Below are 68,949 nucleotides of genomic sequence, written 5' to 3'. Positions count from 1 at the left end.
CATGCATACATTCATATGACCATCCATACATACACACATACATACATACATACATATGGTCATACATATGACCATGCATACATACATACATACATATGAGCATACATGCATACATACATACATACATACATACATACATATGACCATGCATACATAGATATATGTGAGCATACATACATACATACATACATATGACCATACATACATGTGAGCATACATACATAGATACGTACATACATATGAGCATACATACATATGAGCATACATTCATACATATGGCCAAACATATGACCATGCATACAAACATACATACATATGACCATACATACATACATACATATATATGACCATATATACATATGACCATGCATACATACATATATATGACCATACATACACACATACATACATACATACTTATGACCATACATGCATACATATGACCATACATACATACATACATACATACATTTGACCATACATGCATACATACATACATACATGTGACCATGCATACATACATACATACATACATACATACATACATACATATGACCATGCATACATACATACATATGACCATACATACATACATACATACATACATACTTATGACCATACATGTATACATATGACCATACATACATACATACATACATACATATGACCATACATACATATGACCATGCATACATTCATATGACCATACATACATACACACATACATACATACATATGACCATGCATACATACATACATACATACATATGAGCATGCATACATACATACACGTGACCATACATACATACATATGAGCATATATACATACATACATATGACCATACATACATACATAAATACACATGAGAATACATACATACATATGACCATACATACATACATACATACATACATACATATGACCATACATACATACATACATACATACATACATACATATATATGACCATACATACATACATACATACATATATATATAAATTATTTTTATAATTCTTTTTATTTTAAAATTTAAAATGAATTGTGACTTCTTGATGTTATTGAATATTTCTGCATATGTTTATGAAATAAACAATGTTCAAATTGGAAAAGGAACGTTCTTTTTCACTTATGCACCATTATGGTAACGAACCCCAAAAACTTCCAAAAATAAAAATAAAAATAAAATTTCTTCAGATTATGTTTATTTAGTCTATTTTGAGACATAAAAACACATTTCCCTCACTGGCATCATAATGTGTACCATAGAGGGATATGACCATACATACATACATACATACATACATACATACATACATACATATGACCGTACATACATACATACACATATATACATACATACATACATATGAGCATACATACATACATACATATGACCATACATGCATACATACATACATATGAGCATACATACATACATACATATGAGCATAAATACATACATACATATGAGCATACATACATGCATACATACATATGAGCATAAATACATACATACATACATGTGACCATACATGCATACATACATACATATGAGCATACATACATACATACATATGAGCATAAATACATACATACATACATATGAGCATACATACATACATACGTACATACATATGTAGCTCAGTGTAAGTTCAATCAGGAAGACTTTATGCTGCCTTCATTCACAACTTTCCTTTACTCCGCCTCTCTCCTCCTATTCCCTCTAATCAGCTGTTTGTGGGCGTTCACCTTCGTCTTTACCATCCATTTAGATTTTGCCACGGTCGCGATAGCCAGTCAATTTGCTGCTGCCAAATCTTTAAATCGCCTCTGTCTTTGCTCCATCAGTTGTCATTCAGTCAATCGCACGACCCTCCTCCACCCCTCTCTCCTCCAGTCACTGGACCCAGGTAGCAGAAGATGTTCACCTCGATCCTCCCTGACGCCCTCTCCTCCAGCCTTCAGGTCCAGGCAGCAGGAGTCCAGAGCCACTTCACCTCACCAGTCTCTGCTTTGCACCTCATCATCACCACCACCACCAGTGTCTAGACCCCGGGGGGGTTCTCTTCACTACAACTTCATCACCCCCATATATATATACATATTGTTTCACCTCATTGGGGTCTAACCGCCAAAGACTGTTCATGTTTCATATATCATGCATGTGCCAATAAACCATTTCTCTTTTACTCTTAGTCTCTCCTGATTGAAATGAGCATACATACATATGAGCATACATTCATACATAATGGCCAAACATATGACCATACATACATATGACCATACATACATACATGCATACATATGAGCATACATGCATACATACATACATACATATGACCATGCATACATACATACATGTGACCATACATACATACATACATACAGACATATGAGCATACATACATATGAGCATATATATATACATACATATGACCATACATACATACATACATACATACATACATACATACATATGAGAATACATACATATGACCATGCATACATACATATGAGCATACATACATACATATGACCATGCATACATACATATGAGCATACATACATACATACATACATACATACATACATACATACATACATATGAGCATACATACATACATACATACATACATATGACCATACATACATATGACCATGCATACATACATACATATTACCATACATACATACATACATACATATATACTTATGACCATACATGTATACATATGACCATACATACATACATACATACATATGACCATGCATACATACATACATGTGACCATACATACATACATACATACGTATGAGAATACATACATACATATGACCATGCATACATACATATGAGCATACATACATACATATGACCATGCATACATACATATGAGCATACATACATACATACATACATACATACATACATACATACATACATATGAGCATACATACATACATACATACATATGACCATACATACATATGACCATGCATACATACATACATATTACCATACATACATACATACATACATACATACATACTTATGACCATACATGTATACATACATACATATGACCATACATACATATGACCATGCATACATACATACATATTACCATACATACATACATACATACATACATACATACATACATACTTATGACCATACATGTATACATATGACCATACATACATACATACATACATATGACCATGCATACATACATACATGTGACCATACATACATACATACATACATATGAGCATACATACATATGAGCATATATACATACATACATATGACCATACATACATACATACATACATACATACATATGAGAATACATAGATACATATGACCATGTATACATACATATGAGCATGCATACATACATATGACCATGCATACATACATATGAGCATACATACATACATATGACCATACATACATACATACATACATACATACATACATATGAGCATACATACATACATACATACATACATACATACATATGACCATACATACATATGACCATGCATACATACATACATATTACCATACATACATACATACATATATACTTATGACCATACATGTATACATATGACCATACATACATACATACATACATATGACCATGCATACATACATACATGTGACCATACATACATACATACATACGTATGAGAATACATACATACATATGACCATGCATACATACATATGAGCATACATACATACATATGACCATGCATACATACATATGAGCATACATACATACATACATACATACATACATACATACATACATACATATGAGCATACATACATACATACATACATATGACCATACATACATATGACCATGCATACATACATACATATTACCATACATACATACATACATACATACATACATACATACATACTTATGACCATACATTTATACATATGACCATACATACATACATACATACATATGACCATGCATACATACATACATGTGACCATACATACATACATACATACATATGAGCATACATACATATGAGCATATATACATACATACATATGACCATACATACATACATACATACATACATATGAGAATACATAGATACATATGACCATGCATACATACATATGAGCATGCATACATACATATGACCATGCATACATACATATGAGCATACATACATACATATGACCATACATACATACATACATACATACATACAGTGTATATATAAAAATTCTTTTTATAAGTCTTTTTAATTTAAAATTTAAAATGAATTGTGACTTCTTGATGTTATTGAATATTTTTGCATATGTTCATGAAATAAACAATGTTCAAATTGGAAAAGGAACGTTCTTTTTCACTTATGCACCATTATGGTACAATGTTGCCTACAGGCAACGAACCCCAAAAACTTCGAAAAATAAAAGGAAAAATAAAATTTCTTCAGATTATGTTTATTTAGTCTATTTTGAATCATAAAAACACATTTCCCTCACTGGCATCATAATGTGTAAGATAGAGGGATATGACCATACATACATACATACATACATACATACATACATACATACATATGACCATACATGCATACATACATACATACATACATACATACATACTTATGACCATACATGCATACATATGACCATACATACATACATACATACATACATGCATACATACATACATATGACCATACATACATATGACCATGCATACATTCATATGACCATACATACATACACACATACATGCATACATATGGTCATACATATGACCATGCATACATACATGCATACATACATACATATGAGCATACATGCATACATACATACATACATATAACCATGCATACATACATGCATACATATATACATATGAGCATACATGCATACATACATACATACATATGACCATGCATACATAGATACATGTGACCATACATACATACATACATACATACATACATACATATGAGCATACATACATATGAGCATACATACATACATACGTACATACATATGAGCATACATTCATACATATGGCCAAACATATGACCATGCATACAAACATACATACATATGACCATACATACATACATACATACATACATACATACATATGACCATATATACATATGACCATGCATACATACATACATATAACCATACATATATACATACTTATGACCATACATGCATACATATGACCATACATACATACATACATACATACATACATACATACATACATACATATGACCATACATACATATGACCATGCATACATTCATATGACCATACATACATACACACATACATACATACATATGGTCATACATATGACCATGCATACATACATACATACATACATATGAGCATACATACATATGACCATACATGCATACATACATACATACATGTGACCATGCATACATACATACATACGAGCATACATACATACATACATACATACATATGAGCATACATACATACATACATACATATGAGCATACATACATAAATATATACATACATACATACATATGAGCATACATACATACATACATACATACATACATACATACATATGACCATGCATACATACATACATATGACCATACATACATACATACATACATACATACATACATATGACCATAGATACATATGACCATGCATACATTCATATGACCATACGTACATACACACATACATACATACATATGACCATGCATACATACATACATGTGACCATACATACATACATACATACATATGAGAATACATACATACATATGACCATGCATACATACATATGAGCATGCATACATACATATGAGCATACATAGATACATATGACCATACATACATACATACATACATACATATATATATAAATTATTTTTATAATTCTTTTTCATTTAAAATTTAAAATGAATTGTGACTTCTTGATGTTATTGAATATTTTTGCATATGAAATAAACAATGTTCAAATTGGAAAAGGAACGTTCTTTTTCACTTATGCACCGTTATGGTACAATGTTGCCTACAGGCAACGAACCACAAAAACTTCCAAAAATAAAAATAAAAATAAAATTTCTTCAGATTATGTTTATTTAGTCTATTTTGAGACATAAAAACACATTTCCCTCACTGGCATCATAATGTGTACCATAGAGGGATATGACCATACATACATACATACATACATACATACATACATACATATGACCGTACATACATACATACACATACATACATACATACATACATACATACATACATACATATGAGCATACATACATACATACATACATATGAGCATACATACATACATACATACATATGACCATACATACATACATACATATGACCATACATACATATCACCATACATACATATGACCATGCATACATTCATATGACCATACATACATACACACATACATACATACATATGGTCATACATATGACCATGCATACATACATGCATACATACATACATATGAGCATACATGCATACATACATACATACATACATACATATGACCATGCATACATAGATAAATGTGACCATACATACATACATACATACATATGAGCATACATACATGTGAGCATACATACATAGATACGTACATACATATGAGCATACATACATATGAGCATACATTCATACATATGGCCAAACATATGACCATGCATACAAACATACATACATATGACCATACATACATACATACATACATATGACCATATATACATATGACCATGCATACATACATACATATGACCATACATACACACATACATACATACATACTTATGACCATACATGCATACATATGACCATACATACATATGACCATACATACATACATACATACATATATATGACCATATATACATATGACCATGCATACATACATACATATGACCATACATACACACATACATACATACATACTTATGACCATACATGCATACATATGACCATACATACATACATACATACATATGACCATACATGCATACATACATACATACATGTGACCATGCATACATACATACATACATACATACATACATACATACATATGACCATGCATACATACATACATATGACCATACATACATACATACATACATACTTATGACCATACATGTATACATATGACCATACATACATACATACATACATACATATGACCATACATACATATGACCATGCATACATTCATATGACCATACGTACATACACACATACATACATACATATGACCATGCATACATACATACATGTGACCATACATACATACATACATACATACATATGAGAATACATACATACATATGACCATGCATACATACATATGAGCATGCATACATACATATGAGCATACATACATACATATGACCATACATACATGCATACATACATACATATATATATAAATTATTTTTATAATTCTTTTTCATTTAAAATTTAAAATGAATTGTGACTTCTTGATGTTATTGAATATTTTTGCATATGAAATAAACAATGTTCAAATTGGAAAAGGAACGTTCTTTTTCACTTATGCACCATTATGGTACAATGTTGCCTACAGGCAACGAACCACAAAAACTTCCAAAAATAAAAATAAAAATAAAATTTCTTCAGATTATGTTTATTTAGTCTATTTTGAGACATAAAAACACATTTCCCTCACTGGCATCATAATGTGTACCATAGAGGGATATGACCATACATACATACATACATACATACATATGACCGTACATACATACATACACATACATACATACATACATACATACATACATACATACATACATACATACATACATACATATGAGCATACATACATACATACATACATATGACCATACATACATACATCCATATGACCATACATACATATGACCATACATACATATGACCATGCATACATTCATATGACCATACATACATACACACATACATACATACATATGGTTATACATATGACCATGCATACATACATGCATACATACATGCATACATACATACATATGAGCATACATGCATACATACATACATACATACATACATACATATGACCATGCATACACAGATACATGACCATACATACATACATACATACATATGAGCATACATACATGTGAGCATACATACATAGATACGTACATACATATGAGCATACATACATATGAGCATACATTCATACATATGGCCAAACATATGACCATGCATACAAACATACATACATATGACCATACATACATACATACATATGACCATATATACATATGACCATGCATACATACATACATATGACCATACATACACACATACATACATACATACTTATGACCATACATGCATACATATGACCATACATACATACATACATACATACATATGACCATATATACATATGACCATGCATACATACATACATACATACATACATACATATGACCATAGATACATATGACCATGCATACATTCATATGACCATACGTACATACACACATACATACATACATATGACCATGCATACATACATACATGTGACCATACATACATACATACATACATATGAGAATACATACATACATATGACCATGCATACATACATATGAGCATGCATACATACATATGAGCATACATAGATACATATGACCATACATACATACATACATACATACATATATATATAAATTATTTTTATAATTCTTTTTCATTTAAAATTTAAAATGAATTGTGACTTCTTGATGTTATTGAATATTTTTGCATATGAAATAAACAATGTTCAAATTGGAAAAGGAACGTTCTTTTTCACTTATGCACCGTTATGGTACAATGTTGCCTACAGGCAACGAACCACAAAAACTTCCAAAAATAAAAATAAAAATAAAATTTCTTCAGATTATGTTTATTTAGTCTATTTTGAGACATAAAAACACATTTCCCTCACTGGCATCATAATGTGTACCATAGAGGGATATGACCATACATACATACATACATACATACATACATACATACATACATATGACCGTACATACATACATACACATACATACATACATACATACATACATACATACATACATACATACATACATACATATGAGCATACATACATACATACATACATATGACCATACATACATACATACATACATATGACCATACATACATACATACATATGACCATACATACATATGACCATACATACATATGACCATGCATACATTCATATGACCATACATACATACACACATACATACATACATATGGTCATACATATGACCATGCATACATACATGCATACATACATACATATGAGCATACATGCATACATACATACATACATACATACATACATATGACCATGCATACATAGATAAATGTGACCATACATACATACATACATACATATGAGCATACATACATGTGAGCATACATACATAGATACGTACATACATATGAGCATACATACATATGAGCATACATTCATACATATGGCCAAACATATGACCATGCATACAAACATACATACATATGACCATACATACATACATACATACATATGACCATACATACATACATACATATGACCATATATACATATGACCATGCATACATACATACATATGACCATACATACACACATACATACATACATACTTATGACCATACATGCATACATATGACCATACATACATACATACATACATACATATGACCATATATACATATGACCATGCATACATTCATATGACCATACATACATACACACATACATACATACATATGGTCATACATATGACCATGCATGCATACATACATACATACATACATACACATGAGCATACATGCATACATACGTATGACCATACATGCATACATACATACATACATGTGACCATGCATACATACATACATATGAGCATACATACATACATACATACATACATATGAGCATACATACATATATACATACATACATACATACATATGAGCATACATACATATGAGCATACATACATATGACCATGCATACATTCATATGACCATACATACACACATACATACATATATACATACATACATATGACCATGCATACATACATACATACATATGAGCATACATACATACATATGACCATGCATACATACATACATACATACATACATACATACATACATACATATGAGCATACATACATACATATGACCATGCATACATACATACATACATGTGACCATACATACATACATACATACATACAGACATACATATGACCATGCATACATACATACATATGAGCATACATACATACATATGAGAATACATACATACATACATACATACATATGAGAATACATACATACATACATAAATATGGCCATACATATGACCATGCATACATACATACATATGAGCATAAATACATACATACGACTATGTATACATACATATGACCATACATACATACATACATACATACATACACACATATGAGCATACATACATATGAGTATACATACATACATACTTATGACCATACATACATACATACATACATACATACATATATATGACCATACATACATACATACATACATACATACATACAGATATACTTAAATTCTTTTCATAATTCTTTTTAATTTAAAATTTTATGAATATTGAATATTTTTGCATATGTTTATGAAATAAACAATGTTCAAATTGGAAAAGGATCGTTCTTTTTCACTTATGCACCATTATGGTACAATGTTGCCTACAGGCAACAAACCCCAAAAGCTTCCAAAAATAAAAATAAAAATAAAATTTCTTCAGATTATGTTTATTTAGTCTATTTTGAGACATAAAAACACTCCAAACATTTTTTCTCTCACTGGCATCATAATGTGTACCATAGAGGGTTAATGCTGTTCCACTGATCAACACTCGGAGGCAGTAACACAACAAGAAATATAGCAATGCACTAGCAAAGACAGAGAGGACTGCAGGCCAGCAAAGCCTAACACTGTATTAATAATGTATATGTCTATGGGAAGTATCACTCATTGAAGCATAATTTAATGTGGAACTTGTTATTCAGAATTGGTTTAACACAGTTTAAACCCGTTTAAATTGGTTTCACACAGTAATGTACAGTATAACATGACTTGGTTTTGTCTGCCATATTCAAAACCTGACAAAATAGTTTGTGAATCCAGCCTCAACAATAAATGAGTCTGTCCCACTGAACCTGCAAATGAACATTTTTACATAAAAAATTAAAACAACCCCAGATGATTGTTCCTGAATTTTGTTCTTTCAGCCTGAAAACAATTTGTTTCTCTGCTTTCATTTGATTCCTGTCTGATCTGTAATATTTTAAATTCAAATGGGATTAGTAATGCAGCAGTGAATTATGGTTACTCACCAGTTTTTTTAAGCTTATTTAAAGATAGCATATGTAGTACCATAGAAAGAAACAAAGAAATGCCCAACAAAGGCAACAAAGTCGGCGAAGCAGGGACACAAAAGTGTCCTCAGCTGAGCAGGACACTGAAACCTTTGAGTTACTCCCTCTGGTGCTGAAGTAGAGGAGGATCATGTGGAAATCCAGGTGTGAGGCTGCCTCAGAACAAACAGGGTTAATGCAGTACAGCACAATAAAAAGTACAGTACAAACTTAATGTCCCCACTCTGGACAGCTGAAAGTGCACAATGCATTTAATGCTAAATAGCTAAAAGGTTTAAGAGGAAAAGATGAGAGAAATCATCTAAAAATGTTCAATAATATGTCACAAGATTATTTAAAGGTAGAATAAAAGTGAAACAGCACCAGAAAGATAGTTGAGCCTGATGACTCCAATTCTAATTAAAAGAAAAAAGAAAAAAAGACTGGTTTCCTGGTTTCAGGGTGTCTACAACCCTTGTAATGTCAAGTTAATGAACTAAAACTAAACTAATGTTGATGGTGAAGGAAAGATAAAACCTTTGGCCTACACCACAGGTCACATGATCTTTGATTTCAGACCAGACCTCTCAGCGATGAGAGCTGGAGAGGGACAGAGAGCAGATAAAAACAGATGTATCACTTCTGTTCTTCAGAGCACAAAGGAGGCCATGAAAGATGTTTCTGGATGTTTTCAGATGAGTTTTACAGTAAACCACAATCTCATGCGAACACAAGCAGTAAAACAGAACATAAAGAGAAACTTTAAATACAGAAGTTGGTTTATTCATATCATGAACATGAACATGGTAACATTGTGACGCTTTGTGTGGTTTTGACAGGAAAAACAACTGACTTTAGCTCTGTGGTCTGTCAGTGAGAACAAAACAGAGCACACACATTTTTCTACTGTAGTGAAGCAGAACAAGTGGACAGACACTCTGTAAGGTGTATCTTTGTGATGCAGTGATCAGCAGGCTTCTTTATTCAGATTCATGAACTGAGCACCACAAAGTCACTCCAGATTTTCCCTTTGGAAGAGGAGATTAATGAGCCTCCTTCTATATGTATAACAATGAAAATGTAACTTAGTACTGTAGGCCTACTTAATTAAGAAATTAAATTAAGAAGCTCATACTTCCTTGATTACATATTTTTTTATGCTTTCTACTTTGATTCCACAATATTTCAGGTGGAAATATAGTTTGTTTTTTAACTTCACTACAATTATCTGACACCATTACTTTACATTCATTCAATTCTGATTTTTGCACACAAAACACATGAAGAGTTCATAAATAATTATGTTTTGATATAAATTAAATGACCCAACAATACAAGTACAGCTGAAAGAATTTGTAAACTGATCAATTAGTTGACTGAGTTGCTGAAGCAACTATTTTGATAATCATTTTAATAATTATTTAGGTAAAAACATTTGGAGCCCATATGGACAGAAGTGGTAGTGTTTACGCCACCATAACCACAAAATATAATGTGAAAAATTCAAAGAAATATCTCTTCTTCTTCTTTTTGACTGACAAACATTCTACTCAGTGTAACTTTTCCTGTGAAAATGTAGACACAGGTTCATTTCATCTCATTTAAAGGAGATTCTGACCCAGTGGTGGACATTACAAACAACTGTACAGATCTAGCTGGTTTTCTCAAGGACATATGTTTATGTAGGTCATATAGAGGCAGTGGTAATAAACTGAGACTATTTCATAACAGTTAGAAACTCCTTCTAGTGGCTTTAATATAAATATAAGCATTGCATCTTAACAATGAAACTCCACAAAGCACTTTTAATACAAATGCTGATGATTTTTCTTGAGTAATCATTATTATAGCCAGAAATTGTGTTGTAAATAAATATGATTTTACAAAGATAACAGTGTTAAATAGTGCTTTTGGGGGATGCTTTATTGAAAAAAACAACAAAATTATGACATATTTGTATGGTCAAGAACAAAAACATGCAAAAAATAGTCTTGATCAGTACACTGTATCTAACACTGCATGTGATCGTATTTACAATATTCTCAAAAACATCTCATAATTAATAATTCTAATAATGATAATAATAAGAAGAAGAAGTTTCTGGTACATCTGGTACTCATCATATACTTTTTGTGACTATGTAAATTAACAGAAACTATCAGATCATCTCTGGTATACTGCATCTCTCTGTCTCAATACTTGTACTTTGTTCAATGACAATAAAATTGGATTTAATCTAAAAAGATATAATCTAATATTGAGAGTTTTTCAGCAAGAAATTAATCAGAGCTGCTGTTGGAAGAAACACACTTGATACTCTGAATGCACGACAGAAAGTTTATGGACATTTTGCTCAATGAATAACAGTCATGATTTGAACTAAGATTGATTGATTTGCTCCCTTGTAGTTGACAAAAGAGTTTCATTCTAAGAGTCTTAACTGACAATATTTTCATTTATTTTCAGTCACAGAAAAAAACAACAACTAAAATTCCAATTGGCAGCTTCACCTCACCATCAGGCCTCGGGGAACGTTGCAGCATGGAAATTTTTTCCGGCACACTGTTAGTAACTGTATTGTAGAACATAACAGTAGATGACAGTAATGCTCCGCCTGGTAGCAAGTTGCCATTAAAAAAGGAAGAATATGAGGTATTGTGTTGTAGCTGCCATTAGCAAGTTAGCTCAGTTAGTGGTCCTGTGCAATTCAGCCCCTGAGACCAATGGAGGTTTTAGAGATTTTACATTTCAGCTGCACTGACCGCACTCTGACTCCAGGGACAATAAAGACACACCGGATTCATGTAGGACAGGAGACGTGAAGTGGTTAAGGAGCAAGTTTGTAACTTAATTAATTGGCTGAAAACCTTTTTCAAGTCTACAAGAAGCAAGTATATGATTTTCAGTTGAATATTGTTAGTTCAAGTCAATAAGAACAATACTGCATATCATGTAACAGAAGATAATTTCAGTGTACTTCTGTTCAGACAGACCAGCCTTCTTTAGTAGCCACTATATTTGTTGCAAGCTAAGATACATAACACATGCTCATAAAGTGTCACATACAATAACATACAGATTACATAAAATATAGGGTATAATAACTGAACAATCCCACAGCACTGCTCCAAATCTCACCAGTCTTGAAAGTCACATTTTCATACCGTAAATCAGTGGTTCCTAACATTTTTTTCCTTAGAGCCTCCACTAAGAAAACCTTTAATTTCATTTTTTTTCCCTTTCAAGCAAGTTAGCACCAGAGCTGCTAACTCTGCAAGGACGACAAATAAGCAGCCAGTTTCCCTCCTCTCTGCACAATGGGATCAACACAGCAAAAACTCTCATTCACCACTAGAACACACCTAGCTGGGCTCATCAGCTAACAGCAACATGCAAAGCTTTGGCTTTTTTTCTTTAGTTAGATTAATTGTGTGTTTTATGTGATTATCATGAAAAAAAAATACTTTTGAATGTATCGGCTGGTATAATTGCTGTTGTACAGGCAGAGCTCCAAAGCCTTCAATCTTTACTTGCTATTGATAAGGTAATTCTGGTTATAGTTCTTAATTTAATTATTACAGTACCAAATTGATACTTTTGTACACTTTGAGACCGAGACTTTATTGGACTTGTTATCTTCTCTTTATCTCTTCTTTTGAATAGTGGTGTTCCTGAGGCAGTTAAAAGTTACATTCTTTTATTTAATATGAAGATAAGATCTGATTGATGATTGATTATTGTCCAATGGCTGCCTGCCTTGACTTGATTGGCTGGTCACAGCTTCTCAGACTCAGGTTTCCTAGAGCAATGTACTTTGATCTGATTGGCAGACGAGCGGCGGTGAAACAGCTTAACTCTGCATCAAGTAATGGGTCTCTCTCCACACTGTGTGCTGTTCAGCTCGCGCTGAGCCCCGCAGTTAGTGCAGCTCAAACTCCTGGGTTCATTTCAGGGCCTTAATGCATACTACCTTTGATGGTGTTGCAGTCATATTCATCCCAGTGGCTTTGCTGAACCACATAGTACAGAAATATGCTCAAAGAAGGTATTTCTGCACAGCAGAAGATCCTAAACTGAATGAATGTTATATTTGGATCCTGTGCTGTGTCAGCAGCTGGAGCAACACCAATCTGGTAAAGCGGTGCAGGATGTGGATCCTGATGAATGGTTTTAGGACCTGCCAGACCTCTCTACCTGAGCATACAGGCTGTCTGGCAGAGTTCTGCCTGTGGGCTCAGTGGATCCCATGGAGCCAGTGTGAGGTTTCACTGAGCTGTAGATAGTGGCTGGAGGAGCAGCATCATTCAGAGGTCGGTCTGTAGCTTCCACCTTAAAAATAAATCACATACATTTTTGGCAAAAGTTGTTGGCTGTTTTTACTTAAGTCCCTATTTCTAACATGTGAGGTAATCTAACTAAAATTAAAAGTAGATCTACACGTCCTTCACTAACTACAAACTTCTGTATCATTAAGCACAAAAGAGAGAACCCTGCTATTCATAACATGATAGCAAATTTGTTTGTTTTTTTTGAAGATGTGTCTAAAAATGTGAAAGCATAATATATTGCAACTTAAACATAAGCAAACAAAACATTTGCGCTGCTTTGATAACACAGAGTACAGTATGTTGCATTTAGCAAAAGACAAAGGCAAATTATCTTTTTTCTCTGTCTCTTGATTTGTTCTGCAACTGAAAATTTAAATTTCTGGTTCTTGTCAAATAGTTCTCTTTATTTTATCTTGATCTTAAGTTGTGCTTTGCAGACAACTATCACATTGAAAGCACAGCTGGCAAAAAGGGCAGACAAGTGTACGAGTCTAGACAAGAATACGCAGAAGAACAAAACTTTTGGCTCAGTATGAAGGCACATGAAGCTTAGGTCAGCTTAGGTTCTCCTTTTTTTCTTCTCAGCCAAGGACTCCAAACTCCAAACAACAAAAAATGACAATCGGGCTGGTAGTGCAGTAATGTCTCTTTGGACACCAGTATGTGGTTGATAATTGATGGAAATAAGAGTTTTGAGACCACAACACCTTTTGTGCGTTTTGCAAACTGGAACACAGTTTTGGTGTTTGTGCAGAGGCGGATTGAGGGGTTGGCTCAAATATATTTTTCTCAAAAGCCCTGAATCTTTTACGTTTTGTAAATTATATTGTACAAGTTATTTCTCTCAGTCTTGCTCTGACTGCATCAGCGTGTCGTCTCTCTGTGAGTGTGTCAATATGTAGTACTGGTGTATATCAGGGTGGCAGTAATATGCCACTAACAGGTATGTAACCTACGTAGTCTACCCAGAAGAGGGAAGTGTTTCACTCTCACTCACGCTTTTCCATGTACAGAGCTGGCCTGGCTTGATTCAGTTTGACTCCACTCCATCAACTCAATATGACAGTGTTTTGCATTTCCATTACACCAGGGCTCCCCGCTTGAGGGTGTAACTTATAACTTAAGATTAGCTTGAGGAGGCTCAAGGAGGTTTGAGTCAAGTGGCTGTAAAGCAGTAGATAAACAGTTTATATACTTATCTGAGATAAACACGCTGTGTCCTTAAATTCTTCATAATAAAAGATCTCTATTGTTTTGTTATTTAAACATTTGTATTATGAAGCAGCATGATCAGGAAATGTATTCATTCAGGGCCAGATGAAAGTGACTATGAAATGGTAAAATAAAGCAGATACCTGAAAGTGCAAACAGTGACAGAGGAGAGAAACTAAATTTCAAAACACAGAGATTCAGTTGGAAGCTACAAAAGTACTGAGAACTGATCATAAAGAGCCTTTTAAAAGTGTCTTAAGCTCTGCTCTCCTGCACACGCACAAACTGAATATCACAACACAAGGAGGCTTGTCATGGGTTGGCCGCGGTTGGCGAGACATCACTGCAGCCCCCTTAGAAGCAGGTCAGGCTCACTTTAGCCCCACTCTAGAGGGTCCCTCACAGGTGAAGCTCAGCGAATTAAAAGTGGTAATTGAAATGCAAATCAGTGCAGCGTGGTTTGACTCAGCATGGCCAAAAGGGCCATGCCAGCAATTTTTCAAAAAGCCACCAGCACTGCCATCCACAGAAAGTGGACACAAGTCTTTTGGACCATACAAGACAGATTCTGAACCATGACTTCAACCAGCTGCTGACTGAATCTTGAGTGAATTAAGACATTTGTTTGCATCATTAAAGGGTGTGAATTTATGTGTTAATATGTGTTCTCCAGTACCTTTTGTCCACTTTATGTGCTTAAGTCATTTCGGTATTTCAGGCGCAGAACATTTTGGCGTGTGCTGAAGCAAACAGTGTTTTTTCAGTGCATGTGGAAGAAACACTGGGCTTAGTCCTAGATCTCCTCAACTCCTAAATCCACCCCTGTGTTTGTGTATCACATTTTCTCAAAAACTGTTCCAAAATCCAAGTAAAACTATAAATGCAAACAAACAACACATAAGCAGCATACATTGCAAGACAAGACCTTAGTAGCAGGTTTGGATAGATGGATGCATCTGGAGATTTATCAGGTACATTTAGGCACAAACAAGCAGCATAACCAGCAATCCAGTGTGCAGGTGGCAGGTCAGAGAAAGCAGCAGGACCTTGAATAGCAGATTAATGCAAAAATTAGTAATACATCTTGTACAACAAATAGACCATCTTGTCAGGAAAATATGTAGTGATTGTTGTGCATAAGGAGTTTTCTTTATTTTCCCTGTTTATACAAATCCAGTCTCAGTTGTTAAATGGCTAAAAATCTGATATTCTGGAAAGTTTGGGAGTGTGATGTTAAAAAAAATGGATACTTGCCTGAGGACTGGCATATACTGTATTATCAATGGCCAGTCTTCCATCTGTGGATCATAAAAGTACATGTTGCATTAGTTTTCATTTCATTTTGAAAGCTTTATCGTTTCTGCTACTGAACTCTTTACATTACATAAGCTGCACCTCCAAAAAGTCCAGATTTGAGTGTCTCTAAAATACTCCATCCTCACACAGCAGTACACTTTAAAGCCTCTTTTATAGGATTCTGATATTTGTGATGTTGGTGACTCCTTGTCTTATTTAGCAAAAGCAATGCATACAAAGACCCCCTTTTCTTGCCCCTGGGAACCAGCCTGGGAATACTGAAAATGAATGGACTAGAGCAGTCATTCCCAAAGTCTGGGTTGTGACCCACAGGTGAATCACAGGAGATTTTATTTTGGTCACCAAATAAATAAAAGACTATATCTGCAGTACAACTTTTATAAAGCATTGGAATGCATCTAAATGTGATTATTTTGTCTCAGTTATGAAGTAGACTAAAATTTCCTACACTGTGAAAACAAAAAAGTGAATAAAAATCTAAATTTCAAGGCTACTTACTTCAATAGATTTTTTAGCTCAACTCAAACTCTTATGTTTAAAAAAAGGTTTTGCCAACTAAAATGTTTTGTTGACATAATTTACTTTTCGTCCTTAGTCATAAAAAAAAAAAAGTAAACGTGAGTAATAGTTAATATTTTAGTATTTTCAATTAAAATTTTCAAGCACCCAAATAATGACAAATCCAGTTCACAGCTCACTGTGAACAGTTTTTAAAAATACATTTTTTGTTGAGATTCAAGTTTATCGAAAAGGACAAGTAAGTAAAGTAGTAGTAAATTATCTCAGCTAGGTCAGCAAAACTTTTTAAAATTTATTTCAGAACTTAAGAGTTTGATCTATTGCAGTAACTTCCCTTGAAATTTTGAGTTGTCCCAACTTTTTTCAGTGTTTTTTTTTTCTTGATGAGAGGAAATAAAAACAATGAGCTGTTATCTCAGTCTAAATGCACTTATTTCTCATTTGTAAAGTATTAAATGTGTGTATGCATATGTTCATTTATGCACAAATAAGGCCTGTTGTGATTCACAATAACACAATGGTTTGTCATTTTTAAAAAGTGGGCCTTCAGAAAAAAAAAAAAGAAAGTTTGGGAAACAAAACTAACGCATAAAGGCTGCACCAATTTTAAGATTGTTTAGTTTCTACAATGAAAAATCAGTTCTGGTAATAATTCTGTTTCACACTTGGACACAGAACAGGCTTCCAGGCATGTACAAGTTTAAATAGTCTAGTGTCCATTAATCACATTACTGTGGGTAAAGCAATTTGAAAGAAGCAACAGTCACATAAAATCTACATAAAGGGGTTTTATATTAGTCAGATGTTTGGCTCTGGTAAAGAATGAAGAGTTTTGGTTTTATATCCATATACTGCATGAAGGATCTGAGATATTGTTAATTCTAATCATTCTAATTCTAATTCTAATTATTGTAATTGTGTTGTCTAATAAAATAGGAATTGTATGTGTGCAAGAAGTTTGGTAGAACACTGTAAACAAATTGCATTTTGAAGATTTTACTATTCTATATTAAAATGCACATTTGGACTTACTTTTTCTCTGTCGACAGTAACAAACTAGTGCAAGAGTGACAACTAGGCTGGAAGCAACCACAACACACACTAAAATAATGTGGCTTCGGGGTGGTCCAGGATCTGTAAAGAAAAACAAAAGTTAGATTAGAAAATGAAGCCTGGTTAAAGTCATGTAACATAATTGAGAGAGTGCTACTGTAGGATCACATCTTACCAACCTGTGATATTTACTGCAGTTTTAATTACACAAGTTTCTTGATAACAGGCTTGATATATAGTAAGAAATAATGCAATCTAGTAATGTAATCTTTTTAATATTTTATTTTATTCTATTTCATTTATCATTGTATATTCTTAAATTGGAAAAATGTGTAGAATATACACTGAATTTTAAAAATTGTTTCAATATTTTGTCAACTAAAATGTGCAACATAACCTATAGTCTTGAGTCTCCCCGGGCTAACTATGGATGCCGAAACCCCAAAACAGTATCCAAGGAAAACTGGGAATTTAATAGTTGTGACTCAATGCAGAGTTTTGTTTTGTTTTTTGGCCAAAAATGGCTCTTTGCAGTCTCCAGAACTAAAATATAAATTGTGCATCACTGTCACTAAGTGTTTTGTCTTTGAGTCTTACCAGCACCTCGGGGGCAGAAACGTTGGATTTCCGTCACATCCTTGGTCCGGCTGACCTGGTTGCTATGGTTACAGATGATGGAGTCATTCACCAGGTAGACACGGAGAGAAGCACCAGAGGTTGTGACCTCTGATCTGTGTCCTCCCTCCTGACTGCAGGTGTTGGTGTCACATGTGAAAGTGCTGCTGATGTGAGAGTCCTGTGTGCTGCAGGTCACAGTGAGGTTACAGGAGTCTGAGCTGTTGGACACAGAGTCCACCTTCAGTTCAACTGGAGACACTGGGTCTGAGGGGGGGTTAAAACAGTTTAGAAACATGGCAACAGAAACTCTCTCTCAGTGTCTAAAATGTTAACATCAGTCACTGAAGTTCCAAAAAATGTAAACAATCCTACCTTGAACAGTAACATTATATTCAGCTATTGTTTCTTCTGTTTGAATCTCTCTCACTCGTGCAGTATAAACTCCACTGTCTGCTTCCTGTAGATTCTTCAATGTGACAGAGAAGTTTTCCTCAGAAAACTCAACCCTTCCAGTGTAGGAATCAGATATTACTGGTTTGTTAGGTAAAAATGTTATTAAAATTTTTTTTTCATTGAAGATCCATTCAACCAAAATAAAATTCTCAGGAGCATCAGCTGTCATGAGATTCAGAGTCACATCCTCTCCTTTCTGCACAAACACAGGAGTCACAGCACTGGACCCTATAAAAACAATAGACACAATTCAGTAACTATCAAACACAATATATGGTTTTATGGCCAGTACTGAATGTTATTCCATTCCTACTATATTTCCACAGCATCATCAGTTCACAATTATGAAGCACCTTCAGCTTATTAAGGGTTATTAAGGGCGGAAAATGTCTTTAAAAATGCCTTGAACTGACCTCGAGCAAGACCTGTAATTTAGAATTCATTCATTGATTCATTTTCTGTAACTGTTTATTCTGTAAGGGTCACGGGGCTGCTGGAGCCTATCCCAGCTGACACTGGGCGGGAGGCAGGGTACATCCTGGACAAGTTGCCAGTTCATCACAAGGCTGACACATAGACAGACAACCACTCACACCTACGGGCAATTCAGAGTTACCAATTAACCTAGCATGCATGTCTTTGGACTGTGGGAGGAAGCCGGAGAACCCGGAGAGAACCCACGCAGACACAGGGAGAACATGCAAACTCCACACAGAAAGGTCCTGCCACAGCCGGGGAATCGAAGTCAGGACCTTTTTGCTGTGAGGCAGCAGTGCTAACCACTGCACCACCGTGCCGCCCTAATTTAGAATTTAGAATTTTTATTTCAGTCTGCAAATAGAAATTAGATCATTATAAATAAATCCATAAATTCATCTAAATAGAGAAATAGCCTTTTAGAAGAAAAATCAAATACTTAAATGCAGTCAAAAACATCCCAAAAAAGTAACAGAGCATAGGCAGTCCAAAAAAGGTGTGGGCTGAAGCTACAGCTTGTAACACCTACACTCTGAACAACACATCATATTCATCGAGGTAAACAACAAAAAACAGGAAAGCAAACAAAGACAATCAAAATAATAACAAAGACAAAACAATACAACAGAAAAAAACAACTTACAAAAGGCAATTTAGACTCTGTAACTTCCTGTAGCTTGTCCTTCTGTGTTACTATCACATATTTTCATATTTGTTCAGTATGTTACTTCAAACTTTTGTTTAAACTTGTGTCCTACATGATTTCAGCACTGCAATTCATGCCAGTAGGTTATTTTTCACATACTTGTCATTACATACAGTATGTGTGTTTAATCTGCTCAACATTTTTTTTTTGAAAAATCTACAGTATTTATTTTGAGAAAGCTCCACCCAGTCCAGACATTCTGCGTCAAGGTTCGACTTTTGTCAAGTGTACTTCCTGTTCACACGGGCTAATAAATAGGTAATCCAAATAGCTGGCAATATACGATATTGATTACAAGCCCTAGATCATTATACACTACAATACACAACTACACTCTGTAGTCCCGCCTACAGGACAGCACATCTGATTGGTTAAAAGTCATGAGTCAATCAATCAATCAGCAGACACACTGTGTCACAGACGGAGCGAGAAACAGCTGCACCGGTGAGCAGACAGGAGCTGTGTAGAAGTTAAGACAGCTGATATCACCAAAGTTTCAATAAACATCACGGTTTTATGATCTGTTTCTTTGGTGATAGCACAGTTACATCAGTGAAAAAAGTTATGGTCTGGATTTCACTCGAGGTGATGTGACGGCTTTTAAATCAGTCGCTCTTCACAGAGATGCGCTGCACACAGCAGCATCTGTCCTGTATTTTCACTGCAACTCTGCATTGAGATTTCGGGTATTATAACTTAAACAAAAGTAACAGTGACTGTAAAACTATGATGCTCACATGTCCGTGGATCACATGCGTGCCGAACCGTAGAGGGTGATCCGTACGGGACACGGATCAACTGTGATCCGTTGCAGCCCTAATCTTAAATAACAGTCTTAACTTTAAAAATAACTATTTCATTTAGATTTCTTCACAGAATAGAATGAAATGCTGAGGTATAGGTATAGGTTTTTTTTAAGTTTTCTTACAATGGTTAAAATTAAGAAGATTTTTTTTGAGCCCCTGTAAAGCTTCAGAGCCTCTAGAGGGAGTTGGGACTCAGCAATATATTGTATAAAGTAATTAAAATCAGCTCCACATTTACCAGCTGCAACATTTAAGTTATGAACACATTAATGCATAACTAAAGTCCTACTTCTGATATTTTTGTACTTTTTGTGCTTTCTTCTTCAAACAAAATCTAGATATAAAACATAATCCACGCAGATAGATAGATAGATAGATAGATAGATAGATAGATAACAGAACTATTTAAAATTTAACATCATTTATCTTCAAAGAAATGTGTAAATCTAAATAATACTTAGGTGTGTTAAGATAATGATTTAGTGTCTCAAAATAATGACTCTTTATTTTAAGGTTTTTTTTTCATTATTTTGAGATACTAACTCAATATTTTGAAATACTACATAAAGTACATTATTTTAAGGTAGTAAGTCATTATTTCAAGAAATATTCATATAGCAAATCTTATCTTTTTTCTCCGTCAAAAATTGACAGAAGTGGTCCTCCACAGATACAGACATCTGGAGATGAGAGTATAGCGCGGATCTATCTGTCTCTTTCTAACAGAGACTCCGGCAGTGTAGTTTATACTCTTCTGTAATACGCCACAGAATAAACATAAGAATTTATAGCCAAAGAAGTTTTAAACTTCTGTCCATATTTGCATGTTCTTTTTCTTTCACTTGCCCTGAGATCTTTCTTTCTCTCTAGCAACAAATTCACAAGACCCCCGTTGCAGGTGAGGCCCCAGACAATTGCCATATGGTAAAACCACCTTGCTATACATATCATCTTATTTTGAGTCAATCCCAAATTATCAAGATAATTAGTGATTTCAAAATGAGAGGCAAGTAAAGCGAATGTTAAAAAGAGAAATAAATAAAAGAGAAATAAAACGTGTCCCTTCATGATACCTGTAGCCTACAGTGTTTCAGAAAGTGGTTGGGCTTTAATGTTATGATATAACATATTTTACATTATGTTCACAGCGAGGAGGAAAATGAAGTAGAAAGATGATAACACCTCATAAGAAAATTACAATGACAAAAAATAGCTTTGATGAAGATGTAGGAAGTCAGTATGATATTAATATAGACTTGAAAAAAAATATGAACCTTGCCTTAAATAAATAGATGTGAACAATACTAACATTTTTCAGAGTGTGTTATTCGTCTTTGTTTTGTCTAAGGTCATCATTACAGATAATTGAATTTGAAACTTCAAATTGAGACTTCCTCCATTCAGTTTCATTTATTGCATATCTTTTACCATGAGGTTTTCGTTCTAAGGTACAGCAACCAGATTTAAAAGTAAAAGGAGGGAAAACAGGAAATATTAGTAGAAAAAATATGTTTTTACCTTGCATTTGATATGAATATATGAGGAAAATAGCAGAGACAAACAAAAAATGTTCCATTCTGATAGACAAGAAAGGGAACTGTCGCTTCCGCAATAAAACTTGTAGCTGACATGAGGTTGGGGTATGGTGTGTTACAGCTTTGAAACGCCCTCTTCCTCTGAAACCATGTCCTAAAAAGGCTTTCTGGCACGATTTCCATTTGACAGTGCGAATGGGTTGTACATACATAAACTACAGGTAAAAAACATGGAGACAGGGAAAGTATATAGCTGCAATAACTGTTTATTTGTAAACAAAAATAAAATGTCACATTCAAAACTCCATTTGAGTAACATTAGATATTTGTTCTGTAATTTGTCTCTTAAATGTTCAGCATGTTCCATCCATCAATTGTCCATCACTGCTTATCCTGTCACATGGAGCTGGTGCCTATCCCAGCTGACACTGGGCGAGAGGCGGGGTTCACTCTGCACAAGTCATCAGTTTATCACAGGGCTGACATAGAAACAGACAACCATTCACGCTCACATTCACACCTACAGGCAATTTAGAGTTACCAATTAACCTATTATGCTGCATGTCTTCAGGCTATGGGAGGACGCTTGAGTACCCTGAGGAGAACCCAAGCAGACACGAGGAGAACATGCAAACTCTGCACAGAAAGGCCCTGCCCCAGCCATAAACTACCCAGGCACCGAAGCCAGCTGGGGGATTCAGACTCAGGACCTTCTTGCTGTCCCAGTGCAACTACTCAAACGTGAAGGGACCTCACCACAGGTGCCTAGCCTATAATTAAAAACAAATAAATATGTACCCCAGTTGACAAAGTAAAACAAAAGAAAAACCGTAGGCAAAGCAAAACAAAAACAGTAGGGCAAAGCAAAAAGAACCATATATAAAGTAAAAGAAAAACAGGGCAAAGCAGCAGTGGTAAAAAGGGGGGCAGGAGAACCTGAAACAAGGCAGAAAATACAATTAGCCGGGCTCCCATACTTCATATTAAAACTGGTGATGAACCACCCTACTCACCACCTCAAGGTCTGGGCTCCAATACACAGCAGGGCAGGAGGGAAGTCAGCGGTAACTGGCCAGCCAACACATTGCACATGCTTAACAAGACTAAAGTCCAAGTACAAATGTACACAAACAGGCTTTTGTTGGCGCACACCTGGTGTGAGCAAACATTCACAGCCAACAGCAGGGGCAGAGCAGGAGGCAAGAAAAGAGGAAGAGGAAGAGGAAAAAAGGCCCACAGGTGCCTTATATTGCCTGGCTCTGATTAGGAGGTTGGAACAAGGGAGGAGTCCAGCCCAGGCTGCATTCAACCTACTCACTGTTCTGCACTGCTGGAGGAGTCCCACCACACTTTGAAGGGATAACACTTTGTATATATATATATATATGGTGCAGTAGTCTCGCTCAACTGATTTTCTGCTATAAAGGAAAAAACACCCTGCCTTGTTTGTATTAGTCTAAATCAGTCAAGTTTAGCTGTGGTATGTGAAGCGTGCTGTGTGGGGTCCCACATGGGCCAACTATTGGACCTTTTGTGTTTAATCTTTAAAAGCTTCCTACCTGTAAAGACGACACAAAACTTTTCATTTCACTTTCTGCTGATAACAAGAACACTGACGTCTTGCTGTTGTTCAACTGTTTGAATGAAACCAACTACTGAGATCACAACTTCCTTCAGTTACACAGGAAAGAAAGCGACCTGTAGTCTCAGTATGATATGTGCTCGTGGAAAGACCAGGGGAAGTACGTGAGAAGTGAGCAGTCTCTCAGTCCCTCACAGTACATACATACATACACACATACACATACACATACACACACACACACACACACACACACACACACACACACACACACACACACACACACATATATATATAACAACCCCACATTTACGTGACTGCACTTCTTTATACTTTATAGCCAATATTACCCCATATATAAAACAAATACAAAAATATAAGATGAAAAAAAATACAGTATCACCGAGTGTTTTACATTCCCTTTAATCATTTTTGTACCTTGAGAAAACACTGTCTTTGTACCTCTTTTTAAACTGTCAGATATCTTTACCTTGTTCAATTTTTAACCAGTGGGTTCCACAAAATCACCCCACAAACTGATATGCACATACTTTTCAGAGTGGTTGCGAAAAAACGACATTGTTTCAAATTTAATTTACCTCTTAAGTTACCCCCTGTCCAAGAGCATATTTTGTGTGATGCCAGGTAGTAAATTATTTCTTGCTTTGTACATGATCTGAGCGGTTTTAAAATCCACCAGATCCATAAATTTCAGTTCATGACTTCAAAAACAGGTTATTAGTGTGTTCCCGAAATCCAACATTGTGTAAAATTCTGCAACACTCCTCAACAACTTTTTTCACACATATGTTATATGTGGTTTCCAGCAGATTCTGTGGTCCATTATCACACCAAGAAATTTGTTTTCATATACACTTTAAATCATAACATTGTCTATCCTAATAAATTCTGTTTTATTTTTGTGAGGGAACTTCATTTGAAATTTCTCATGATAAATTATCCTGTTATCTCAAGAAAAGTCTTTTGTTTTCCCAACAATAATGAGAGAAATTAACCTGTTATCACAAGAAAATTTGCTTTTTGTTTGATTTTTGTCAGGGCCAGAGTGGGACTCATTTCCACCCTGGGAGTTTCATGCTTCAGACCAGCCCACTTTAGTTCACATCTTATTATACTGGAGCATATAAGCATAAATTATTAAGCCTTTCATCCAAACAAAAATCTTTCAAAAACTTACAGTGTAACATTTTCACTGAACTTACACACTGTACATTAAATGGCTTATGAAGCAACTCAAAATAATAAAACACATGTATTGGCAATAATGAATAATTAAGTGCCGCTCAAATAGCAAATGCAACTTTTTATGACACCTTCTCTAACATTGCATGGAATTATTTTACAACATTTTAATTTCTTTGTATGGTTTATACATAAACCACAATGCTTGAATATCTGGTGAAAATATACAGATTTGGCTGTTTTCACATTTTGTGCAGCTAGCATGATGGACTGTTTATCTGAGGTAAAATTGTACATAGACGCACCAAACATAAGACGAAGGAAGTTCACAGTATGCATAAATGTTGGTAAATAACCCCACTGTATTGCAGACTGAATGCTAATGAACATATATCACTTGGCGATGAGAGTGTTGAAAATATATATTCCAGGGTTCACATCCTAATGTGACCAACAATATATATTATAAATTGATAGGATCACAGCTCCCCAAAACTGAAGCCAAAGCACCTCGGTCATCCCTCGGTGGAAGGCTGCAGAACAAGTCATAAATCCTGCCTCCCCAGTTGTAATAGAAAGCACATGGGCCAAATTAAAACATCAAACTACACATAAAATACATCTTTTCAAAGATGGTTTCTGTCATTTTAGGTACTTCTTAACATGGTGATGTTTTGAACAGTTAGATTGTTAGATAGTTGTTTCATTATATAAACACAAATGACAAATGAAGTCACCGGTGTGCAAGATGGCAGCACTCATATACAGGATATTTTGATTCATTTTTGTACAGTTGGAGGAGGTGGAGACTTTTCATCCATCTTTATTTACAGTCATTTAACTTAACAGTATAACTTATCTATTTATAAAATCACTGTGTTTGTGGTTCTTCCACCAAGAATCTTCTCTTTATTCAAAGTTAGTCTCTCTGTGTCTGCGCCCATTGCCTACATTTACCCATATTATTGCCTTGATTGGTGCCGGACACCATGCCAAAGCATTACAAAAATAAAAATTCTTATATTTACATTACAAATAAGGGTTTTCTTAGACAGGATGGCAAGAGGATCCAGCATGCCCTGTGTGTGTTGGTATGTTGGAAGACCACCATGGTTTATTCCTGTAAATATATCAGATCAGTTCTTTCCAGCTCTGTGTGTTGGTTCTTGTGAGTTCTGCAGTTGGTCTTTGCAGCTCTGTTAACTTGAGCATACACAGTCTCTGGCTTAGGGGTGTTTTTGGTCTTGATGGATTCTCCAGGTCCAGTGTGAAATGTCACCAAGCAGTAAGTGGAGGTCGGAGAATTACCTGAAGCATCTTCTGTAGGAGTCTCATTCACAGTTTGGGCCGGTCTGATATTCTAGAAATAATTCAAATAACCTTGTTAGGAAAATGAAATGTTTATTACTGTTTATTATTATTTTGCTTTACATATGCTGTACATATGCAAACCTGCTGTTCGACAGAACTCGACCAGCATGTTTGAATATATGGATCATTGTGCATTCTTCACTTCACAGCAAGACGGTGTAACACAAGAAAGCAGCACAGAGAGTGACGCTGGCATTTGTCACATAGCAGACTCAGTGCAGAATCTGGTGTAGCAAGAATGATGGAGGTAGTTTAGACAGACTGACTAATAGAGTAGAGTGATAATAGGCTGGTCAATGCATTAGGAAGGCTAGATTTCACACAGAGCGTTTGATTTTAAAATTATTTCTTTATTTCTGAAAACGGGGCTTTAATTGTTGAACAATGTAAGTGAAAATCTGTTCCTCAGTTTGACTTGCAAAGTTTGGAGACTTGGGTAAAAAGAAGGAAAAGAAATGTGCTGCTTACCTGAGGAACTTCATATTCTGTATTGCTGTTGTTCTTTTTTTTATCTGTAGATCAGTCATAAAAAACAGTTGATTTTCTTAAAATGTACATTTTCCTCAGTAGCATTAATTTATTTTTAAACTATTTTCTTCTTGCAGTGTCTAACCTAGAGTTAGTGTTGTTTGCAGTTATTTTTCCAAACATGAGATTAGTAGGGGAGTAGCCAGAGTAATATAAGTATTGAACTTTACATTTAATTTGCTCATTTAATTCAGTTAAATTCAGTTTTATCTCCAAAATGATATTTTACAGCCTTCACACTGCCAGCATTCTGTTGTCTGCCATTCTATTAAATCCCTTTTTTTATTTCAGTTTGATTGAATATTTTTCCTAAAGACAATCAAGTTCATCATACAACTGGATTTATTCTTGTCTTTCATCATTCTGATGGTGTTGCCTAATCATACATGGGAGGTTTGTGGGTATTAAAGGTATGCTCTGCTGCCATACTGGATTTCTATGTACTTGCAACAATTATTATTGCATTGAAAAGCATGACGTGACTTACATTTGATTAAAAGGACAGTCATAAGGGCAGCAAAGCCAGCAACAGCACCAACACCAGCACCAGCCCCAAATGCAATTCTGCTGACTCCAGCAGTAGCTGTAAAGAAACCAAAGAAATACATCAGAAATGATTGCAGTTTTAATTGTAAGATATTTCTAAAAAAAAAGTAGAACTGTTTTCTGGAAGCAGAGCAAAACTTTCCAAAAGTCCCTAGATACACAACTTTTTAGATCTTGACTACCTTTCAAAAGAAATCAGCTGCAAATCTTTTCCCCCCACAGTGTGTGGTGACATATCTAAAGACGATGATGATTTGCACATGACAATGATTACAAAACTTCCTCTCTCTAAGTTATGCTGTGCAGAGCAGAGGAAGACTGGGATTGGTTGGTTATCGCAGATACATTCATGAGAGAAAATGTGTGAAAACGTCTGAATGTTCTTTGAAAAACATGCAGGTATTTTCCTTTGGGTAGAGGTGAAAACACTTCAGCATTTGATTCCAGTCATATTGGACCAAATGAATACAATACTTGAAAACAACTGAACCTGGTGATTTTATTTTCTAACTTTTTTTGGATGTAAAACAGTAGGCATGAATGTGAAGTCCTTTGTGCTATAAACAAGTAGTGTTTATCCCAGCCTTTTCCCAAATATAAAGTAATGATAAGAAAGATCTATGTTGTAAAACACAATGATTTATTCTCTCAATAAAAAAAAACATTTTGAAAAAGCCACACAATATTTCCACCTTTACCAAAGTGTTGAGAGAATAATTTACATCTGAGATTTTTTGTTTTTACATGTGGCTCCATTGTGCTAAACTGAACCACTCTACCTCCAGAGAACTTGGCTGTTAAATCTTTGGATGGTTATGATGGATGGATAACTATTGGTTTATTATTATGTCTTTTAATCTTACTTGGTTCTGTCTGACAGAAAAAATCAATCTGCTTCTTGTCCTGTTTCCAGCTGACTTGGTTGCTATGGTTACAGATGATATGGTCATGCTTGACGTAGACGCTGATAGATGAAGGATGGGTTTTGGCCTCTGATCTCTCTCGTCCCTCCTGAAAGCAGGTTTGGTTGTCACATCTGAAAGTGCTGCTGATGTGAGAGTCCACTGTACTGCAGGTCACTGTGAGGTTACAGGAGTCCACTGTCAGCTGAACTGGGGACACTGGATCTGGAAGAAAAGACAAAACAGGTGTGAAGGGTTTTGAAACAGGGTTCTGCTGTGTATCAACATTTGAAATGTTAAGAAACTTACCCTGAACTGTGACCTTGTATTCAGCTACAATGGTGTCTTTCTCACCAGAAACTTGTGCTCTGTAATCTCCACTGTCACTGTGTTGTACATTCTTCACACGCAGAGAGTAATTTTGTCTATCTATTTCAGCTCTTCCTTTATAAAGACTGTAAAATGTTGTTTTATCAACATCAGACTTTCCAATATTTTTACTGCCATTGATTTTCCATGTTATATCATCATCTTCTCCAAGAGTAACTGTTTCATTCACATGCAGAAATAAATCCTTTCCTGTCTCCACAAAGACAGGAGTCCCAGTGCTGAAACCTGCAAAAGAACAGATATCAAAATCACCTGTATGATCAAAGCAGCTATAATCAATATTTCTATATTAATAATGTATTTGACAACTTATACATGAAAGGTGTCGCTCGTGGTGACAAACCCACAGAAACTGATCACTCTTCAGCTCTATAAAATATCTTTTAGCTCATCGTTTTTTGTTTTATGTCCTGCTGTTTTGGTTCACTGTCACAGCTCTCTCTCTCTTTCAGCTGCAGCATGCAGCTTTTTTCAGCAAGAAAAGCTCTAAGGACATACTGCCAGCTTAGCACCAAACAACAGACTGAAAAAAATTAGTGCCTAGCTGATAACAAAATGGAGCATTTAGAAGCTAAAAATCTAAACCTTTCCTTCGGTTAATAGGAACCAAAAACAGTTAAAAGGAGACTGAATATAGGCCTTACATTCATATATACACAGATACAACTTCAACTGAATGCTAAAGTTGCTCTATATATTAGATGTGTAAATAGTCAAAGACATGTCAGTGTTGTAGTATAAAGAATAAACAAAGAGGAATTTTAAGGAAGAACCACTTGTGTATTTTTAACTGAATATTTTTTAGATGTTATATAATCAGTGCTGTTATTTCTTACTTCTGTTACTGTATATTAGTTAATGTCCTAGCATAACAAGCTACTGTGTCCTACTAATTGATTCAATGATGGTTAGATTTTTAAATTGAATTTTATATACCATTATCAGACTATCGAGTCTTGGTTTGAAAAGACCAACAGATCAATGAGCCTCATGCATTTCATATTCTTATTTTAAATTTATCTTACTTTTTTCGCACAAAGGGCTCATATGCACGTCACGCCAGATTCAACAAATGCTCGTGACTTCAGATAGCGATGTAAATGATCGGCCTGTGTGTATTTGAGTGCACATGCCTGAGACTTTAACTTTAACTTTAATTAACATCCCAATAATAGCGTATAAGGATATGCTTCCTGCCCCATATGACAAAGTGTTTCAGGAAGCGTTCATTAATGAAATCAGCACCAAATAGTAAAAAGAAGAACTTTACAAGTTCAGAGGTTGCAGTCCTGCATTCAAAGATGCATAAAAGAAAATCTGCCATTTTAACAGCGTCAGCAGTGGAATTGAAGGATCTGCTAAAGAAAAAAAAATACTGATAGAATTTCTGATTCTGCTTTTGATTGACATCTCTACCAATCACACTAAGCTTCTATTATCCCATGAATAAATATTTCTAACCATCCGCCTTTTATATAGGCTCTACGTGCGATCCCATACTGTATATTATGTGTCCTTATATTCAGTGGTAGATAGTAACAACAATTTACTTGAGTACTGTACTTAAGTACATCTTTTGAGTATCTGTACTTTACTTGAGTATGTGTTTTTGGTTTTTTGGAAACTTCTGACTTTCACTCCACTACATTTCAAAGACAAATATTGTACTTTTGGCTCCACTACATTTCTAGAAAGGTTGTTGTTACTCATTACTTTTAGGCTATGTATTGGTTTGAAGTCAGCTGTTATTGTTTTTACTTTTCTAAAATGCGATTGGCCACACGCTGTGTTCCTCACAGAAGGAAACCAATCACAGTACTCGCTCTCAACTGGGACTGATGTAAAAGCAGAAATACGTCATCCAGGCGCTCTCTGTAACAAGCACAAGCTCTCTCTCTCTCTCTCTTTCATTCAAACAAAACACGGTAATGGCGATGGCAGAAGAAAGACAAAATTAAATCCCAAGATGTTATTATAATTAGAAAAAGAGAAATAAATGTTGGATTGTTTTTATCAGAGTGAAAAAGTACCACATAATTAATGTATATACTGCTCCTGAAGTCAGAAAGTAATCTCTTGGAGAACTCCTTACAGTTGGCTTCAATCTAATTTTATGATGTGATTTTAATACAGTTATATCAGAAAATGACAACAGCTGTCCTTTTTGTTTTTGATTACATTTCTATGCTGAAGTTTTTATAGGTGTTTCTATAGGCTTTGTGTAGCAGAGTGGTTCTACAAGCATCAGTGCATCATTACGTGGTTTACGAGAGTTACAAGCTTCTGTAAATGCATCATGAAAACAATACAGCAATGTACTGATTTTAGGAAATGTGCTTTGTAATGTGTACTTTTTAATACTTAAGTATTTTTAAAAGCAAGTACTTTAGTACTTTAACTCAAGTAAAACTTTGACTGAGCAATTTTGAAGTGTAATATTTGACCAGGAGTATCTATACTTTGACTCAAGTACTGGGGTTCAGTACTTTGTCCACCACTGCTTACATTTCTTACCCATATTTTATATGCAACACCTACAGGGTAAATATTCTGTTCAGCGGTGTGAAATCCAGATGCAATTTAACATTTCACTGTGACAACTCAATTTAATATACATGTATAGTACTGAATTTACTCAGCACAGACGATTTTAGGTAATATTTTGCATTTGTCTTTATACATCGAAAGTTCTCAAGCTTTTTCAGTAGGATGATCATAATAGCAAATTGAGATAAACTCAAATCTAACAAACAATATTTAATTTGGCAAAGATGATGTGATGGACTCTTCATCAGAAATATCGATACGGCATTGTCTTTTACAAAGCGTCCATCATTGTAGGGGTAAAATCAGATGCGTCTTCTTCCATGTACTGCTACATTGACTGTCATCCTTATCAATAGGGCTGTGTATTGGCAAGAATCTGGTGATATGATACAATTTATGATACAGTGGTAATGACTCCGTATATTGCAATATGCTGCTATATTGTAAGGAAGAAGATGATGATGATGATCTGGAAAAACAGATATTATTTTATTAATTCATCAGCAGTCTAATTTGCGCAATTTTCATTCAGTCTTCAAACCTCATTAGACGTTAGTAGAAGCACAGATAACAGCCTGAAGGAACCTTTTAGTTCCTTGAAAATTAGTTCTTGATAGTAAAAGCTACGGTTAGGTGGAAACGAAGTTATATAGAGTCTATCCTCAGTCTGTTTTGTGCAATAATTCACTGTATGAAATGTGGCCAGGGTGGAAGTAACTAATGACAAATACTCAAATTACTGTAATTAAGTAACTTTATTTGGTACTTTTACTTTTATGAGTAGATTTTCAAGTACTTACTGCTTACTACTTCATGTACTTTTGCTCAAACTCATACTCATATGCATTACACTATGTAATCTACTTAGTTACTTTAAAAATCATAATTGAGTAGTGAGTACACTTTGAATAAATATCCTAAGTTTTCATCTGCATTTTTGTAGCCAATAAGGTGATCTGACCCCAAACAGGCCAATGAATGCCAGGACACAAAAAATGAAAAGCTGCAGGAGCACAGGTTTGGAGTAAGGATGTCAATAATGAATCATTTATCGATTAATCGCTGTTAAGAATTTAGACAACGAAAAATGTATTCATGGCTTTTTAATCGATTGTCTAGAAATGGCAACAACTGCACCTCGTTTGACACTATTTTGTTTGATGCTCCACCAGACAAAATAATTACTAGTTATTGAACAATGAAAACTGCACAAAAAGGAGGAGACTGTGGAGTTGGGGGAGATTCAGACTAAACATCAGACAAAATATATAATATACAATAAACATCAACGGTTAAAAAAGTAGTTTTTGAGAGGAATACTTTGCACTTTTGCTTAAGTATTTTTCTAATACAAGTACTTTTACTTATAATTGAGTAATATTGTAGTAATGTAACATAAGTTGTACGTGAGTACAGATTTTCAGTACTTTTTACACCACTGAAACTGGTTAGAGTGACAAACTTACACCTACAGAAAACAGAAGCTCCAGTACCTCCAGTAAAGAGTAACAGTTTCCTAATGACTTCTTCATTGTAAATGTAAACGTTGCGATCTCTGACTAACTGCATTCCTTCGTTCCATCATACACTTTAACAAATCTGTATCACAGCACTGTAAGTCAGGCACACAAAGGTTTCAAATAAATTGTGAAGAAGGGTGTGAATTCAGTTGACTGGTTCCCGCATGTGGTTTTATCAGGTTTCTGTAGAAATGCTTCATGCTTTATGCTGCTGAAGTCTTGCTTCTCTGTTGCTGCACATTGCAACAGTTCTCTTTTCTCACAAAAATGTCTTCACATGTATATATTACTTAATACTGTTAGAAGATACTGACAATCACATGGTGCATGGGAGATTACTTCAAGTTCCCTTTTGTCCTAGAGCTTTGTATACAGCTTTATATTTTTATCTTTTCAATAATAGTTACCTATAGTGGATCTCTGATTCATTAATGTTGGCATAGAGTCAGACAACTTTATTTTTACAAAATTTTAATTTTAATATATGTACCCAAGACTTAGAGGAAACAGTATCAATAATGGATGGAGTATCCTAGTGAAATAAAGTAAATTTAACTGATTTAATGACATAAAGCTACTACAAGGACTTTGTAACTGGTCATGAAACAGCCTCATTTTAATACTGATGCCTCTATATGGCCTATATGAGCAAACAAGACCATCCACAAGAAGACTGGCCATTTTTATATAGTTATTCTTGATGCCTGCCACCATGTCTCATTTTAATTTAGCGTGTCAGTTGAAAGCTTTTAGGTGCATATTTTATAGTCTGATAGAGTCTGGCTCCAGACCTCTGAACTACCACCTGCGACTTTTCAACAATTCAAAATTAAATGAAAAGACAGTTCAGTCTGGTCAGCTGATTATTAAGCTGAGACTGATTCCAGTATTATTTTTTTTAAGTCTCTTCTATTTAAATTTGACTTATTTAGGCAAACAAAATAAATCAATAAATCAAGTATTTCAAACAGAAAGTATAGAGTCAAATATAAAAGCAGCTCATCTCAAGATACAGGATTTTTCAAAGACGACAGATGTCATTCACTGAAGTGTAACTGTTGTAACTGTGTCTGCATTCATATAGGGCGAGGTGATAACTGACATAACTGTATATCTGAACATATCTCATTAAATCTGTTTAGTTTTACATTCTATTTGCAACATTTTTTGAAACAGTGCAATGAGCACATTACAGAAAGTTGTATAAATTTCTAAAGACTATATCCATAGATATATCTATGACTATATCATTCAAAAAATGGTTTCAACACTGTAACAATATCACTTAAATAGTGTTACAGTATAACACCTACTGTAGAAAAGTCAATAAACAATGGAAATATAAATATAGTAAAATTAAATTGTTACCTTTTGTTTCACTCAGTTGCAGCAGGAAAACACCAAACAGCAGTACAACACGCTCCATTCTGCAAAATGTTCAACACGAGGAAGTAGTAAGCGTATATATGGAACTGACAGCAGGAAACTCCACCGTAACCAGTTTCTCTTGTAAAAATTTCTATAATTTTGTATTTCCTCTCTGATTGCTTGAACTTTGCATGTTGTGTTCTTGTATAGTCTGTCCTATTTCAAGATCTTCATACTGGAGACAAGATGGTGTGGCTCAAGTCTTGTCTGTATTTCATATATTGAACACATAAACAGCCAGTGATTTAACAGGTGTGTTCTTCGGTTGCACCATTGGCATGAAACAACAAGAGAAATAGCGTGGACTGACAAAATGAGTGCAGATAGGGAGAACATTGTGAATTAAAAAAGACAGGTCAGCTCACCAGTATAACAGTTTTTCTTTTTAAGTCGGACAGCATCAGAGAGTGAGAGGCTTGGAAATCTGGAAGGCGCTCAGAGCAGAACTTCTCTTACGTCACATCAAAAGGAGCCATCTGGATATCTGGCCTGTAAGTGTTGTCAAATAAATTCTGTCCACATGATACACTAATAAATAATTGAAGGTCAGGAATTTTTATACAGTAAATAAGTTAATAAATAAATAAATAATTTGAATTAAGGTTAAAATTTATGTATTGAAATCTGTTGTGTAAAAGGTAAAATAATATAATTTACTAAAAATGTTGCAAGCACATATACTGTAGTTCATTGCTTAAATTGTACATTTATTGCCCGGAACCAATGTTTTCTTTTTGTGGCGCACCTACGGTCAAGTTTTTTGTGGGACTATATACAGCGCAAGGCGAACGCCTCACGAGGCCTTATCTGTTTCAGTTCATGTTAATGTCTGAAGCCTAAGCAGACGATAAAGAGACTTTAAGGAACTTAAAGAAACTTGAAAGGATTTTCATGGACCAAACCTCTCTTAACAACAAGCGGCCAACGAGGTATTTATTCAAACTGTAAATGTTCTTCATTTCATGTCGGTGCTGAGCGCCAAGTTATATTTGTTTTTATTTTCATGTTCATTGTGCCTTGTGGCTCATTTGGATATTTGCACTGTTTCTTTACAATATAGTTCTCACAGCGTATGTGTGACGGCGAGAAGCAGAGGAGGTAGCAGAGATATGCCCAAGCAATAAAACGCCCGTTTCAAAGAACCGACCTGTGTCTGTATTGTTGTGGAGAGAGCTACATGGCCCATCCAGACAGCAGGGTACACCTAGAACTCGCTGGAGGGATAACACATCTCATCTGGCCTGGGAATGCCTCGGGATCCCCCCGGAGGAGCTGGAGGGCGCTGCTGTAGAGAGGGACATCTGGAATACTCTGCTTAGCCTGCCGCTGCAACCTGACTCCGGATAAATGGAAGAAAATGGATGGATTCAAGAAATTAAGTGTTTGATACTCAAAATTAGACATGTCTAGAAGGGAACCCGTGAATACCCATATAAGATCTTCATCAATCAACACCATGATGTTTTCCTAACTCTAACCAGGTGTCTTCTATCCCCAAACCCACCCAGATCTTAACCATGATAAGCATTGTCACATTATTATACATAATTAATTTGTGCAGGGCGCCCAATGAAGAACCAGCACATAAGAATCTCATATATGTTCCCCCAATAAAAACATTCAAGCTGTTATGAGGAAATTTAATATTGTATTGATTTTGGAAGCTCCAGTAGACAAAAGTGGCAGTTTTTCTACCAAACTAAACACAAAACATAGCATCAAAAATTAAAGATTTCTAACTAAAAATATCCTTTGTAGTACTCACTGTAACTTTGCCTGGGAAAATGTAAACAAAGGCTCATTTCATCTAATTTCGAGGAGAATCCGACCAATTGGCAGGTGTCAGGAATAACTATATAGAAAAAGTCATAACCAGTTAAAACCTCCTTGTAGTAACTTTCAGTAGCAGAGTATTCATTTGTAATATTTTGTATGACATACCACCAGAATGCAACTCATAGACATAACAATGCCTCTGGTGACGTAACTGGTGGCAGCACCTCAGCATATGTAACATAGTGAATTGTTCGCTTGCACACATGTCCTGTTAGATAATAATTGTCATAACAAAGATATTTCCACCATAAATTGATGCAGAAAGGGCTCAGTTTGGGCTACATCACCCAGGCCTAGATGAATGAAGAGTTCCTGCTGTTGGGCCGTAGTGATCCAACCAGGACAAAATTGCAAGTGAAAGACTTTTGATAACTCAGAATCAGCTTTATTAATTCAGTTTTTAGAGAGAACTGCCTCATTTGTTCTCTCTATCTGCCCTTGAAACACATTAACATTCAGAGCTTGATGTTAATTAAGAAAATGTTACAAATACATGCAAATTCCAACATATTCGTGTCATACTAAACCATTCTTCATACCTAACCACACATTTCCATCAGAATGAAATCATTATCAGTGACTTACAACATCTCTTTCACATTCTCATCTCTCAACAATAGTAGCAGTCATATTATGAGACCTCTTCATCATGTCCTTAAGTAAAAGGGGCTTCATTAATTTGACAACGTTAGTAATCCGAAAATGAAAGTACAGAAGGCTCCTGTTTTCCACAGAAAGGAGTGCTTCCTCGGTGCTTCCCATAACTTTTGCAAACCACAATCACCAACTGAGCTCCAATTAGCTATGAAGGAAGAAGCATCTATTTTAAAGTTTATTCTAACTGTTTCAAATTCAGTGCTATTCAAGGTGTAAGTGCTTTCAGTAGTAAAACCATTATATTGTAGGCAGCTAACCTTGCTATGGTGCAAATGTACATCATATAAAGTGCTAACAGCAATAATAGTCATATATAACAGAAAACAAGAAACACCACACCACCAAGAGATACAGTATACAAAGCACCCTGAATACATAAACATATATTCAATCTGTCGTTTGTCTACATTCCAGTTGTAGTGCTACATTAGTGTAACAGAATCTCCATAGAGCTTTATCTAAGACATTGGACTGCATTGTTGTGTACAACACACATTACTTTGTCACTGTGTTTCAGTCTACAGGAAGTGTAAAAATATCATGAGCGCTGTGAGTTGGGGGAAGGGAATGTGTACGTTATTGACGGACAGCATTACTCATTGGTGTTTTTTACTGCAGAGACAAATCACACCGAAAAAGAAACGGGTGAAATGGGTTTTCCTGCCCCCCCACCGCCCCCCACCCCCCGATTACACTTACCACCCATTACCAACTCCCCACCCCCCACCCCTCTTCTCATCTGTACTTACAATTCGAAAATACAGACTCAGACTGATTCACACTCACAGGGGAAGCCACACAAGTTCACCGAGGTTTCTGTACTCTCCACTGCTTGTTTCGTTCAGTCTTAATTTTTTTGTTTTTTTTGTGTGAATAAATAAATCAACCTGTTACTTTTTTTAAGTTATGAAAGTGTCATAGAAGAGGTGGGAATAAATCACTTATATGCAAGTCTCAAGCAAGTCTCAAGTCTTAAAGGGACACTTCATCCCAAAATCAAAAATATATATTTTTGCCCTGGCTTTTATATATCCACATCTTTTTGGTGTGAATTGCAGAGTTTTGGAGAAAAATTCAAAACCAATGCCTCTTTATTATTCATGACAAAGAAAATCAAGATAATCCACAGACCTTGTTGTGAGCAGGTTCATGTAGGAACTAATTTCTTTATGAAGTAGAATCTACTGGAACTACATTCCTTTCTACTAGAATAAACAATATATGAAACTGCTCACAACAAGGTATGTGGATTAAATTTAGTGATCGCAATCACAATTTTTGGAAAGAGATATTGGTTTTGATTTATTGATTTATTTATTTTTGTTTGTTTGTTTTGTTTTTGGTGCTTTGAGCACAAGAAGATCAGTTCAGTTTACTCCCATTATATTTGAGAGAAGGCAGACATCTCAGCAGCCAATACCTCCAAAATTCTTAAACTCACACCAAAACTATATAGATGGATAAATAGCGCTACAGGCCATAGGAAAAATACATATTTTTGATTTTGGGGTGAACTGTCCCTTTAACCTTCAAGTTTCAAGCAAGTCCCAGGTTACTGTGGTGAGAATCAAGCGAGTCAAGTCAAGGTATTGCACAGGTCAAGAAAGTCACAAGTCAAGTTATACCCACCAAGGACGGGTGCAATGGGTGCATGGTTTTGATCGTATCACGGTTTGAGTCACGGATCAGTTCACATTTTGGCTCATCAAAAAAGAAAAGAAAGTTGGGAACAGGGTTGAATTAATTAGAAAATTCACTTGACTTTGATGTAACAGCCTCTCTCTGTCTGTTGTCACCACCATAGTAGTGATAAATATAAGAATATTATTAATAATAATAACTATAATACTATACTATATGACTATACAGCATACTTCTAGTACTATACTGTATTGTAGTATTCTAAGACATACAATAGATAATAATACACTATATATTATAATCATACTACACTCTGTAGCCTTGCTCAGTGTCCTGCCCACAGCACTATCTGATTGGTTACACTTCACAAGTAATAGCCAATCAGCACTGAAGCCTGTGTCACAGACAGGTAGAGACCCACAGCTGTTCTGGTGAGCAGAGCTGTATGTATATGCTCACCAGATTTCCCAGGTATACCTGTGAAAATGCCGCAAGTCATTGTTGGAATTTCATTCAATGGAGGTGAAGTGATGACTTTTGAATCAGTGGCTGACACTTGTGTTGTCCACTTTTCCCATGAATTATGATGTGGTGGTGCCTAAGGGCGTTTCCACTACTTCAGGAAGCTGGCGACACACATTGCAGTACATTATGCCCTTATGGCTCGATTCCACCAGGCACGGCTGTGTCATGGTAAGGCTGCCACCAGGGTGACTAGATCAGACCACTGCCATTTTATACAATGCTTGCGATTCCACCAGCAGCATGTGCCAGAAGCGACTCTTCACTCTGCTCCACTTCAAATGCAAGTCGAGGCTATTTATGACAGTTTTCAAAATAAAACACCCCATTCAGGCTTGCAATTCTAAAAACTGGAACGGTAACGTGTTGATGAGGGTTCATAGTATGGAGATAAAACTTGGTGGCCACGGGGACAATAGGAAGTGGGATCACAAGAGTTGCACACAGGAGCAAGATTAGCACACTGTTGTGTTAGCTAGTAATGGGTCCACACATTTTAATTGGTTATGTCACATTCACATACATTTTTACACACTGATTTTTGAGCTGCACAGTGCTTTTCTCTTTTTACTAATTGTCATCAAGAACTAGCCCCCTCCATGACATCTGTCTTGTGTGTTGGCCTCTGCTAGTCTTCCACATCCTAGTAGGTTTGCACACATTGCATTGGAAAGCACCCAGTCATGTTACTTCTGACCAAAACTAAAACTAGAAACTAGAAATATGCAAATATTTAATAGAAAAGTGAGGTTATATTGAGTCATCTGTCTCAAGTCTAAGTCAAGACTCATGAATGTCAAGTTGTAGTCAAGTCGAGTGTCTTATTAGTGTTAGTCAAGCAAGTCCCAGGTCCACAAATTTGTGATTTATGTCTGATTCAAGTCCCCCACCTCTGGTCTACAGTATTTGATCCAAAACACATACAGTAGCTGCAGTTAGGCATTGTGTTATGCCATTACGTAAGGACAGTCAAACCAGTGTAAAACATGTTAAGTTAAGACAATGACAATCTTGAAGTTGACCAAACAGTAGTCTATAGTCTCACATGTTTGCTTTCTGCATCATTTGGTGCTACTAGGACCTAGATATCTTTCTGATATGAGTTCAGAACAGTCTAAAAAGTCTCTCAAGCTTTGTTGGTATGATGTTTCATTGATTTGTTGTCAGCAAATCAATTCTCCTGCGCATTACCTTCTATATAATCTCTTTTCCCAACGGTTCCTCCTGTTCACACATTGCTGATGCGAACACTGAGAGGAGCGTCTCTGGACCTACCGCGGTCCTCCCCTCTCTCCCTGTAACTCTGCTCCAGACGAATCTTGTCTGGGTCGGACACCTCAGGCACAGTCCCACCCCCGTTGCTCTGGTACCCGTGCTGGGGGCTGGATGGTTTGAAGATGGGCGTAGTCTTGGTTTTGGCCACTTTGTCAAAGAAGGCAAAGTCTGCTACATATTTGCCCGATGGGGAAAGAGAGACTACAGGGGGAAACTCATAGCCCCAGAGAATCTCATCTGGCAAGTAGGAGGTGCGAACCTGGCAGGTGGCGGAAGTCGGCTCTACTGTAGCGCTCATGATCACCAGCAGTTCGAAGTCTGCTAACTCTGGATCTGTCCAGCCCCCACCTGGTGAAGGTAAATGTGATTGGAAGGTATGGCATATTAGAGAGGGGCGTGGAAAGAAGAGGCAGAAAATGAAAGGGGAAAATGGGAGAGAGGGGGCAGTAATTAATAAAAATTAAACTTAAATGTACACCTTTTAGTTTTTGACTGCCAGTAGTGCTATAAAACACTGTCATTAGGAGCATATATGAAGATGCACATATATGCACACACAGGGATGATCCAAATTTCTTCCAGCGGTTTCACATTGTTGCACTGATCAACTGTTGGTCGGGGTAATGTGCCAAGAAATATAGCAATGCTCCATTAAAAGGAGAAGCAGAAGTCTGCTAGCTAAATGTAGCATGAATGTATTAAGGAGAACTGGATACAGTGTTGGAAGTGGGTCTTCTTTCATTCCTATGAAAGCTGCTCAGTGACACATGAAGCCAAAAAAGCACAACTTCTGGCTATAAAATTACCAGAATCTTCTGTATCATGTTGCCCATACAGCAAGTACACCAGATACTTCCACTAGCCAAGTTGGCTAACTTATTTTTTAAGCCTAACCTAAATGGGTGTGAATTTTTTTGACTGTGTGACTCCTCTATACTTTCCAAATGTTATTGGACCAAGTAGATCAGTTTCTGGGGCCGATAGTACTTCTTTCACATTGTAAGCTTATTGGACCCCTGTGCATCACATAATGCTGTCAGTACCCAGCTTGGGATATTTCAAATTCACTTCAAGTCCCAGCACACTTCCTGGGTGCTTGAGATAGGGGCCGAATTCATCAAATGAAAAAAGAAATGTCCAGAAATGGTAGAAAAGAAGGAAAAGAAAATGAAAGTTGGCATTGAAGGGAGGAAAAGAAAAAGGAAAGCTTTACCAGATATATTAATAATCCATAGCGTTGTAGAACTACTATGACAGTAGACTGCCACATAGTAAGGCAGGATTGCCCTATGGAAAACAAAGAAGTGCCCCTTGAGCAAACAGTGGTGCAAGAAGTGAAAAGAGATGCACATTTTCTTTGATGTTGCTTTCACATATCTATGTCCCTATATACATATGTCTATATAGATCTTACAGACACAGAGCAAATGTTAATGTGCAGAGGAGTAAGTGTGGGAGGGCACCTAACTAGAAGAGTGTTTGTCAGGTTCAAAGCACAGACTATATATAGAAATGGACAACATAAGAGCAGCCTAAAAGTGAAGCCAAAGCATCACGTTCACCCCCTGATGGCTGGCTGCAGTATAGGTCACAAATCCTGCCTCTCTCTTTCTCTATCTCCATATTATTTATTTATTTTTTATTTATTTTGCTTCAGTTTTATACAGTGGGAGTAAGTGATTCTAAAGACTTTTCTTGTGTATTGTCACTCCTGCCCCCACTATCGAGCTTACCCTTGGCTGCCCAGGCTCGCAGCGGGCTGTTGTCATCAATAAGGTGGTAGAAGGTGAGGGGCAGGATGAGGAAGGGACTGTCGCTGGATGTGTCCACTTGGAAAGGTACATTCCTCTGGTCCAGACGAACTGTCTCACCTTCCTTGGTCAAAGATGTCTGAAGCAGTTTTCCAGTCACCTATGTGACAAATTGTTTTTTCTAAATTTGTTCACACTTTGACAAATTGCTCATATGCATGAAATCTTCACACACTGTATTGAGACCTATGTAACTCTATCAGTTTGTTTAGACAAAGTAAAAGAATTCATTGATTGGCTATGATTTAAATATCTGATAATCTACCTGACACCCAAGCAAGAGACTCTTGCGCATGTTGGCCACCCTGATCATCAGGCAGGGTCGGCCTTCATGGGTCGACACCACAGCATGTTGGCTGAACTTCACTGTCTCACCTCGCTTCTTTGGCCGAGCAACCTGAGCAGAAAAATCAATTCTGGTTTCAGTCTGATAACTTCTGATAAGACTTATGCACTCAATGTAGGAACAGATGAATAAACACTGTAAAGAGCAGGAGTACACACATCTGCTTTGACTTGAAAATGCTTCAATAAACATCAGATCTCTTATCCTTTGTTGACCCTTTGCTAAGCCCCTCCCCCAAACAGCCGCTGTCCAGTCACAGATCAGCAAACATAACTAAACACAACAAGCCTGTCAAGCTTTTCATTTCTCTACTCTCTTGAAGTGATGTGCATGGGAATCAAGGAAGAGCCATACTTCTTGTTATTGTTTGTGTGAGATGAAACATTAAAGTCAGCTGGGGACCCACAAACTGTTGTGTAATAGGTAAAAAAAATATGTTCACTGCTGCAGGCACAGGTAAAAATGAACTAATTGTGGGCAAGCAGCAGGTGATAACAATAATATACACAATTTTTCCTTGGAGAAATCAGAAATGTATATGAACATGCCATATTATTAACATTTGTATCCCAAATACACTACACTAGTATAGTAACAGCAACCTTTGACCCCACATCCTGCCAAACAATGGGACATCACTGTTTGATCTGACAGTGATGTGGGCTAGCTTCTGGCTAAAATGGATGACATAAAGACAAAAAAAAGCTAATGAAGAATACCAAATTTTGGACAATAGGCAAAGTCAGACATTCAGAGACTGAGAATAACGTTGTCATTAACTTTGCTGCTTGTAAAAAGCTTCAAAAAGTTTTAGCTTTTGCTAGCTGCAAGCTAGACTTATCATCTCTATGGAAACATATCAACAGTTGCAGGGGTACAGGCGCTGTGCCAGCTGAGGACACAAGTGAGCGACAAGTGAGTGACCTCCGTTTATGTTTGTTTAATCACAGGCACAGGTCAGGTCGTGGAGTTTATATTCATAGTTTGTATGGATCTATGCATGGATGTTCTCTGTTTTCACTGTATCACACTTTGCAGCTGGATGTGTTATGTAATGGCTACCTTGGCCAGGAAGGTACCAGTGATGAAGATCTCCATCAGCATAGTTATGACCAGCTGGATGATGAGGAGGATGATGGCCGCTGGACATTCTTCAGTGATGCAGCGGAAGCCATAACCAATGGTTGTCTGGGACTCCAGGGAGAAGAGGAAAGCCCCTGTCAGGGTCTGCATCTGCATAACACAGGGTGTGTGGTTTGATGGAGGATCAAACTCTGGAGGGACATGATTGAAAAGGCAACAGAAGCCAAATGTGAGAAAACATAATGATTGTAATGTTTTAAAAACAAGTATTTAAATATTTAAGGGGGAGAAAGTGTCTGCCTGAAAGAATACCTAAATGTCATATAACATTACACATCATCATACTTGGTTGTACAAACATTTGAAACATGAGTGACATTAGAGGAAGCTGATGAGTGAAGATAAAGTCATTTCCTGATATAGCTCATGTTTAATTTTGTCAGTTAGTTTCAGTTTAAGATTATAGCCAGGAAACATAATAAACTTGTCTCCACAACACTGCTAAACACCCTCAGTGAAAGTAGATGTGCAGTGCTGCAAAGACAATTAGACTGAGGCCATGGCTTTATCACATTAACTTATTAATTCCACACCTATTAAAATGAAGGTACAGCCTACTTCATAGTTCATATACATGAAATTGATAAAACAGTTTAAAAACTAGATTTAAAACTAGAATTACTAGAATTTAATGCAAGATATTAAGTGCAGTTTTATCACTATATTGATATATTTGATTCCATGATGTTTGACAACCCAAAAATATAACCCAAAAGTGGAGACATAAGAGACAGATTAGATTTTTAAAAGATATGGTTGCTTTAAGACAGCAGTTTCACTGTAACACTTCATGCTCTTATCGCTCACACATTTTTTCAGCCGTGTTTACATTGTTCTACAGACTGTTTTCTTTGATGTGAAGATTTCACTTTGTGTCATTTTGTGCACTTGCTCACTAAGGTGTGAAAACAAAAGTCAAATGAACAGAGGTAACAAGTCATCCTATGTAAACAGCAGATCTTTTTAACAGTTAATCCTAATTATATAACATTAAACGTACATGAACAAATAAGCAACAATCATCGTTACTCAAACAACTGCTGGTTGCTAAATATTAAGAGTTTAACACTCAAAAGCAGCGATCCAACTACCTGCTAATTCTGACCAAAATCTGATTGAAATACTCTTTGACACACAAAAGTAAGATTATGTTTTTATAACTGAGGCCTGCACCCTTCAAACCAGTGAAAAGAGCACAGGGAATGACAAAAGAATTGCAGAAACCTGTCATTTGAAATGATCAGAGGTGTAAATAAAGACAGTGCAGGCGGTGCAGTTGCACTGGGGCCCTTGGGGTGGGGGGCTCACAGAGTCAGCCAGTACTCCATGTGCAGGGCAGAGAATGGACTCTTGTGACAGATTCAGATCACTACCTCAGAAGTTCAAAGAATATTATTTAATTTAATTTATTTATTTATTTATGTATCTGTAAAATAGTCAGTAGCAATCTATAACAAAATTATGTGCTTATTCTACATAAACTATAAAATCTATATGAAAACTATCCAAATAAATACTGTCATTACTAATTTTCTTTGCTATGTTTTCATCATGATGATTGCTGCTAAATATGTATATTAATGTTGTCCAATGTCAGCTCACTATTTGATCGTGTGATGAAAAAAAATATATATATGCTTAATCACCTTACACCATTGGAATTTACTATAGCTGCTCTATGTGTGTTCATCTAGGATCCCATCACTCATAAGATAATTGGAAAAATAAGTCTTCAGGGCATTTAAAGGGAAAAAAAACAACAATAATTGTTTGAGCATAATGTATCTTCTCTGGTGTCATTTATAACCGAAGACCCCCAGGAACAGTACAGGGCTGTGAGGTGATTTTGGTGTAGGGGAATAATAGACTTACATGCTCCTGCTTGCAGGGTAAAGAAACGAGCAAATGTCATTGGACTGAATGAGGTGCCATTTTGGAATATAGCATCTAGCTCTCTTAATTTGGCCATGATTTAAAGTAGTGAAGAGAAAATGCAAACTAGAAAAGGCATTTTATCCAAGAATGCTGTCTTTTATTGCTGTGGTTTGGTTAAACTGTCAATCTGGCAGTAAGCTGTTGACACTGGGCTCTAGCAGCATCTGTTTTTGACATTTTGAGATGTCAGACCTCCTAGATATCCTTCTAGATAAGATTCTAGCTTTAGAATCATATCACTATCTGCCTTTTTACCTTGAAAAACTTTTGTGTTGAGTAATTTCCTGTAGTTGACTCATATTGACCTACATCCTGGTGCACAAGAAACAGCAACCTTTTTTAGCTTGAGCACGCCCCCTTCACAAGTTCAGAAAGTGGTTTCTGAACATACAACACCATCTCAGTCTTTCCATACTGTCCAGACCACCTACAGTTAGTCTTGCATAGTCAGACCTTTCTCGTCTGACTCCGTGAGCACATTGCTCTTTTCAGCAGGTTGTGGCTTGAAATTTGTTATTGATTCGCAGGGACGTAGAAAATGTAGATAGCAGATGTTGGGAAATGTGTGCCACTTAAAATAAGCTACCAATGGGGAGACTTAAATCAGCAGTGTGCATCCAGTAAGTCAGACTAAGTGACAGTCAACTAGAGTATTTGGCCGTGATGTAGTGGGGTGTTGCTTCATAGTTCAGGGGAAAGTGTCCTGGGGTACATCAACAATTTTTCATAGAGTTTTTGGGAGACAGGTGGACAGAATTACAGGATTCTCTTAGGAAAAAGATAAATAACTTCTGTTTTAATATACACTACAAAGTAGGTTCTGTATTAATAGATGGTGCAATAAAAGTACTGTAGATGTACTTTATTAACTAACAAAATTAGTGGATTTAGAGTCTTAAATAGTGCAAGATTTGCAGGTTTTATTGGCAGGATATCGCAGAAATTGAATTTAATTTTCAAAAGTATGTTTTTTATTGATGTACAATCACCTGAAAATAAGGATTATTGAGTTTTCAATTCTTTAGAATGAGCCCTTTATATCTACAGGGGGTGTGGGTCCTCTTTCATGGAGTCCTCCATGTTGAACCAACATGTTTCTACAAGAGCTCAGAACAGATAATTCAAGCACTGGCTCTAGATACGACCTTTTGCATTTTCCACAAGTTTTGCAGCCACCGTAGGTTCTCCTAAAATCTTTTGTAAAATGAGGTGTTTGCAATCTGTTCAGATACCATTAAATCCTACACACATGTTCCTTTTAAAGAGGGAGCACATCATTGTTTGATCACCAACTCCGGTCACAGTGTGAACACACCGTTACATTGAGTTAGTTGAGTATTAAACTCAAGGCCTGCAGGCTGAATCAAGCCCAGCACCTCATTTTATATGCCCACCGAGAGCCTGCAAGGAATATAATTTGTGCAATAGAATTATATGCAATGCTACAGTAGTACAGTGTCCATAAACTCCATGTCCAAGAATGCATCCTGATTATACAATATACCAAAAGGTTTCGGCTCATAGAAATGTGTCTTTTCACAGCGAAGGTTGACTCTCAACAGAGACACTCAAATAAAAATATACAAAAATCATACCATGAAAATAAAAAAAGAAAGACAATTGGTCTTTAACACCCATGATGAAAATAGATAGCTCAGCATTGTTTGTTTTGTCTGTACTTTCATTAAATGGAAAAGTCTACCTTTGCCACATAACTGATCATAAATGTTAATAGAGAAATTTTGTTGAACAAGTTATTCTTTACTGGACATTGAATATCAGTGAACTGTAAAATGCATACTTCAGAAATACTTACATACAATGTTTTTTCAATATAAATGTGTTTTTATTTCAATTCCACTCAAGTGAAGGGGTACTTTAAAATTGGTATGAAACCACTAGAATAAATAAGCAAATAAAATAATTGTGCAGGTCAGATTAAATGTATTTTTAAAATCATATTTAAGGTTGAAGGGAGGAGCATAAGTGGCCAGATATGTCCCCAGTTTGACACCCCTGATCTAAAGTGAGGCAGACATGCTTCTCTGGGAAGACTAGCTGTTAACCTGTGATCTGATCCATACTCTCACCTAACAGGTCTCCGTGCACCAGTGCCACCAGATACCACAGCACCCCAAACAGGAACCAGGTCCCTGCAAACGTGGCCGTGAACAGGAAGAACTTGTAACGCCACTGCATGTCCAGAAATGTGGTCCATAGGTCACGCATGTACAGAGCACTCCGTCCACTGACGTGCTCGATGCGAACATTGCTCCGCCCATCTTTGGACAGGACACGCCTCCTCTTCCTCAGAGTCCCACCCCCACCGGATATGCCGCCACCCAGTAAGGGTTTTAAAACATCTGTCTGTGTCTGGGAGTGGCAAACCTTCTGAGGGGAGGAGCTACGAGAGGATGGAGGTGTGGCAGATGTCATCTGGAGAATAACAAAGAAAAATAAGTTAAATAGTTTCTCTGATGAACTTCACTGGACAGAGCTGTTAAAAGGGTCATTTGAGATTAGTTTGGGGTGGACTGGAAGGTCTATACATAAAGCTACTACAACACTGCAACACTGTAAATTTAATACTGATGCCTCTACATGACCTAAACAAGACCATCCACAAGAAGACTTGCTGTTTCTATACAGTTATACTTAAACTACCTACCACCAGGTTGGACTCTCCTTCAAATGAGATGAAATGAGCCTGTTTTTACATCTTCACGGCAAAGTTAGTACTACATTAGCCAATTAAAATGAAATAATAAGCAGTGAGATTTTTTATTAATTTATTTATTTTAATTAGGTTATTTTAGTTTTGATGTTGCATTTTTTGGTGTGGCAGTGGAAAAATCTGTTGTTTTTTCTACAGGGGAAGTTCCTTGTAGCCACTTTAAGCTTTCTGAAAAAAGTTGGATAGATTGAAAGGTAACACTTTATATGAAGGGATGTAAGACTGACATTACACTGTCATAACCATGAAGCAACCTTTATGAATGTTTATGACCGTTGTCATTAAATGTCATTTGGTCGTGTGTGTCATATTTAATGTAAAGCTGACATTGGTTGAGGTTGCTTTGTCATGAGAAGTTGACATTAAGCAAGATAAAATGTCTTTGTTTTGACATCTTGACATTTTCATACTTACAGAAACTCTTAAATGTTTTAACAGACGTTGACAGGTTATGTTGCCTTGGTTGATTTGTCAACTTTTTATTAAAAAATTATATATTTGACTGAATGACACTAAATGACAACAGTCATAAACAAAAGGCTCCTTTGTGTTCATGACAAGAATCCTGACATGGTTATGATGGTGTCGTGGCATTCCTATGCACCTTCAAATAAATTTACTGAGAGATAAACTTTTTTTTTTTTTCCTATTTCAGAGTATTTACAACATCACCAGTACCATGTGATCTGATTAGATTATGGTGACATACTTCAGTATTCTGAAAAACTTAGAAACTTCCCACACTGACTGTGGGTTTAGGTAACTTCCCCTGCAGCCACCTGCTCTCATTCACAGGGGGGAATTTATGTCAAACGACTCTAAAAATACTTGGAAACCAAACCACCACGTGATACTCAAAATATGTAGCAAAATAAAATAAAACAAATACCAGCACTTTGATTTACAAAATGGGAGACCATAGTTTTATTCAGTGAAGCAAGTCACAAATAAACTAAAAAGGCCATGCACACCCACACAGTTGTTTTTGATCATTTTGCAGTTTTTTCTGTTGCATTTTGGTGGAACTGTAGTGGGAGTTTGCTGAGGTTTCCTCACTCCCTATCAGCAAATTAATCTGTAGTTACATGCAGAGGTGTGGATCCTAGTCTCATAAACTGCACCTGGGTCACACTCCCATTTGACTGTATGATTATATAATGGGATTCAGATTCCTGGTTTCCAACCTTTACCCTGAGAGGAGGTCTGACTATACGGAGTAGGTAAAAAAAAAAAACACCTGTGTGGGTGTACCGTGTGCAGGGTTCTCAATCTTTTGGCCTGTTTTATGGTTTTGTAAGACTTCCTGAACCTTTCTGAAATTATACTTAACTTGCCATCTTGTCAGTCGTTTGTAGCCAGAAAACAAAACTGGTGGGTCACGTACATCCACCACCGCTGAGTCTAACAGCCTGCAAGAACTGTCAGTCCAAGAAAACAACCCCAAAAAATAGGCCGGGTCGAGTATTAAAGGGAACGTTCTGATTATTTTAAGTGGGGTTGTATGAGGAATTTATCCATAGCGAGTGCATTACCTACAGTAGATGGCGGTCGGCACACTGCAGATTGGAGAAGCAGAGAGGAGCACCAGCATGGAAATTAAGCAATGTACTGCAGGGTAAGCAGCAAAACATTCCTACTTGAAAGAACCACTATGGGTCAATTATCCCTTCCTCTCCACACCAACCAGACTCCATTGGCAACAGTTGTTTTATTCCACCACTGGTCAGGTAGATTGTTTGTGCTACTGTGTGACTTTGGTGAAGTTGAACTGACTTTTTAAAGCAAGGTAAGCGCTGAAAATATTTTAAATGTAGTGTACACAACTGATATGGTGGACCTTTGTTTAGGTGGCTAAAATATGTTTTGTTGTGACCCTGCCCATAGAAATACATTGCTTAGCTTCCTACATCAGTACTCATACTGCTTCTCCAAACTGGGGCCATGCTGGCAGCCATCTACTGGAGGTAATACACTGAGTACAGACAAGTACCACATATAATGGCACTACAAATCATTTGAAATATCCCTTTAAGGTCCCAGTATGCATACTGAGGCCTTTTAGTTTCACCTCTGTGTAAAGATGATAAAAAGACAATATAGGAAGTTGCTAATATCAGTCCTATCATGAGAAAGAAGCAGTTAGATTCCAAGAAGCTGATTTTGACAGCTTTTAAAGGAAGTGGGCTGTTAGTTTCCCCATTGGTTGCAACATCTTAAGATGTTTCGTTTTTGTGACACAGCCATATGAAGCAATAACCACAGTTTCTTTAGAATAATGGTAGGACTTGTTTTAAGTTTTGTTGTTTTGTTTTGTTTTGCTTTGTTTTTGGTCTGTTGGGGGTTTTTGTTTGTTTGTTTGTTTTTTAGGCTGAAAGCCAGAGAAATTAATTGGGAAAAGTTTCAGAGTGTATTAAGAGTGTATCACTACATGTGCATGTCAGTGACACATTTTGCTTCCCATGAACCAGCAGTGTGAGAACTACTGAACAAAACATGCAAACCGAAACCCCACGAGTCACAATGAGGTGACACAAGAAAAGACATGTGTCTGACCAGAATAATACTGGTGATACAGTGATCCTGTGTATTAAATATATACATATGATCATTTAAGATGTTTAAAACAAGCTACCTAGTTAGCTGCTAGCTAACTAGGTAGCGGATCTACATCAATCATTAGCTAGGTAGTTTTAGATTTTTTTAGATTTTTAGTTTTTTTAGATAGTGTTTTGCTAACATTAGCTAACTTAAGATGTGACCCTACATGTCACTTTTACAGAAAAAAAGAGAAAGTTGCTGAAATGATATTACAAAGTAAAAAGGGGCAGGATTTAGGAATGGTCAATTTATGAAATTACCATTAACCACAAATGAGGTGCAGATTTTGCAGTCAGCACTGGCCCACAGACTAAAGGATGAGAAAACTATATAATTAGGCATTTTGAGTGAACTTTTCCTTATCCCTTAGTCCATACGCACATGAAAATTGGACAAACATTTGCTCACTTGCAAGCAGTCTATGGGCCAGTAGTTTCTTGGGTAAGCGGCCTTTTGGAGCAGCTGATTTGTAGTGCAGTCAAAAAGGAGCCACCATTAAAAAATTAACATAATTTGTCAATGGCCAGTTTGCAAATATTACTGGTCCCACATGGGCCTAATGCATGAATATACAATATATGTAAGATGAGGAAGACATGGTGTCTCAGTCAGAGATACTATCAGACAATATTTTTTTCCAAGGATGGCTGAGCAAAAGGCATAACCCACCCAACTCTGCCTGTTTTTTCTTACCCTAACCCCAACGTATCATCACTCCTCATGCCTAGACCTAACCAACCCTACAACAGACATATATGGACACAAGACTGGCCTGTGAATAATTTCATGAAAATGGGGAAGCTGTGAGTCATGCGCTGTGTTCAGTGAGTCATGTTATGTGCACGGGTTTATAACCATCTAAATGGAGTGGCTCTAAATTACTCCACATAGTTCATGACCCCCTGAATATAAAAACAACTCACTGAAATCAGCTCAGAAATAAATGTTAAGAAAAAACACAGGTCCCCCATTTACATTAAACTGTTCCCAGGCCAAACTTTATAGGACCAATATTGTTTTAACGTTCAATTGCGAACCATAGGCCAGTGCAGCATCTATGTCAGTGGCAGGCAATTATTTTTCAAAGAGGGCCACTTAACAAATTGATGAGGCTGCCATGGGTCAGACACAAATGATATATGATCCTGATAATGGCAAAATCTCCAATAATGGAATGGTAAGGAGTGTGGTATATACACATGCTAAACATTAAACCTGCTAAACATCCCGATGTTAAGATAACCACAAGCATTTTTGCATTTACTTCACTGTGAGTGCTAAAGGGTAAACAAAAACTTTATCTAAAACTTCATCTGTCTTGCTTACGTACTTGATAAGGAGTGTGAAGTGTGGGGAAGTGGTATTGCAGTACAGACAGAACTCATTTGCTAAACACATAGTTCAGCTATTTTTTACAGTAATCAGTGGTCGGCACGCCCTCAGTTTGGAGAAGCAGCAGGAGTACCAGTGTAGGAAGTTAAGTAATGAACTGCAGTGGACAGTGTCAGCAATAAAATGTACGCTTATTGAGAATATTTAAAATATTGGAAAGCCTTGCAGACAGATAGCTGTTTCCTACAGTAACAGACAAATTCTCTCCAAAGCAACCAAACTCCATTAAAAAAAAAAAAAAAACAGTAATATTACTTTGCAAAACACAGGAATTGTTGCCTGAATCAGTTAGTTTGTTTATGTCATTCTATAACCTCAGTGTTTTAAAAAGTCAGTCCAGTTTCTCCAACGTCAGACAATAACACTAATAAACCAATCAAGGCAGCAGCAAATGAGCAGGTCCAGTCTGCAGCAAGGTAAAATTACTGCTTGTCTGATTGTCTGGACTGTGCCTGGTGGATTTACAGAGAGCAATATTTGGCTCAAATAACAGTGGTCTCCCGTTGCAAAAGGCTGTCTGAAAACAAAGTAAAGCAAAATATTACAAATATAGTGTACACTTAAATTGACATTGATTTTTTTTTTAGGTGGGGCTTTTTTTAATGGCTAAAATCCATTTTGCTGCTGACTCTGTCCACAGCAGTACATTGCTTAGCCTCCTACATCACTTCTCCTGCTGCTTCTCCAAACTGGGGGCGTGATGACCGCCATCTACTGTAAGTAATACACTGACTATTGAAAAGACTCTCTTCAAAAAACCCGAACTGTCCCTTTAAGATGGAGGTTTTTGTAGTGCATGTGTGTGATCTACAGGGCTGATTCTGAGCTCTCAAACCTTTACATTATCTTAATGTAAAGAAAATTACCAGCAAACATTCCCAACCCGCAGCAGTTACATGCATGTTACAGTAATATTTGTGGTTTTAGTGCTTTATACTGTGGGATCTTTGCATGAATGTGCACCCTTGTCAGAACATTCAGATGTAGTCCACCCCTGTCATACACACACACACACACACACACACTCACACACACAGACAGTTACTGCAGCTCCACACATTTGACACGCCGACTTACGTCCAACAAGTCAGGTAGTCCAGTAAGGGGAAGATAACCCACAAAAGAGGAAGATAAGGACAAGGACAGACAAAAGAAGGAAGAGTAGAATTAGGATGAACATGTACTGCATCAACACAACAAACCATCCACACAGAGGTTCATTTGTCAGCTGGAGGACAGAGGAGAAACTTGAATGAATCAATTAGGGTAAAAAATCTTTGCCCGACGCTTTCTCAGACGTTTATCTAGATAAAGTTCTTTAAAGGCTTTACTGCGGATTCTAACTAGAGAGGCCTTTAGTGGACAAAGAGTGAACTTCTGACTAGTAACTGGAGACGGCAGTAAGAGTTTGGTAGGAAAAGGGCCAAAGTTTGGCTTTCTGGATGTCCTGGTCAGGGCTGTTTTTCAGGCTGCCACAGAGGTCCTTTTGCAAACTTTTTCTCAGGTGTTTTTTTCTGCTTTATACTGTGGATCCTCACAAGGTCTCCCTGTTTCTCTTTCTCACACACACATTTGCAAAACATACAAATGCACCTGGTGATTGAGTTGCTAACCATGCACTATTTGGCCAAAAGTCTATGGACACCCAAACATTGCACATGTTGAATATGTGATTGTTAAATATCATATTCCACCCACTTGTCTTCTGGTTTTGGGGTTTCCGCACAATTTTGGAGCCTGATTGCAGGGATTTGCTCCCTTTTAGCCACATAATGGTGAAGTCAGTTACTGATGATGGGTTATAAAAGATAAATCTGTAAATCACAAAGTGACTACGATATGTCATCAGAGGTGAAGGATACCTGTTAAGTTGAAATACTCATTTCACTGACATCAACACTGCAGCCATGGTGTCCCCCTTGAAACTTCTAATCCAGGATAACTGTCAGAATATCTGCTTTAGTTTGCCCATTTCACGTAAATTAGTGTTCAAATTAATGCTGAATGTTTGCTGAATGAGTGTCTGTGTATGAGTCATAAGAAATCATTAATAATCTTTTAGAAGGAGTAGATGTTTATAACGGTTAAATTGTTCAAAAAGTTAATGGAGTCTGGCCTATGGCCTTTATTCTACGTCACCTGACATGGAGGGGATTACGCTGAAGTTACTTTAAAGACTGGCGCGTCTCATTCTGACGCTGAAGAGTATCTGCGTTTGTATGAGACGCCAAGGGGCCTCACAAAATGTCAGCATTTGACGACCTGGGAATGAGAACGGGCTGGTGTGACAGATATTTTATTAAATATTACATCATTAGATGCTTAATCAGTGCTCAAATAGCATTTTTATACAGTTATGCAGTATAGTCTAGTGGCCCTTGTATATGTAAGATAGTGAGTGGGTTAGGAAAGAGGAAGCTTGAAGTTTGAATCTCTCTTTGGGGGACACGCCTAATTCCTGAACACGTGAAGTGTGACAATGAGCAACAAGCCACAGCTGTTCTCGTAAGAGGTTATGAACCAAATTCATGTATATGTTCATCTATGACACATGAATGTTCAGGACTGACAAAATGCCATGGAAACTTTATGTCCACTTGACAAAAATACTCCCACACTTGTGAGATTGCAGATTTTTTTCATGTCAAGTCAACAGGTTCATGTTACTAAAATGTATACAGCTGATAAAGGCTTATTAGTTCAAGACCAATTAACAACACAGACACTGTTCACTTTGAACACAACACATCCTCATACCTACACAATAGATTGATTGCCACTTACTCCTAAAATGACTTATATTACTGAAGGAGTTTATTTATCTTGTAAAACAGTTGCAGATGATTGATTGTGCTTTAGGTTAAAATAACTGTTACTTAAAGTAACAAGTGACGGAATTGATGTGACTTGCGCAACAGAAGTTACCAGAAATTAACAGGAGTTTGAACCAGTTTAAAATTATTTACTATACACATTTATGTGTGGAAGCTGTTTACAATACATTTTTAATTGGCGTTAACAGTGTAAATTAAAATTCTGTTCCACCATGAAGGCCTGGATTGCTGTCTGCATTTCAGTTCATCCCAAAGGTGTTGGACAGGGTTGAGGTCAGAACTTTGTGCAGATCAGCCAAGTTCTTCCATCACACCAGACACGAAAGAAAATTCTTGATGGACCTTCATTTGTGCACAGCGGCGAAAATTTTTTTCATTATTTGGACCAAATGGACACCTAGCCCAAACTATATGAGCAGCCCTGGAAAGAAAAGTGCACATGTATGACAGAGGTGTCCATATACTTTTGGCCATGTAATGTAAATCAAAGTAGCTTCAGTGCAAGGCTGATCATGGATTATATAACCAATCAGCTTTAATTACATCACACTTTTGTGATTATGCAAGGGTGAGCCCCTCAAAAGCTTCACAATTACAATGACACCATTGAAAACTTCACTCTTTCAACTGTGTGTCGCCCTCCCACCCAATTTTCCCCAAACACACTCACATGTCCCCGAATTCCAGCACAGCCATGTATCAGATAACTAATAGAGCAAATGGGAGTAAATGAGACTCAAAAGAGGGAAATATGTTTTTGACCAACCTCTCCAGTAGGATGTATTCCATCTCCATGGCAACACGACAACTTTACTGTACCGCCCTGCCTCAGTGAGCCGAATCCAAAAACTGAATCAAAACTTTTTCTTTTGCCAAACAAAGGAGAGCGCTGGATGTTTTCCTGATCTCTCCCTCTCTCCTTCTCTCTTTTCCTACTTTCCTCTTTCTCTCTCCTTCCTTCTCCCTCTGCTCTGTGTACACAGGAATGCTTTGTTAGGAGCTGAGATAAAAGAAACAAAAGACACCATTGACAAAAACGACTCTGTGTCCATCCGTGTGTGTGTGTATGTGTGTGTATGTGTGTGTGATTATGTGAGAGTGGGTTTGCAATTACATGCGTATTTCTGTGTGTGTGTGTGATTGTAGGCGTACATGTGTGATTTTGTATGCATGCGTGTTTGTGTGCAATTACTGGAAAACGAGTGTACAATTATACGTGTATTTCTGTGTGTGTGTGTGTGTGTGTGTGTGTGTGTGTGTGTGTGTGAGATGAGTGAAAGGAAAAACGAGAGAACGGAAGAGAGGAAGGGAGAGAGAGAAAGAGATCTGTGACAAAAGGCCCTCGTTAGTATTCTGGAGTGAGGAGTAATCCCCCTCCGCCTTTCCCCCTCACACTCACACACTTTTTTCTTTTTCTCCCCCCTCAATTTGTTTTTCTCTTACTTTTCTTTCTTTCTCTTTCTGTCCTTCTTTTAATTCAAATAATTTCATTTTATATATTTTATATTAACTCCTCTATGCCCTCCATCTTCTTGTTTCCCTCTCTTTTATCCTGCTATGTCACTTTTTTATTTTATTTTTTACAGTTCCTGTATCAGACTTCTTCCTCCTGGTAGCAGATCTAAAGCTGCCAGCATGCTGCTGCTGATAAGATGACCCAGTGATACCCAACAATATAACACTCTACTCTGGTAGTGATGGGGATGTGGTTAAGGTGAATTTGCATGAATACATAATAGTTTGCACAAATTTGTTAGGAAACTAACATAAGTTAAGACAATACAGGATTCTTAATGAAGCATAAATAACTTCTTGATTAGTCTGAAATATACTAACTCTGCACACACTTAGGGATTAAAACACCAAAAGTATGAAAACAGGGGTGTCCATATGCTTTTGGCCATATAATGTAAATCAAAATAGGTTCAGTGCCACGCTGATCATGAATTATTTAACCAATCCAACCAATCCTCCATCTCTCCTTCTCATTCTCTCTGCAAACTTTTTTTCTGTCCTTGCTTTACTTCAAATTATTTTACTTTATCAACATTACATAATTGCATAAGGCACCTAAATAAGGTGGGATTCATTAGTAAAGAATAAAAATGTTACTTTCCCATTCCTGTCACTTAATGCATAAACATTTATTTAACAGAACATAGTTCCTATTTGCGCTGACTGACATAATGACACATAATAGACTGACATAATGAGACACTTAAAGACATCACCTTGGACTCTAAGAAACTGAGATGGACATTTTTCACTATTTTCTGACCTTCTGACACAGTTAATCAGATGGCACACCAGTATTATAACACTCTACTCTGGCGGTAATGGGGATGTAGTGAAGGTATTCTTGAATTAACACATAATAGCTAAAAAAAAAAAAAAAAAAATAGCCATAGAGATGTCTGCCTTCTCTTCAGTATAATGGAACTAGATGGCATCACTACATTTGAAAAAACAGCACAGTCTCTTTCTTGATCTGCTCGGGGGTTCCTGCCTGTTAAAAGTGCATTCTTCCTCACTAAAGTTGCTTCAGTGCTTGGTGTTGGTGGGAACCTCACAGTCTATACCTGCCCAGTGCCCTGAGATAACTCTGTTATGATTTGGCACTGTGCAAAAAAAATTGACTCAACTTTCCATAAGTCATGACCCCATTACTCAAGATAATCCACAGATCCTATTGTGAGCAGTTCCATGTCTGAAATATTATTGTTTTCCTTTTATCATAGAAAGAAAATAGCTGAGTGCCATCTTGTTCCATTATATTAGAGAGAAGGCAGAAATCTCTACAGCTGATATCTCCAAAACTCGGCAACTCACACAAAAACAATCTAACAAATAAATATCACCGCATGTAGAAGACTGAAACACTCCTAACAAGTTCCATCAAACTCCTCTAACTTATCAGAAATAAATGTTAGTCTAAACTTTTTCATTATTGTTGCTCCTAGTTTCCCACTTTTTAACTTTCTATACTGCAGTGAACTGCACAGACCAAGCGCTAAATAAATGTTTACCTCATCTGACTCATGTTGTGAACTGATTTGAACTGAAATTTCTTTTTTAATCCTTAACTCTTAATGCTTTATTCTATTTTATTTGCTGCATCTGAAGGACAAGTACTGCACATGTACAGTATTTCAAAATACATGTTAAACCAGCTGACAGTATTTGTCAAATCTGATGCTCTAAAATCAGATGATCTGATTGGATGTGATCTCTGACAGGAATTTCATCTCTATTGGTCTTTAGTGGAAGTGCATCCTGTGAAACTTTGCACCATCAGACGCCACTGCAACCAATAACATCTGACGATTATTTGAGAGGACAGTTTCAAACTTAGCACAGCTCATAATGCAGCTGCTGAGGGAAACGACCAATACTTTAATAGACTTTTTATCACCAAAATGTCATGTAAATTAAGAAATTAAGAAATTAAGAAATTCATTGATGTTTACTTTGCCATTGTTTAGCAGTGCTATGAAAATATTGCAATATAGATACATAAAATACATATTAGATGACAATAAATGAAACAGCAGAAATGAAGAAATCATAATACGCACATTTCATTCGTGGATTACACATTATCCTGAAAGAACAAATGAGAAACTTACCTTGACTGTATTAGACAGATTTTTACAAATAAATTTTGTCACCAAAAAATACAGAATTCTTTCTTTTCTTTTTTTTCATTGTCATTTTCATTGCACTCTGCTGAGAAATTTATTTGCTTACCTTTTCAGCTGGGATTTCACTCTAATTGATCTGTGCAGAGAAGGATTAGGAGCCCGGAGCCTCAGCCTCTTGTCCACATGTCTGCTTTGTTGTCATACACACGCTCACACGACACAACTGGCACTGTAATTTTGAAGGAAGAGTAACTTCAGCAGCCTGCGCTCCACCACACTGAAACACCATTGAGGAGAATTATTGAGACAGTCATTGGCTCATCGGATTCCTGTCTGTTACTCAAAGCCCAGCCGGTCTCACTGCTCACAAATTCATCCCAAATGGACAGGACTTAGCTTTATAAAGAGGGATCTCCCTCTCCCTCTCTTTTACGCTTTCCCTCTGTCTGTCTCTCCCTCACTCCTGAATTCCTGTCGTGTCCTGCTCACGTCTGTGTAATTGCTGTAATAATTGATCGCCACTCCCTCCTGGTCTCAATTCAGTATCAAATTAACACAAGGGACCTCAAATGTATCATACTGAAGCCTTGAACACTGGCCTGAAAGAATAAGGTTCGAAATATTACCTTTAGACAGGGTTGCACCAACAAAGATTCATTTTTAAATCATTTTTTAATGTTAAATTATGTTGCACCAAACATTTAAAATAGATTAAAATTCAGAAACAATTACATTTAAACCTCTTTTTAAACCTGAGTTTAGTTTTTATACTAAACCTAGATTAAATTTAATTTTGCACCAAAACATTAAACCCCAATTTAAAATATGATCCAGTATAAACTTTGAACTTTAGGAGGTTTAGCTTTTGAAATTTTCATGTTTTTGATTGAACTGAGCAAAAATAATCAAGTTCCTCAAAGAAAGTTTTGGGACAGACTGAATCCAAGTGAGTTTATGATGTGTCTCTTTTTATTTCACTCATTTCAGCTGATAATTTAACCAACAAGTGTTTCTCAAAGTAGAAATTAGAGCTTCTCTGCCGTGCCATCGTGACTAGGCTAGCTAATTGCAAAAAATGTAACATTTAGTTAGCTGACAAATCACATAGCTTGTTGTTTGTTTGTTTTCCCTGTTTAGCTAAATGACAAAGAATTTAACATTTTGTTACATTTACCTAACTCGCAACCAATATAACTGTAGTTTTACTTTTTAGCAAACAATGCAACATCTTGCTAACTAGATAGACAATGTCACATTTTGTTAAGGAGTACAAAGCAGCTGAAAGTTATTAGTTGGTGGTTGGCGTAAGTCTTACTATTTATTCTAATATTATTATTACTTTTTCCACCCTGTTTTGTTGGATTTGTTGTTGCATCATTCCCTCACTTCCCACCTAAGTGCACAATGTCCACAAAAGTGCACAAAGACTCACAAACACACACACATACACACACAGATGGATGCACATGTTTGGGGCCTCACATGCACATTCTCCACAAATGTACTCGGGCACACGCCAATCAGCGGCCCCAACAGATCACCCCCTGCAGCACATACACACAAACACACGCACAGAAACGCACACACAAGCACTCTTTTAGGGGGCACCACAGAGCCTCCTATTCATAACTTCTGTGCCCAGCGTTTGCTGTGTCCAAGAGCGTCTGTACCGAGAGTCCTGTTAAGCTCAAACGCATAAAGGGGGACGTCCGTGAGGTGAATACGACGCCTTATTTTGCCTCAGAAGAGGGTGACAAAGCATTATTTAATTGAAAGAGGGAGAGGTGGAAGTTGATGAGAACCATTGGTCAAATGTGCTGAAGAGTTCCTGTGTGTGCGTCTGATACAAAGTTCAGGAAGAGTGTTTTTTTTATTATTTTGTGGTATTTTTTTTGTGTTTTTAAAGGTCCAGTGTGCAAGATTTCAAGGGATTAGTGGCAAAACATAGCAGAAATGGGACATAATATGCATAAATATGTTTTCATTAGTGTAAAATCACCTGAAAATGAGAATTGTTGTGTTTTTGTTACTTTAGAATGAGCCCTTTATATCTGCAAAGGGTCTGAGTCCACCATATTGCACTGCCATGTCTCTAAAGTACACCAGATTAGACAAACCAGACACCGGCTCTAGATAGGGCCTTTCAGGTTTTGCCCAAGTTTCGTGGCCCCCATAGGTTCTCCTAAACCAGGTGGCCAGGTCTATTCAGTTAGCAGGCTGTGGACCAATTCTGGACTTTGAACTGCCTCAATCCAGCCCTTTGATTATTTATAACTGTGGAAAAAAGTGCATCAATGGGATTTTATTTAAACAACCTGCAAACATTCTATCTTTACAATATTTACAGGAAGATCGTAATTCTATTTGTAGGCTAATCAGCCCATTCACTCTAGTTATGTCTGCTGTTAAATATGCAACATTTCTGCATTAGTGTCAAACTAAGTTTACATCCATGTCTGTCCAAAGTCATATGGAGGTTATCACCATATTGACTGATAGAGAGTTTCTGTTTTTGCAGAGAATTATGATACCATGGTGAAACTGACCTTTGACCTTTAGTATATAAAATGTGATCACTTCATCATTTTATCCTATTGGATATTAGTGTGTAATTTGGTCATAAATAGTGAATGAAATCTTGAGTTATGGCCAAATATGTGTTTAGTGAGGTCACTGTGACTTTGACCCTCGACCACCAAAATCTTTCCAGTTCATCCCTGAGTCCAAGTGAACATTTGTGTCAAGTTTGGCATAATTTACTCAACGTGTTCTTGATATATCATATTCAGAATGACATGCCAACATAAAGCCTGTGGCCACTGAGACATGAAGGCATACAAATTATTTAAAAAAAACTGATCTTGAGTTTTTTCCAAAACTGTGAATCACAGAGGTCCTTCAGCATACAGTCATGGTCCAGTAATATTTGAAAGTAGATCTGGACAAGCTTAAAAGGAAGCTTTAAAAGGGCATGGCCCCTCTAAAAAGTAATTGGATAGGCTTGTGACCTGTCCTACAGGCTTTGAAGGTAAGAGTGCAATCAGGAAGCTCACAGCTAGATGCAATTAAATCCTACACTGGCCCTTTGAATGGCCACGTATTTACAACACAGAGTGAAGGATGCTAGAAAAGATGGAGGCACTTCTGGAGAATAACACAGCATCATGCTTGGAGCTGAAAAGGACTCAGTTTCCTGCTCAAGAGCACCTCAGTAGTGTTTGTGTAATTGCATGTCAAAATAATTAACTTGAACCCACATGTCAAGGCCCTGGCACATCATGCCTACTTGAAAACTAGCTAACAACAAAGTGGACACTTTGCATGATCTTATCTCATCTCAAATTGCTCTGTTAAAGGCAGTGTCAGTAGCATTTGTCCAAGCTGTTCATAAACGCATCAAGATGTCAGCTGCCAACGTTTTGGGTTGCTGAAACATCCCAAGCACCCAAGCAAAACTGTTTTTTGGGGAAATGTTGCAGATTAGCCTATACCTTTAAAGCTGAATTAAAACATACTACAAAAACTGCAGGGGACTGTGGTGCATTTAATTCTGCACCTGCACGAGAGGAAATTACTCACAAAGCATGAAGTGGAACCAAAGGGGGGAAAGCAGCAACACGGAAAGACAACCCAAACTAACCTCCCACTTTTACTTTGTGTGTTTAAACAGTCCCTGTATGCTCTATATGCTCTCATACGACAGGAAAATATGTGTGATCAGAGGCAGCTGCTACTGGCTTTGTGGGCTTTAAAGAGGAAAAAAAGGGTTATGGCAAAAACATAAAGAGGGACTACAGAAAATGTGTAAAAACAACTGATTCACTACGTTCAGCAGCCAATTAGAGAGAGCGCTGTCACTGATCAACTGCCTGTACTATAGATTCAGCTCCATCAATCGGCTGAACAGCCGTTATTAAAGAGGTACTCCATCAATTTTGTCTTGCTTTTTCAGAAAGTTGGCGGACTTGTGAGAGATGCTGTTGTTAGCTAAATCTATCCATCAATCCATATTCTCCCACTTATGCAGGGTCAGGTCACAGTGGCAGCAGGCTAAGCAGGGTTTTCAAAATGTCCCTCTCCGCAGCAACACTTTCCAGCTTCTTCTCGGGGATCCCAAGGTGTTCCCAGGCCAGATGAGTTCTGGATCCACCCCGGGGTCTCCTCCCCATGGGATGTGCCCAGAAAACCTCCAAAGGAAGGCCAGGAGTCCAAGATGCATCCTAATCAGATGCCCAGACCGACAGCCATTCTACTCTGAGCTCCCTGCGGGTTGTCCGAGCTCCTCGCCCTGTCTCTGAGGCTGAGCCCAGCCACCCAGTGAAGAAAACTAATTTCAGCTACTTGTATCCGCAATCTCATTCTTTTGATCTTTACCCAAAGTCCAGCACTGGTCCCTCTTACAGTCTTGCACGACACCGGCTACTCTGCTGATGGCGTACCAATCTGACTGTCAGTTTCATGCTCCATTTTACTGTCCCTCGTGAACAAAATCCTGAGATGCTCCTTTGCTGAGGACAGAAACCTATTCCCAACCAGGAGGGAGAAATCTACGTCTTTCCAAACAGGTAATTGTGGCCTCAGACTTGGAGGTGCTGACTCTCATCCACGCATCACACTCTTTTTTTTTTCAAGAAAAGAATTTTAAAAATATCAACACATTTGCCGTCTTTGTACCTAAAATGGAATGGAATGACTTCCCGTTCAAAATCCATACCACTACTCCTGTATTTTCTTTAAAAACATTTCATATATCCTGGACAACATTAAATTATTTTATTTATCATGTATCAGGTTTTACATTTTACTGTAAATGTTATTATTTGCTCAGTGTAAAAGAACTATACAAATAAAGTTATTATTATTATATATTCACCATAGAGTCTGACAGTGGGGCTAGCTTGGTACCCCACAGAACCATGGTCAACTTTCTCCTTTCCTGTATTTTAGAGATGCTATGTGCTAGGCTTGTCTATCATGAAAGGAAAAATTAATTTTAAAGATGTTTAAAAGATGTGGCTGGGGGACCTGTAAGACCTGCCAGCTGACTACCTCGTTAACGATGGATGTAGATTAGCTAGACAGTTAGCTTGCATTTTATCATTATTTTATTTATCATATCAACATTAAACAGCAGAAATAACAAAATCTAAACTATTTATGTAGACTGGATAACCAGTTATCTATCATCTAAGATTAGCTAACTTAAGATGTGACTATATATGTCATGTTTGCAGGTCTCCAGCAACATCTTTTAACCAGTTGGGTTTTCTTTGCTTGCTCAGGACCTCATGAAGGTGACTTGTGGTAGGTCTATGTACCTTGTTGCACAAGATATGAAGTGGGTACACATTATTTATGCCTTAACTTGGGAACGAGACTACAAATGCTGTTAAATATAACCTGGCACCAGTGTCACTCAACACACAATCCTGCACAGTTCTTGTAAATTACAAGCACACACTGATTGTATGAGGAAGCTAAACGAAACGGTTAAGGGAAGAGAACAATCATCCATGCGTTCCCCTTACTGTAGGTCATTTGCTGTAATTCCCCATGACAGCACTTAACTGTGTTGAGTGATGTTAGTTTATGGCTTTCGTAATAATTAACTCAGTATTTTCTCAGGTTTCCCCACTTCCCCAGAGTCAGAAATCAATAAAAGCCTTTGGACAGACCTGTTATATGTGGTATTTGGTGAAGTCTGAAATGATGTCAAACAATAATATATCTTGGCTCAATTGTTGAGTATCTGTGGGATAAAACTGTGGGAGAAAGTTCACGGATAAAAAATTATACAGAAAGTAAAAATGGATATGTTTTTAACAATTTAATTTTAATTTATCATTTTTGTAGGACTAAAGTTATTCTCACAGTCTTCAACTGCACAAATGTGTATCCTGTACAATGATTTTTTTTTTTTTTTATTAACTAAAATGTGGCTCATAACCTATAACTATAGCTTACCATCTTTTTCTCTAAATTTTGCTGGTGGCTATATTTGTGTCACCCTAGCTGAAAAAAGAAAAGTCTCAGAGGGACATAGAAAATGTAATAGTTTAATAGTTGTGGCTAAAGACGAACTCTTATTGTTTTTTTCTGGTCCAAAATCGTTCATTTAAGGGTAAAAGTTGCAGACCCCTGTCCCAGAACTACCCAAGTGGGTTTTTTTGTTGCCTAGTCCTAAGAAAACTGCAACTGTTTCGACTGTCTCACAGCGTTAATCATGTCTTTAAAAGGCTTTCTGGCTACGTCAGATACAGCCGCTAGAGCAGTGGTTCTCAACCCCAAAAGAGGACATAAATTAATTTCTGGGACTGCCAGATTGTTGTGATAAATAAAATAAAATAAAATATTGTTCAGGAATTAATGTATAACACATGAAACACACTGTATCACTGGTGCAGGTGACACAGGTGGAGGTGGAGGGTACCTTGTGCTTCAGTATCAGACACTGAGTGGCAGTGACAAATCCTGGTGTGTCTGGAGAATTGGGAAAAACAACAAATTTCCCCCAAAATTCTGTATCTCTGAACTACCTCTTTAACCAGTCACACACCACTTTTGATAACTAATGAAACAACAAATAATTTTTTTTTATTTCTGTTTGTAGGCCTCCCCTGAGAGTGTTTGGAGACCCCCAGGGAAGCCCATCTCACGCCGAAAACCTCTGACTGACAGTAAGTCAACATATGCAGCTTGACATGAGACCTGAGTGTGACTGGTGTGAAATTGTCATCCGTTTACAGAGAAGTTGATGAATGTTTTTTAACCTCAGTATGTTCCACTGAGTGCGTGTGCACTCAGTCTGCCTCTGAGTTCACCAGATGATATCTCACACATAATTTCTTTTGCCAGAAACACGCCTGTATGGCGGTAACTCAGGCCTGAGAAAGAAGCAGCTGCTCACCTCTTACTTCCTCTGTGCAGAGAGAGATGTAGCACTAAAAGGGGGAGGAAAGAGGGACGGTGGATGTACGTGTTTTTGTGTTTGTGTGTGTGTGTCAGGGTCAGTAAGTGCTTTTGGCTCATGTCAGTGGTGGTGTTGGTGGACTTACCTCCGTTTTATTCATCCTTAGAAACTCTCTTTCTCTCTCTTTCCAGCCTTTTCTTCAGCTCTTTGTCTCGTCTCTTGCATATTTATTTGCTGTTTTGCTCGCTGTCTCACTTCCTTCCTCCACTGCTCTCAGTGTTTCAACTGAGGTGAAGCCACTGACATGAGGTCGGAGAGAGTTTAGACACATTCTGCAGTTTACCATCAATCATCAGAAATCATAATTCATCTTTGTGTCAGTCATTCATTCATTCTGTCTACTATCCACCAGGATGTAATTAACATATCAGCAATTCATTTGCCACACTGATCATGTGATGCAGTAGATTAGAAATGATTATTTGTTGAGTAGAATAATATTATCAATAATCAGTGTATTGCTTATAGTTGACATCCAACTAGCTGTCAGCATGCACACAGTCTGGAAAAACAGAGAGGAGTACTAGTATGAAAGCTAAGCAATGAACTGCAGTGGACACAGTCAGCAACAAAACAAATTTAAGCCACTTGAAAAAGGCCCACCTAAAAAACAATCTCTATCAGTTTAAGTGTATGATATATTTAGAATATCAAATATATCAAACAGCCTTTTCCAACAGGAAACTACTGTTAGGTAATCCAAATATCTGGCTTATACAATGGCAGCTTCCCATCAGAAAAGGCTGTCTGGTGGCAGAGTAAAGCAGTGGAAAAAATCTAAATATCTCTTAAACTGATATAGATTTCTTTAGGTGGACCATTTATTAAGAGGCTTAAATATATTTGGCTGCTGACCATGCCCACAGCAGTTCATTGCTTAGCTTCTGTGATGTTATTCCTTTCTGCTTGTCTAAACTGGGAGCCAAAACCACAATCCCCTGTAGGTAATACAGGTAATGCTATCAAGTACCTCACACAACCCTGCTTCAAATAATCTGGACTATCCCTTTAATTACACTGTAGGAAATTTAAAAAAAAGTAAGAGCTTAAAGTTAGTGCAGAA

The 68,949-nt window shown here is 36.7% G+C and overlaps 3 protein-coding genes and 1 long non-coding RNA gene across 6 annotated transcripts; all 4 read right to left on the bottom strand.

Annotated features, from left to right (window-relative positions):
* Positions 1-19,936: 19,936 nt before the first annotated feature.
* LOC146318015 (CD48 antigen-like) lies at positions 19,937-24,593 on the bottom strand. The gene is made up of 3 exons (XM_084733114.1): positions 24,518-24,593; positions 20,930-21,238; positions 19,937-20,821 (listed from the first exon to the last, which is right to left on the bottom strand). Exons 1-3 carry the CDS (start codon positions 24,573-24,575, stop codon positions 20,511-20,513), a joined length of 678 nt encoding a protein of 225 aa, XP_084589240.1. The 5' UTR covers positions 24,576-24,593; the 3' UTR covers positions 19,937-20,510.
* Positions 24,594-27,420: 2,827 nt separating this feature from the next.
* Positions 27,421-29,777, bottom strand: LOC146318014 (uncharacterized). The gene is made up of 2 exons (XR_014771692.1): positions 29,159-29,777; positions 27,421-28,679 (listed from the first exon to the last, which is right to left on the bottom strand). It is a non-coding gene; the product is annotated as an uncharacterized LOC146318014 (long non-coding RNA).
* A 649-nt stretch (positions 29,778-30,426) lies between these two features.
* Positions 30,427-36,631, bottom strand: LOC146318013 (CD48 antigen-like). The gene is made up of 3 exons (XM_084733124.1): positions 36,492-36,631; positions 30,976-31,281; positions 30,427-30,891 (listed from the first exon to the last, which is right to left on the bottom strand). The coding sequence occupies exons 1-3, from the start codon at positions 36,547-36,549 to the stop codon at positions 30,578-30,580; spliced, it is 678 nt and encodes a 225-aa protein (XP_084589250.1). The 5' UTR covers positions 36,550-36,631; the 3' UTR covers positions 30,427-30,577.
* A 5,276-nt stretch (positions 36,632-41,907) lies between these two features.
* On the bottom strand, positions 41,908-68,169 carry LOC146318012 (ATP-sensitive inward rectifier potassium channel 10-like). 3 transcript variants are annotated; one of them, XM_084733000.1, is made up of 7 exons: positions 67,972-68,169; positions 61,023-61,145; positions 49,808-50,153; positions 45,702-45,913; positions 44,559-44,690; positions 44,216-44,393; positions 41,908-42,830 (listed from the first exon to the last, which is right to left on the bottom strand). In XM_084733000.1, the coding sequence occupies exons 3-7, from the start codon at positions 50,151-50,153 to the stop codon at positions 42,436-42,438; spliced, it is 1,263 nt and encodes a 420-aa protein (XP_084589126.1). In that variant the 5' UTR covers positions 61,023-61,145; positions 67,972-68,169; the 3' UTR covers positions 41,908-42,435. The 3 variants fall into 3 exon arrangements, with proteins under 3 accessions (XP_084589126.1, XP_084589124.1, XP_084589127.1); XM_084732998.1 differs by lacking the exon at positions 67,972-68,169 and having other exon boundaries at positions 61,023-61,394; XM_084733001.1 differs by lacking the exons at positions 61,023-61,145; positions 67,972-68,169 and adding an exon at positions 58,042-58,199.
* Between the last annotated feature and the right edge of the window lie 780 nt (positions 68,170-68,949).

This window comes from Lutjanus erythropterus, chromosome 12 (genome assembly GCF_056507025.1).
Source record: "Lutjanus erythropterus isolate fLutEry1 chromosome 12, fLutEry1.hap2, whole genome shotgun sequence".
Classification (NCBI taxonomy): Eukaryota; Metazoa; Chordata; class Actinopteri; order Lutjaniformes; family Lutjanidae; genus Lutjanus; species Lutjanus erythropterus.
The sequence above is the reverse complement of the archived record's forward strand: the minus strand, read 5'-3'. Positions and strand labels throughout refer to the sequence as shown.

Coding starts and splice junctions, on each gene's coding strand:
- LOC146318012 (XM_084733000.1), bottom strand. CDS start 50,153: ATGACATCTGCCACACCTCCATCCTCTCGTAGCTCCTCCCCTCAGAAG. Junction 44,394..44,558: donor GTCTCTTGCTTGGGTGTCAG/GTAGATTATCAG, acceptor TTTGTCACATAG/GTGACTGGAAAACTGCTTCA. Junction 42,831..44,215: donor GCGAGCCTGGGCAGCCAAGG/GTAAGCTCGATA, acceptor TACCTTCACCAG/GTGGGGGCTGGACAGATCCA.
- LOC146318013 (XM_084733124.1), bottom strand. CDS start 36,549: ATGGAGCGTGTTGTACTGCTGTTTGGTGTTTTCCTGCTGCAACTGAGT. Junction 31,282..36,491: donor GCAACTGAGTGAAACAAAAG/GTAACAATTTAA, acceptor GTTCTTTTGCAG/GTTTCAGCACTGGGACTCCT. Junction 30,892..30,975: donor ATACAAGGTCACAGTTCAGG/GTAAGTTTCTTA, acceptor CTTTTCTTCCAG/ATCCAGTGTCCCCAGTTCAG.
- LOC146318015 (XM_084733114.1), bottom strand. CDS start 24,575: ATGGAACATTTTTTGTTTGTCTCTGCTATTTTCCTCATATATTCATAT. Junction 21,239..24,517: donor ATATTCATATCAAATGCAAG/GTAAAAACATAT, acceptor TTGTTTTTATAG/GGTCCAGTGCTGTGACTCCT. Junction 20,822..20,929: donor ATATAATGTTACTGTTCAAG/GTAGGATTGTTT, acceptor ACCCCCCCTCAG/ACCCAGTGTCTCCAGTTGAA.